Below are 72,089 nucleotides of genomic sequence, written 5' to 3'. Positions count from 1 at the left end.
TAATATTAATTATCAATAATTATAGAACAATAGTTCATCGGTTTATTACCTTAAAAATATTTAATAGTTGTGTTATTGTCTAGCTCAGTGGCGCCACCTGTAGTCTAGGATCTGAGGGAGGGAGTGGGAATCGATAAAGTTCGATGGATGAACCGGGAAAAAAAAAAAAAAAGAAGAGGGAGTCGATGGTCAGGGAGGCTATAAAAGAGGTTTCGGGAAGAAAACGGGCCCTTGGTCTTCTCGTGGAGTTTCGGGTGATAGGATGGAGGTTTTGCATATGGGAGTGATAGTGGAATGGAAGTGTAGTTTATGGCGGGGTGGTTTTGCAGCTTCGACCGGCCGGCGGCGGCGCCTCAGGATCCTCAGCTAAGTGTCGATAATATTTTGTCATAACCACTATTTAGAGGTATCACAGCATATCTATACTTCACCCCATTCTTTATATTAGAATATCTGTCTACTTTGTTCTGGTTTCAAAATTAGAATATTTTTCATAACCTAAAAATCCAATTGTTCCCCATTATTTATTGTTAAGCTTCTTGGCCATTTTGAAATTGAAGGCTGCTACGGTACCTAGGCTTATTAGGAGAGACCCAAGGAAACCACCTTTTACTTCATCAATCAGCCTTAAAGATTCTATCACATAAAACAATCAATTTACAAGTATAAGTACATTCAACTATGAGAAAATTACCCCACTTGTTTCATCAAGCTATGTTTGTTTACCTGGAAGGAATAAACTTAGTTACTTAAGTATATCAATATATTACAGATATTGAATAGTATGTTCTATTGAGATGATGACTAATGACTCAAGTATTTAAGTATGTTACTTTTACTCACAGCATCCTATCTATCTGAAATTGTTTCACCCAGCAATCTTTGCCTACCCAGTAAAGAACAGTAATTAGGAAAATACAGGCCATTAGGTGTACCTATGTTTCATTGTGGTGGATCATAACCTATGTTCCAACATATTTGGTTTACAAACTTACTAGGCCTACACAACAATCTGAATAAGTACCTGAGTATTAATAATGGATGGTTCATCAGATATATAACATAATTATGTGGAATACTATTCAGTGATAAGTACTTGCAATCTAAGTAAATCTATTAGGTAACTTATTAGATCATTCTGAAATTGTTTAAGTTACAAGGAATTCATATTCCTAGGTAGTCTGTACTTATTTACTTATCTCCTGAGATACACAATATAAACATATTTCTACCAAATCCATCTAGTTCTCATGTAAGCAGCATGTACTTATCTATTCAGTCTTGAAACCAGAATGAAGAATATGCTTCAGATTATTCATACTAAACTATGAATCCATTTAGCAAAATTGTATTCTTATTTGAATGAGCATTTCTATTATGTACTTAATTAATTAAAAAATCTTACAGCTAGCTCAATGTACTTTGATTCTCTAAGAGTGGTTATTATAAACATTACTTATTACTTGTATTCTTAATATTTGAAATGATTTTAAACATTTTTCCACCGGGATAAAAATGGGCCGAACCATATTTTCATAAAATACTATGGTTCTACTTGAATAATTATTGTGTGTACTTGTGTGATTCACTAGTTTAATGATTCTCTATGGTTTTATTATGGGTTTAGCTACACTTGGTAAATTTAGGTATTTGAAGTATTGTTTATCATAAAAGAAAAAAACATACTTAACAATTAGGCAGCAACAAAACCAACAAACATTTAAGGGACACCAGTGTTTTATTGTTTGCAAAATAAATCTACTTTCAGAACATTAGTTCAGAACTAAGAAACCAAGATTCTTAATTTATACTTACTTACTAGGTACTTGATACTAGGAACATTATGTAAAATGTGGGTTTGTATAAAATGCATTTCATCTTCAAACCACTTAGATGCTAGCAGTTAGGTTTAGGCTGTGGGAGAGTAGGTTATTGAATTTTAGGGGAAAACAAGCTATCCTTTTGTATCTCATGTGTGGTGAATGTTATTGATGTATGTATGCTTAGTGAATCTAGGCTTCTTACTGATCTACAGTATATGTGATAGGTATGATTGTGGTACTTACTTACCCACCTAAGTATGTAAAGTTTGTTTTATTGGAATTGAATAGGTATTTACTTACTACAATAACTAGTTATGTATCAGACAACAGAATAGAATTCATGTAATTATTCCTTTTATTCAATGGTTACATTGGCCATAACTTGTACCTGACTGACTGTGACTAAGACAATTCTTATATATTCAGCAAGTTAATGATAATTTATAATACTTAAAAACCTGCATTATACCCTTTTATTAATATAAATAAACATTGAATTAGCTTGAAAAAGATGTTAAGAATATTAAACAAAATTAATAAATAATAGGGTCAATGAGTCAGTTGGCGGCCTAGTTGAGCACCAACTTTACTTTTACTAAAGTTATCTACTTGTATGATTAAAATAAAATAAATACCTTCAATTAGGTAATTATACCAGTAGGGTCAATGTGTTGGATGGCGGCCATAGGAGCACTAACACTATTTTAATTTAACTGAAATATTTGGATAAGATAAAATAAATATTTCCAAAGTGAATATTCATGCAATTTTACTTTTGATGGTTAAATGGATATCATTGACTATATATTGTTAACTGTGACCATGACAACTTTTACATATTCAGTGATTAATATTAATTTATTATTCTTATTATTCTACTTTAATTCTGCTAATATAAATAATGATTGATTTGGGTTTGGATAAGATGTTGATAATATTAAACAAAACTTACTGTATTCTATTCTAAATAAAATTTACTGAGTTTTGAATAAGATAGGAAAATATTATCATAGTACATGAGTTACTTACTACTGATAAATAAATTGAAATGATTTCTTATCAGCTTGGGTAAAGGAAAGCAGTTGCTGAATTGGATTCTTCTTACAAACTTACCAATATACTATACACAGGAGGAGATGATGACAGTTAGTTATTAATAAGTAATGTTGAGCTTGACTGTGATGAAGTTAATTAGAGGCAGGGAAACCACCTCGAACAACTTGTAGGTACCATGGTAGATACAAGCCAGCATCGATAAAATATTAATTGTCACATAACTCTGAGATCTACAATATAGAGATACATTTGAGTGATTGCTCTTGACACAAGCTGAAATGGGAGATAATAATTATATTTTAATTATGTCCATTATTGGAAAACATTGTACTGTGACGATATACATGAGTAGACTCAGGAAATATCCGTGTCGAATAAATGTATAAGTAGACTTAGGAAATATCCGTGTCGAAAATACAAGAGTAGGCTCAGGAACTATCCGTGCCGAATTACTATTACACATTATTGATACATAAGTAGACTCAGGAAATATCCGTGTCGAATAAATGTATAAGTAGATTCAGGGAATATCCGTGTCGAAAATACAAGAGTAGGCTCAGGAACTATCCGTGCCGAATAACTATTACATATTATGGATACAGAAGTAGGCTCAGGAACTATCCGTGCCGAATAACTATTACACATTATTAAGTAGACTCAGGAAATATCCGTGTCGAATAAATGCATAAGTAGACTCAGGAAAAATCCGTGTCGAATAAATGCTTAAGTAGGCTCAGGAGATATCCGTGCCGAATTGTGAAGCTGAATAAAATATTATTAACATCATCTGGATCCCAATCAATAGATCCTTTCCTAGGGACTGACTGACAAAAAAAACAGTTTGAATAGAGCCAGTGGGCTAGAGAAGGTAGATGGGTCTGGTGGACGGATCTGGTCGTCCTTCATAGGGTGTGCGAGGCGGGGCGCACCTTCTATTCAAATTAAAAACCCTTTTTTTATAGATAATTTTGTATATATTTAAATTACTTTTGTTTAATTAAATCATGTATGTTTTAAGAAATAACTATTGCTTGAGCTTTATTCTGTTGTCCTAACAAATAGATAAACTAGGGATTATGAACTAGGGTTCTAGGGATTAGTGCTAGGGTAGGGATTCTCTCAACCTCCTAAAAGAACTTGAGTTACTTCGGCAATGTAGAGTCCTAACCGCTAGACTAGACGATCACGTATTGGCCAAACGAATAATGCAAAACACGTATACCGTTACAAAACTTCTCTTCAGTTCCGTTTCAGTTTAGTTAGGGCGAAAAATACGTCTCAAATAGGTAGGTTAGAGTCCGAAGCGTTCACTACAGGGGGGGGGTATATTACAATTGGTGCCGTGACCAGGATAGGGTGATTAGAATTATTAGAAACAGGATCGGGTTATTAGGAACGTTATTTTATTTGTGTTTTGCATTATTCAAAAACTTAAAAGGCTTTTAGCCTACAATTGTTGCCGTGAAACGGAAGGAGATTGAGAGAAAACGTTAATAGAAAAATCATATGTGTAGGCGTACAATAAAATAGGCATTTAGAGAAAAAAAACAAATAAAAAAAAATAATATAATGTGTACACTTAGGTAATACATTTTGTTTGAACCATTTAAAAGGTCAATAACTGGTAACTTTACCCTTTACATCAAATTTAAAAAAAAAAAAAACTTAGCATAATATTTGTATACTTGTATACATTTTGCTTGAAACATTTGAAGTGCCGATATGTGGTACTTTTACCCTACTGTATACAAATTTGTTGCATTCAAACTTAGTGTGCTTAAAATACGTGTAGGTTGCCTACAAATGCATTAGTAACAATCAAATAGGTTATAGGTAGCGTCCTGTCATTATTATTTTGGTAAAGACATGACATTGTGATTTAGAAGCTGCGCACTTTACATGGTTCATTTATACCGATCTTACCATGGTGCACTTGAAACTGGTAGGTTTGGCGCATGGATGTTGCGTCATTTTCTGTAATTATTTCGTTAAATTAATAAAGGAAAAGGGGTACCTATAGTAAAATAAAGTAGGTACCTACTAAGTAAACGAGAATAAACTAGTAAGGTCAAAGACCGTTCGAAGTTAGCGTGGTAGGTAGCTATAACTAACAGATGTTTTGGTGAATGCAAACTTTAGTAAGTACCTAAGTACTTGTTTACCTATTTAATTTTTCTACGACTACGATTGTCTAGGGAATAGATTTTTTGTTATTTATACATACATATACACATATTATAGGTAGATAGTAGACACATTTTAATAAGTGTCAGTTTCACAGCGGCGGATGAGATACCTATATCTACGCATGGCAAATTTATTTTGATTGTGTGCATCCGATTTAGGTTTAATTCCAAGTGTACTGTCTGTCTACTGTTATTTTATACTTCTACTTACCTTTAAATAAAAGGTAAATAAGGATACAACAGGAAGAAGTTAGCTAGCTGTATTTGATGTTCGAACCTGATTACCTGTAGATATCAATGATTAATTGCAGTTCAAGAGTTTTATCACAGGTGGCGCTGGTATACATATTAAAATATTTTGCATTGTATAATTTTCTTACTCATTTATTTAGGTAGTCCGTTATGTGGGTTTAATTAAACCATAAAGGAAGAGTGTTGTTATAGGTTTGGTGTATGTTTATATATTTATACTTTCAACGCTAGAGAAAGGGGTGTAATGAGAATTAGTTATGTATGACAAATAAATTTTGCCAGCATAGAAAAGATAGGATTAGTGTTGGGTCTTATGTCAAGGTGACTTTTACCCACGATAGAAGGGAATTGGTGTCATGAATTTGGTATGGATGTAGGTGAGTTCTAGGTACCTGACGTGTAGGTACCTTACGGACAAAGGAAAGGGCTGTTATAAGTTTAGCGAATATTATTGTTATGAGTTTTGTGGATTTTAGTAATAGTATATTCAGCTTTCGTGGGGTTAACTGAATATGTATATAGTTACCGCATTCGTGTCGACAAAATTAAAGACTGTTTTGTACAGGTTCAATGACCTTCATGTATGTACCTATTTAATTAGACAATGATAGGTAATGTTACGTCTTATTATAATGTCAGTGACAAACAGCTGTCCAGCTCCAGTGATTGTCACTAAGGTGTTTGTCACCGTGGTTAAAAGATTATGTAGTGGGATCAGTTCTGTTGTCGGTGGCTGTTTGCCGATGCCGAAGGCACTGTTCATGTGTTGGGTACAGTGGATATGTCACTCCTTTCGTTGTACCTACTTCAATGGCATGTATGTAGTAGGTATGCGTTTTGCTAATACGCAGGTATAGGTAATTAGGTATATAATTGGAACTAGGAGGGGGAAATCGATACCTAGCATGTGGAGAAAGAGAGGTTATGATATTATGATCTTATGTTTCTACATGTATGTAAATACTTAGCTGGCTACACTACCGAATGTTGTGGTGCATAGTGACCTTGACTACTGTCGAGTTCGATCCTCGGGTTTTTGGTGTTCAATGTGTGTTGTGGTGTTAAATTTATGTGCATGGAGATTGTGGAGGTGGCTCTCTGTTGTTGGGGAATTGGAGGAGGTTCGTGTCCTGCAGTGTATACCTAAATACAGGCTGCGCGTGAGTGCGTGCTAGCTACATATAGTATAGGTACTGGATTGCTAATTGCGTGTAGGTGCGATTGAGTATGGATTGATATTGTGAATAATGTGCACGACATTAGGGATATTATGAGATAGAGGAATGATAAGATTACGGTGTAAATAAAATGAGCTAGTGAAGGAAACTATGTTCGTATTTACATACTTACTTATATCTGATTTTATCAATGTGTTAAATTAGGGTGGCTTGGGTTCATCATCATCATCGGCCGTAACATCATTAGATTAAAAGTTACACACAAATAGGTATTCATAGGGTTACTTCAATGTCGTCATCACATATAGGGGGTGTTTAGGACTGTTCCCAGGAGAGGAAGCTGGAAGGCATAAGATAGTGGGGGTGAGCCTAGTGAATGTATGTTACAGTTCTTTAAAAATAGCTTGATTAGAATGACAGCTGTCAAATCCATACATTTTATTTGTCACTTCTTCGCTTTCAAGGGAAACCCAACTTTATTTAGCAGGCATAAGTCAAAGTCAAAGTCAAATGGTTTCATCATCAGCCAATAATCGTCCACTGCTGGACATAGGCCTCTCCCAAGGAGCGCCACAACACTCGGTCCTCGGCCTTCCTCATCCAACCACTATCCGCCACCCGCCTAGGGTCGTCGGTCCGGCGGGCAGGAGGGCGTCCCACGCTGCGTTTGCCTGTTCGTGGTCTCCACTTGAGAACTCGTCTACCCCAACGGTTATCGGTTCTTCGGCAGATATGACCAGCCCACTGCCACTTCAGCTTGCATATTTTGACAGCTATGTCGGTAATCAAATGGTTTAGTCGACGTAAAATTTTACAATTATTTGTCGATAGTCATCTACCAACCAGGAAGATCTGTCAATCAAACGTGGTATATTTTAAAGGGCTCATGCTATATTTTATAAACTATAATATGTGTATTAGATTATAATGATGTGTTAGATTATGATGGCCAAGATTCATAATCATCGGGCGGTTCAACATAATATTAGGTAAATGTCACAGAATAGGTATCCTTAGGGCTGCTCCGATTTTATAATCATCATCATCATCATCAGTAGGGGGTGTTTACGAATAGGTGACATGAGAGAGTGGGGGTGTCTCTTAAAGTGAGTAAATATGGGCTGCTCCAATTTTATAATCATCATCATCATCATCAGTAGGGTGTGTTTAGGGATATGTGACATAAGAGAGTGGGGGTGTCGCTTAAAGTGAGTAAATATGGACTGCTCCAATTTTATAATAATAATAATAATCATCATCATCATCAGTAGGGTGTGTTTAGGAATAGGTGACATATGAGAGTGGGGGTGTGTCTTAAAATTAGTAAATATGGTTTAAAAATGTAGGAATGTTTATGAATGAGAGTGTAGTGAGGTGATTGAATTGAGTCAATGAATACTATAAAATAGGAAAGACGGTTGTGATGTGAATGTGGGTTAAGTATTGTTCTGTTGTTACACACGTGGGGGTGAGAGTATTCATCTACAAAAATAGATAAGAGCTTAGGTTATTTGACAATTTGAATGCATTTTAAATTTGACTGTCTTGGAGTGAACGAATGTGCTTAACTTACCTAAGTATTTCATCAACATAGAAAAATATTTTAGAGTTGTTTAATTTTGGGGGTGATACACCATTTAAATCATTGGTACTCAACCTTTTTATGTAAGGGCCACAAACACGTTTAAGTCATAGTACGCGGGCCGCAGGTTGAGTATAGCTGATTTAAATTCTCATTGCACTCCTTTAAATAACTAATTGATTTTGTAAAGGATTTTGGGTAAAACTAAAAGTTATGGATTGGAATAGGATTATTGTATTATGATTAGTGATTAGGAGAGTGGATAAATTCTTAAATCAAGGGGGTGTGTTGTGTACTTACACAAGAGGGATAGCAAATAAGTTTCTACTTGGATTTAAGTTTAGGTACAGGATATCTGAAGGTACAGTGATGATGGTCACACCGTGTAACCGTGTCATTTATTCATTGGCCCTGTAAATTTTATACTTTTGGGCGCGCTAATGTCGGTGACTATACTTTGTTATGGTAATGAAATGGAATGTAATTTTGGAGTACTTCTTCCTATACTTAATAACTTTACCGTGATAGATTACATTTTATAATATAGGTATATTTTTTTTGTGTGAAGGTGATAAGTGATGGTTTTTAAATTCATACCTACTGCTGAACAATTCGGATAAACTACTGATAGGCATATAAGACATTTGCCGAGCTTCTATAAGGGGGCTATCAAATGAGTTATCTAGTAGCATTGCTTATTGGATAATGATATCTTTGTCGTTTTTATTGTCTCGACCGACTAAGATTTTCTGCGATGGTCTACAGTGCGGGCTTTCAACGATCTCATATTTGAGAAGGGAATAGTGTGACTTTGGATCTCAACTCAAATATTTTTCATTAATGAGTTATTATTGATTTGCATAAATCACAAAGACATTGAGGAGGAACTAATTTAAATGTCACTCAATGCGCCGATCGTTCTAAGAAAGTACTGAGAGACATATAGAGCGTCTGGTGAGCTTCTATAAGGGGGCTATCAGATGAGTTATTCATTAGGCTAAAAATACAAGCCTCTTGAATAATGATACTTTTGTCGCCTTCGCGGGAGTGCTGGTTTGGTGGGACGATATTAATCTGCAGTGGGGGATTCGAAGTTGTTCCGTGTTCGAGGTAGCGAAGGGCACAATGACTGTTATCTCGAATACTTTGTTTACGCTTACCACTGGTTACAATTTTAGTATGCCGTAATTTATTAATTAATATTTACGTAACTAAGCTATAATTAAGAAGTACTTCCAGAGATGCATTTCTTTTCGTTAAAAGTTTCGTTCAGTTATTTGTTTTTCTTATAAACTTTTATCCTGTTGTCACTATAGCTTACAGGTTTACATAAAGCTAGGTAGGTTTAGTAAATGCTGAAGGTGATAGGACCCAGGGATTCTTGAATTTACCTTACAAAATTCTGTTGATAAAAGTGTTGTGAAGGTGTTGAAGTGGAGTTAATTCAAGTAGAAAAGTAAAACGATTCGGGTAAACCACTGATAGGCACATAGGGCGTTTGGTGAGCTTCTATAAGGGGGCTATCGAATGAGTTGTTCAACAGGACTACTGATAGTGTAAGCCTATTGGATAATGATACCTGTGTCGTAGATGGTGTCTGCTTGACTGGACATTCGGTGAGGATCTACAGTGAGGGCTCTAATCGATCACATATTTGAGAGGGGATATGGGTCTCAACTCAAGTATTTAGTTTAACTTTGTTACTTAGGTTCTTTTCTTAATCGCAAAGACATTGGGAAGAAAACAGTAAGCAATTCACCCAATGCATCGATCGTATGGAGAAATCACTGAGAAACATATAGGGCGTTTGATGAATTCTTATAAGAGAGTTATCAAATGAGTTACCTGATAGGATTGATTATGTGCACGCCTGTCGGGTAATGACACCTTTGTTGTCCTCATTGGGTGCGCTGGCCGAGTGGGTGGCATCTATCTGCAGTAGGGGGCCCCGAACTCGTTGCATATTCGAGATAGCGAAGGGTACAGCGACTGTTACCTCGAATATTCTGTTTTTAATATTACTAAGTAACAATAAAACACTGGTTACAATACTATGAATTAAGTAAATTTAATATGAGAGTATTGGGGTTTATCACCTTCACTAAGATATAGAGTTATCATTGTCTATCAAGTTAAGTAGGTAAATTTTTATCCAATTGCATTTCCTAAAAATTTAGGGGGTGGTTGTAACGAAACTTATTTGTATTGTAAGGTTCTGATATTAGTTTGTTATTTTCATGTACCGTTATTCATGTATAATGTATAAGTCTTAGATAGGTAAATTTTTATCCAATTGCATTTCCTAAAAATTTAGGGGGTGGTTGTAACGGAACATAGTCCGTCCGTAGCAGACTTATACATTATGTATAGATTGGCGAAATTTTTATTATAAGCAAAATAAGACTATACGCTGGTTGGAAAACACAACCATACCGCGATGTAGAAATGCCACACTAGTGCCATCTAATGGGTTAGACTCGATGATGCATTTCCTTATATGGTAATGTTCGGGGGCTGTTGTGTCGTTCGAATCGACAGATACCTAGAATAAGTACAAGTCTTATTGTTGACGCTTAGAGTTTAAAGAGATATCATACTAGATTCGGTTATATTATGTTTCAACCGTTTATACGGCTCTGTTAATTATTGTTTGATTATTGAAATGAATGACGCCATAGTGATAAGTTATTATTATGAGGATCAGATTTGCACAACACTAATTTACGCGACACTTTACGTACTACGCCTCCTTGACGCTCAACTGAATATCTTTTAGTTCTAATTAATTGAATCAGGACTTAAAATTAGTAAATACTAGTTAAATAATAATAATATTAATTATCAATAATTATAGAACAATAGTTCATCGGTTTATTACCTTAAAAATATTTAATAGTTGTGTTATTGTCTAGCTCAGTGGCGCCACCTGTAGTCTAGGATCTGAGGGAGGGAGTGGGAATCGATAAAGTTCGATGGATGAACCGGGAAAAAAAAAAAAAAAGAAGAGGGAGTCGATGGTCAGGGAGGCTATAAAAGAGGTTTCGGGAAGAAAACGGGCCCTTGGTCTTCTCGTGGAGTTTCGGGTGATAGGATGGAGGTTTTGCATATGGGAGTGATAGTGGAATGGAAGTGTAGTTTATGGCGGGGTGGTTTTGCAGCTTCGACCGGCCGGCGGCGGCGCCTCAGGATCCTCAGCTAAGTGTCGATAATATTTTGTCATAACCACTATTTAGAGGTATCACAGCATATCTATACTTCACCCCATTCTTTATATTAGAATATCTGTCTACTTTGTTCTGGTTTCAAAATTAGAATATTTTTCATAACCTAAAAATCCAATTGTTCCCCATTATTTATTGTTAAGCTTCTTGGCCATTTTGAAATTGAAGGCTGCTACGGTACCTAGGCTTATTAGGAGAGACCCAAGGAAACCACCTTTTACTTCATCAATCAGCCTTAAAGATTCTATCACATAAAACAATCAATTTACAAGTATAAGTACATTCAACTATGAGAAAATTACCCCACTTGTTTCATCAAGCTATGTTTGTTTACCTGGAAGGAATAAACTTAGTTACTTAAGTATATCAATATATTACAGATATTGAATAGTATGTTCTATTGAGATGATGACTAATGACTCAAGTATTTAAGTATGTTACTTTTACTCACAGCATCCTATCTATCTGAAATTGTTTCACCCAGCAATCTTTGCCTACCCAGTAAAGAACAGTAATTAGGAAAATACAGGCCATTAGGTGTACCTATGTTTCATTGTGGTGGATCATAACCTATGTTCCAACATATTTGGTTTACAAACTTACTAGGCCTACACAACAATCTGAATAAGTACCTGAGTATTAATAATGGATGGTTCATCAGATATATAACATAATTATGTGGAATACTATTCAGTGATAAGTACTTGCAATCTAAGTAAATCTATTAGGTAACTTATTAGATCATTCTGAAATTGTTTAAGTTACAAGGAATTCATATTCCTAGGTAGTCTGTACTTATTTACTTATCTCCTGAGATACACAATATAAACATATTTCTACCAAATCCATCTAGTTCTCATGTAAGCAGCATGTACTTATCTATTCAGTCTTGAAACCAGAATGAAGAATATGCTTCAGATTATTCATACTAAACTATGAATCCATTTAGCAAAATTGTATTCTTATTTGAATGAGCATTTCTATTATGTACTTAATTAATTAAAAAATCTTACAGCTAGCTCAATGTACTTTGATTCTCTAAGAGTGGTTATTATAAACATTACTTATTACTTGTATTCTTAATATTTGAAATGATTTTAAACATTTTTCCACCGGGATAAAAATGGGCCGAACCATATTTTCATAAAATACTATGGTTCTACTTGAATAATTATTGTGTGTACTTGTGTGATTCACTAGTTTAATGATTCTCTATGGTTTTATTATGGGTTTAGCTACACTTGGTAAATTTAGGTATTTGAAGTATTGTTTATCATAAAAGAAAAAAACATACTTAACAATTAGGCAGCAACAAAACCAACAAACATTTAAGGGACACCAGTGTTTTATTGTTTGCAAAATAAATCTACTTTCAGAACATTAGTTCAGAACTAAGAAACCAAGATTCTTAATTTATACTTACTTACTAGGTACTTGATACTAGGAACATTATGTAAAATGTGGGTTTGTATAAAATGCATTTCATCTTCAAACCACTTAGATGCTAGCAGTTAGGTTTAGGCTGTGGGAGAGTAGGTTATTGAATTTTAGGGGAAAACAAGCTATCCTTTTGTATCTCATGTGTGGTGAATGTTATTGATGTATGTATGCTTAGTGAATCTAGGCTTCTTACTGATCTACAGTATATGTGATAGGTATGATTGTGGTACTTACTTACCCACCTAAGTATGTAAAGTTTGTTTTATTGGAATTGAATAGGTATTTACTTACTACAATAACTAGTTATGTATCAGACAACAGAATAGAATTCATGTAATTATTCCTTTTATTCAATGGTTACATTGGCCATAACTTGTACCTGACTGACTGTGACTAAGACAATTCTTATATATTCAGCAAGTTAATGATAATTTATAATACTTAAAAACCTGCATTATACCCTTTTATTAATATAAATAAACATTGAATTAGCTTGAAAAAGATGTTAAGAATATTAAACAAAATTAATAAATAATAGGGTCAATGAGTCAGTTGGCGGCCTAGTTGAGCACCAACTTTACTTTTACTAAAGTTATCTACTTGTATGATTAAAATAAAATAAATACCTTCAATTAGGTAATTATACCAGTAGGGTCAATGTGTTGGATGGCGGCCATAGGAGCACTAACACTATTTTAATTTAACTGAAATATTTGGATAAGATAAAATAAATATTTCCAAAGTGAATATTCATGCAATTTTACTTTTGATGGTTAAATGGATATCATTGACTATATATTGTTAACTGTGACCATGACAACTTTTACATATTCAGTGATTAATATTAATTTATTATTCTTATTATTCTACTTTAATTCTGCTAATATAAATAATGATTGATTTGGGTTTGGATAAGATGTTGATAATATTAAACAAAACTTACTGTATTCTATTCTAAATAAAATTTACTGAGTTTTGAATAAGATAGGAAAATATTATCATAGTACATGAGTTACTTACTACTGATAAATAAATTGAAATGATTTCTTATCAGCTTGGGTAAAGGAAAGCAGTTGCTGAATTGGATTCTTCTTACAAACTTACCAATATACTATACACAGGAGGAGATGATGACAGTTAGTTATTAATAAGTAATGTTGAGCTTGACTGTGATGAAGTTAATTAGAGGCAGGGAAACCACCTCGAACAACTTGTAGGTACCATGGTAGATACAAGCCAGCATCGATAAAATATTAATTGTCACATAACTCTGAGATCTACAATATAGAGATACATTTGAGTGATTGCTCTTGACACAAGCTGAAATGGGAGATAATAATTATATTTTAATTATGTCCATTATTGGAAAACATTGTACTGTGACGATATACATGAGTAGACTCAGGAAATATCCGTGTCGAATAAATGTATAAGTAGACTTAGGAAATATCCGTGTCGAAAATACAAGAGTAGGCTCAGGAACTATCCGTGCCGAATTACTATTACACATTATTGATACATAAGTAGACTCAGGAAATATCCGTGTCGAATAAATGTATAAGTAGATTCAGGGAATATCCGTGTCGAAAATACAAGAGTAGGCTCAGGAACTATCCGTGCCGAATAACTATTACATATTATGGATACAGAAGTAGGCTCAGGAACTATCCGTGCCGAATAACTATTACACATTATTAAGTAGACTCAGGAAATATCCGTGTCGAATAAATGCATAAGTAGACTCAGGAAAAATCCGTGTCGAATAAATGCTTAAGTAGGCTCAGGAGATATCCGTGCCGAATTGTGAAGCTGAATAAAATATTATTAACATCATCTGGATCCCAATCAATAGATCCTTTCCTAGGGACTGACTGACAAAAAAAACAGTTTGAATAGAGCCAGTGGGCTAGAGAAGGTAGATGGGTCTGGTGGACGGATCTGGTCGTCCTTCATAGGGTGTGCGAGGCGGGGCGCACCTTCTATTCAAATTAAAAACCCTTTTTTTATAGATAATTTTGTATATATTTAAATTACTTTTGTTTAATTAAATCATGTATGTTTTAAGAAATAACTATTGCTTGAGCTTTATTCTGTTGTCCTAACAAATAGATAAACTAGGGATTATGAACTAGGGTTCTAGGGATTAGTGCTAGGGTAGGGATTCTCTCAACCTCCTAAAAGAACTTGAGTTACTTCGGCAATGTAGAGTCCTAACCGCTAGACTAGACGATCACGTATTGGCCAAACGAATAATGCAAAACACGTATACCGTTACAAAACTTCTCTTCAGTTCCGTTTCAGTTTAGTTAGGGCGAAAAATACGTCTCAAATAGGTAGGTTAGAGTCCGAAGCGTTCACTACAGGGGGGGGGTATATTACAACATTAAGGGTAAATCTTGCTACTCCGAAAGACTAAGACTTTAACAATGTCTCGTGTTATTATACTTCATTATACACACAGTCAACAGTTTATGCTTTAAAAATCACCCTGCCAAAATCAAAATTTCCCATCACTAATATAGTCGTAAGCAAAAAAGCGCACGTGTAAAAATAATAATAATTAGCCTACGCGCTACGAGGCTGCGTAGCAAGCGTTCGTAGCAAGCGATGATAGCAAGCGTTCGTAGCAAGCATTTGTAGCGGCTAGCGCGCGCGCACCCCAGCTTAGCCCAACTTTCGCAATATGGCCGTCCTTTATTAAAAACTATTCTCACATTTTTAATTAAAACTTGTTCCCCCACTAAAACTTTATTTAAGCAATAAAGGACGTGCCTCCAGCTATAATCCTCCAAAATTTAAACTCAATAGAAACTAATTCTGATGATGCCAAAAAATAGTCGTGAAATAGTCATAAATAGTCGTGCTTTCCAAAAAAATAGTCGTATCATACTTTCGGAGTTAGAGCTATACTTTATGGAGGATTATAGCTGGAGGTCTCCAGCTATAATCCTCCAGCCTCTGCAGAACAAACGGTAAGGCCTATCGACTTGGTTAAGGTCTCAAAAAATAGTCGTGAAATAGTCGTAATGACATGCCAAATTTCAGAAATAGTCGTCAAAAGATAGCAAAGATATAAAGGTACTTTGCTGCAGCCCTGGTGGAGGATTATAGCTGGAGGTTTTGAAAATATCGAATATCTTTGGAACTACTATGACTATCGGTTTGAATTATGTCTCAAAAAATAGTCGTGAAATAGTCGCTTCTATTTATTATAATTTTAAGCTTGATAAAAGCTGTTAAATAATTATATCAAATTCTTCATACAAATCAAAGTGGACGAGAATGCCAAAGCAAGCCAGTACACAAAAATAATAGCACCGTAGCATTGAAGTACTCATGTCGAATTTATCTATAAATCATTTATTTCGTCATACTTTGCATCAATAGTATCTAAACTAATCTTGGGTATGACATTTTATTGCTTTTGCTCTTAGCCTTTACCTTACTGTGTACAGAGAAAACGTATGCCTATACACGCACACATTTATCTCTGTTATCTTGACAAACGATAGCGATGACGACTACGGCGAAGTAGTACCTAGGTCAGTTATTGTCATCCCTTACTATTCCGTGATCAGACAAATATTGCTATCCTTGTCTCCTTTCTAACCGGCATGCATCGCACGCATAGAACGCGTGAGCGACCGCATAACATCTTGACAAGCTATAGCAAACCGGTATTTATTACGTCCCTTATGTGACCGCCGCCGCGCGCCGCCACCGGTGAAGTTGGGGTTAGTATTTTGCATGTTTTGTTTGATAATTTGTTTACAGTTTAGTGCAAACTATGGTCACGATCGGTGTTATTGTTGGTTGTTAAAATATTGTGAGTGCTCTATACGCAAATGAATATTCAAGATGTTATATTCTAAAAGATATTAGTGGATGCAGATAAGAGTGTTTAGTGAGTGCTATGTTTGAATATTGCAAGTCGTTCAGAAGAGACTGGAGGATTATAGCTGGAGACCTCCAGCTATAATCCTCCATAAAGTATAGCTCTAACTCCGAAAGTATGATACGACTATTTTTTTGGAAAACACGACTATTTATGACTATTTCACGACTATTTTTTGGCATCATCAAAAATAGTTTCTATTGAGTTTCAATTTTGGAGGATTATAGCTCGAGGGACGTAATAAAGGAGGCTGCAATTAGTGCCGCTGTCCCCGTCGGCGATTTCACCTACTTTTCTTCCGCTTTAATGAGTGTTTTTTAATAAAGCCGGGCGGTTCACTTTATTAATTTAGTTTCACTCGAGAGCCGTGTCACAGCGGAGCCGCTACGCAATAAGGATACTTTGCAATTTAGACGCCACAGTTTGTAAATGTTAAGAGCTTCCTTTGTTTAGAACTTGGAAATTGATTTTTAGTACTGAGAAAATTGTCCAGACAAAACAAACCTTTTATAAAACGTCTAGTGCACCATCTTTAGGCGTTAACTTTCCATTAGCCTTTCAGTAAATAGGATTTATTTTTGTAATTAGTCAATACATTTTCTAGTTCTTCCGCTAAAAGCTTCTCTGAATTCATTTTGTTTTTGTCTTACTACTTTAATTAGCTATTTACCTACGGCATAAAACAAAATAAGGTATGGTATTAGAAATGGTAAAAGCTTACTATATGCTTAGTTTAGACCTTAAGGAGTTAAGTACTTATGCAAAAAGGCAAAATATTGCACCAAGATCCTTACAAAGAATCAAATTCTTATACTACGCTCTGTAGCTTCTCCACGGGTAGGCAAGCAAACCCTTCCGCATTTATTCTCTCCGCGATCGCGCCCGCGATCTGAAAGCTTGAATGACCGCCCCTCGCTACCCCTCACCCCCTCGGAGAGTGTTCCGGCCATAATTACATTCTCGTGTCTGACAAATGGAGAATCGGTGTTGATCTGCGTTCGGGAGTCCGGCTGGTTCCCGCCAGTCTTCGTGCAGGGTGTCTGGTGGTCTGACTTGATCAAAACTGAAATCTGGTAATATTTGGCTCAATCTCATAATATACACGAACAATAGAAAAGTTCCAATTGCCATTTCTGTTCCATATGTCGCTGGAGCTTTTTCGTCATCATTTGGACACATCCAATAACCGAAAACAAGAAAGGTGACTTCATCGGGTGTTCATCTTTCTTGCCTTAATTTTCTAGAGTTTTAACTTGTTTTAACCGTACTTACTTTGTATTTACCAAAAAATCGTACCGTTACTCGTTTACCTACCCACCAATTTCATAAATTATAGCTGCATTAATGTATAAATTTAATGGCTGCCAATAATGATAATGGTGAGTTCATGTAGTAGGTATCACATTCACGTGTATGAACTCAAGGTAGGTACCTGTAGGGTGGTAATTGCGCATTGCATATGGCTGAGTGAAAAAAAAAGTCACGACGCGAGCGTACTGGCTGAAAGCGACGCAGATTGGATCAGGGGGCTCACTCTATATGACGAAAAATTAAGTTTCGGAGCTGCTGCGTCGCTCTTACTGTATTAAACGTGCCCATTGCACGACAGTTCTCGTAAGATTGTTTTTCGTCAGTATAGAGTAACCCTCCAGCTCACGGGGGTTGCCATTATCTCCTGCGAGGAATACTCTTCAAACTTGTCCTACATTGACACACTTTTAATAACTTTAGTACATTCATTATGCACTAGTGATGAATGAAAATGTTCCACTTACAAAATTATTTATTTAAATATTTGAATACAATCATTAGTTTTTAGTCGGTAATTTATTCTAATGCACTGTTAAATATACCTACTTACTTCTACATTGTATATTGAAAACAGCGTTATTAAGATAGTAATTTTAAGTTTTACAATAACTTGAAGAGTACACCCGCAGTGCTTTACTGTGTGTGGAGTCAGAGGAGCCGCGATCGCAACAGGTCAGGCGAGCTACGGCCGTGCAATATCGCTAATAGTCGATTGATTACTTTACACACAATAAGTCGTGTGAATTGCATCGTAATTAATAATGGCCGGTTATTTGTTGTGTGTGGGAACTCATAACGTCGACAACGGAGCGTATCTTATTTTATTAATCAAACATAACATAAGTGAGTATAATTCGCGCCTGTTATATCCTGTTGGTTTAATGGCTGTTTGCCGGTCTTCTGGCATTTTGTGCATGTGTTTGTCGACCAGGGTCACGTCGTAAGTCTTAAATAGATGGACCATTTTGAATGCGGTTTTAAGTTTGAGAGGTGACTCTGTCAAGATGGTAAATTATCACATTTTATCAATATAAATACGCAGCCATTAAAAACTCGTAGGTATGCTATCATAAATTCGTTACTTTCATTTATTTCCTTTGTCTAGACATCAATATTTGCTACCATCAAATGTTCAATGAATCAGTGGCAAGTATGAAACCTCCATACCTAACCAACCTGTAAACTTTGTAGGCATAGGTCACTATACCTATCAGTCTCCACTGAACAACCAGCCAATTACCTATCGTTTCCAATAGCTATGCACAATGTACGGAACCCGATACCTACACGAACTAATTGGTGCTCTACATCCACTGTTTTCACATTCGATTCAAGCTTGCCAATCAAACAATGCAAGCTGCCTATAAAGCTATCTTAATGAACGCAATGCCCATACGCGTCGGACCGTCAACAATCAAACTTCGACCCACATCGCGGCATCGGTAACTGGTAACCAAAAGGCTCTGGAGGGTCACTCTATGTGACCAAAACCGAAGTTTCAGAGCGCTGCTGCTCGAGCCACGACTCTATCTCGTTGTATTAAACGCGCCGATTGCGCGACAGCTCTCGTTTTTTAGTTTTTCGTCAGTAATAGAGTAAACCCTGTGATTTTCCGCAGAACTAACGAGCGAGCAAGAATAGTACGGTCAGCATCGCGCCTGATTGTTTCCTCTCCTCCATAGCGACTTGTTTGCGTAATGGCTCGCACGGACTAAAGGAGTCGTTAGTCCGCCGCACATCGGCGGAGCCCGCGAATATTGGCCGAGGATAACAATGTGCGTCTTTATAAGTTTTTAACGAGCTCTCCCGAGATAAATTATGGGCGGTCGGCCGGGCCGGCACTAGCTCTCGTTATCGTGGTAACGGCGCAGCTTAATGTAGCGAAAGCTTTATTGTACCCACTTAGAGCTGCAACTTGTTAGACACTCGTTGTGGTGTCGACAGACGGATGACGCCATTAAAATTGTATGCGCCATTTTCGTATCGGATGGCCATAACGTATAGTTGTGCGGTGGCGGTGCGGCTACTGCGATGGCCGCTGCTGCCCGAGCCACTTACAAGGTACTCTGTGGTATGCGACAAAATATTCTAAACGTTTTGCGGTAAACGATGGGTAGCTTGTAATGGCTGCATTGCATTCCTGTGCAAATGTACGAAGGAATCTATCGTTAATGATTCTCAGGAATAGGGAGATTATTTCAAAAAGATTTGAAAGTATCAGAAACATACTCGGTGCCTGGTATTCTGGAATATACCTACTGCAGGCCCACTTGGGAACGCCAAACTGCGACCACGTCGTGTCGCCTCGTTATAAATAAGCTTCAACCAGAAGAAGGGTTACTCTATACAGACGAAAAACGAACGAACGAGAGCTGTCGCGCAATCGGCACGTTTAATACAACGAGATAGAGTCGTCGCTCACGCAGTAGCCTCCGAAACTTCGTTTTTTCTCATGTAGAGTGACCCTCCCTGATCTGCCCTGGTATGACTGGACTCACCAGAAATAATGTTACGACACCATTCGCCGGCCACCCACCACAATAAGCTCGGTAAACCTTAATTAACACTGAAATCGTGACATAATTAACCCAGTTGGACAAAATGAAAAAGAGGTAAACGTAAACACGCAACGAGTTAATTATGGCCCTTAAAAATATATTATTTAGTTGGCCACAGAATTCGTTAAATTAAATGCATATTTCCAAAGTAACAATCAGTGGCCGTAATACGGAAACCATTATGGTCCTAGGAGTTAATAAGTAATTCAGTAATTGCCTGCCAGGGCCGCATTCAGGGGGCGCCAATTAAACTTTTGTTGCGTATAACAAGCCCCCCAGGTGCCCATTCGGCCGCTTTGTGTTTCAGCTTCAGTCGCTCGCAGCGCCCCCTAGGATAGCGTTTAGGAGGATACAATTAACTATTATTAGATGTACCTATTATAGTCACCTATGCAAGTTATTTGAAATATTTTCAAATTCGGGTATTTTTATTACAAATAAAAACTTGTAAAATGATTGTGGTTTATTTTAATGCAATACGTGTACACCTTCCTCTTTTACTCCATAAGTCTTTCATTCGCCCAAAGGTTGCCTGGAAGAGATCACTTTTAACGATAAGGCCGCCTATTGTGCTTACTCCTTTTTTAGGGTTCCGTAGCCAAAATGGCAAAAACGGAACCCTTATAGTTTCGTCATGTCCGTCTGTCCGTCTGTCCGTCTGTCCGTCTGTCACAGCCGATTTACTCGGAAACTATAAGTACTACAGTGATGAAATTTGATGGGAATATGTGTTGTATGAACCGCTACAAAAATATGACACTAAATAGTAAAAAAAAGAATTGGGGGTGGGGCCCCCCATACATGTAACTGAGGGATGAAATTTTTTTTTTCGATGTACATACCCGTGTGGGGTATCAATGGAAAGGTCTTTTAAAATGATATAAAGTTTTCTAAAAAACATTTTTCTTAAAGTGAACGGTTTTTGAGATATCAGCTCTCAAAGTCGTAAAAAGTATGTCCCCCCCCCTCTATTTTTATAACTACGGGGTATAAAATTCTAAAAAAAATAGAGGTGATGCATGCTAATTAACTCTTTCAACGATTTTTGGTTTGATCAAAGTATCTCTTATAGTTTTTGAGATAGGTTGATTTAACTGTAATTTTGCTGCTACGGAACCCTTTGTGCGCGAGCCCGACTCGCACTTGGCCGGTTTTGTTATTTAGTTATTTAGTTTCAATGAAGTTATATTGTATTGTATTGTATTAATTTTTCATCTTAGACAGTTCTCCAAATGGTAAGGAACATTATAAGTATTTCATACTTAAGTATTTTCATGCACTTTGCATTACAGTATAGATTTTCAGTATTTTATTCATGTAGAGATCACCGTACAACCATAAATTGTACTACAACTAACAACTGTCCAATGTGATCACTGCTGTACTTGTACATTATATTAATATTTATGTACATAGTGGACGAAGGTAATTTCACTTATTCATAACATTGACCAATAAACCACTTTGTTAATAAATTAAGAATAATTCACTTACCATATTAGGTAGGTACTTAGCTTATTTGCATAACTTGTACTCGTACCTTTAATTATTTATAACACCTATCATAATTGTTAGCTAACTTATTTAATTAGAAAATGCTAATTTTCTATGTTTATTTATTATTGATTTACCTACCTGGTTTCATTTAGTATTTGCTGAGTTTAATAGAAATAACTTGGTGATTTAATAGTTTATGTTGGAGTAAAATATCAAAATGCTACAACTTTTAGCAGGCTTTTTAAAAATATACGTACGTACAGGTGTAAAATCACTTCAACTTTTTCACACATTTGTTATTTGAGTTGGAAAAAATACTACTTCTTCATTTCTCTCTGTAGAGTGGAGTCAAGGAAGGGGTATTCTTTCACAAATCTATTAGTTCAAAATATAATTATTGCAGTCAAAACTTTTAAAACTTGCATACTTATTTCATTCCATGCCTCTTCAATCTCCGCTGAAAAGCTTTCCCACAAGTTCTAAGACGCTACAAAAAGCTTGAAATTGAACCTCCCGAACCTCTTATCTTCGGTCCCCGACCCTTATAAAGTGGAGTAAATTATATTCGTTTCTAATAAAGACAGAGCTGTCGACATGCCTTTCCTTTTCACGGAGTGAAGTAACAAATCAATATTTGGGTGTGAGTGCTTTTTCGTGCAATGTGGAGCTTTTATCTGCGAGCGGCCAGAGTCCGAATAGCAACACAAACAGGCAAAGGACACCGACATTCACTTACCGAAACGCGTCTCTGCACTGTCACACGCTGGGCGCAGCGAGGCCACTCCAAGCTATACCAACATTAGATAAGATATTCTTATTTGTACATAAATTACAATAAAAACTATCTAACACATATCATTTTGTACAAATGGCGGTCTTATCGTGTTATATTTTGTATCTCAATGGGTCAAGTTCTAAAGCGGAAAACGACAGTCGGAAAAGTTGCGATTGTGAATCCCATGACTCGGCAACTTTTTGTATAAGAGGATACTAACTTACTGTAATTTTTTTAAATAACTAACTATGAAATAGATGAGGAATAAATGTAATGGGTGTTTTGTTTTCATAATAGGTATGTAAAGTATTTTAGGAAAGTACAGTAGCAAAGGCAAAATCATTACCATCACCGTCCTAAGTTTTTATACACTATATTTTATATTTTATACACGGGAAGACTTACTCCAGGCCAACCAGAATGCTATCAAAGTTGCTTCTTTTTGGTCTGGACAAATATAAAAAATCGCATTTCACTGACACGAAAGAAGAAGAAGAATACACTATTATTGAAGACAATATCTTAAAAGTATTGATGGTGCCTCCGAGTGCCCTCACTGCGCTACCTTCGCCGTCTCTGCAGTGTCATCTCGACAGACACCACTTAAGGCATTGTTTATGCTTGGACCTTTTAACATAATTTACAAAGACGGATATTATAAGAGATTTCGCGCGATTCCTTTTGATGGTGACAAATTTGTTTGCATTGTACTGAGTGATGAATGGAATTCAGAATATTTTCATGGTGTCACAGATAAGATAGATCTGGTTAAGACTAAAGATAAATATAATTATCTCTCATTAGTACTTCTAAAACTCGTTAACGCAAAAATTGTGATCAGTCGCGCGCCACCCATACCTATCTATGCGGCAATTAATTTGAAACAACAGATAGCAATTTGCCAGCACGTATTGATTGTTTTACATAAAGTTAAAATGCTTTTAATTAAGTTCGCCAATAGAGCGGGTAGTGAAGGCTTAACGAGTCCGGACAAACAGGGCGCCACCGCAAGCGTTAATTATTATCTGTGAGGAGTGCGCTTTGTTTAGTTGCCAACTCTAAATTAGTTTTCGAAATGGATCATTCGCGCCCCCCGCCCCCCGCGCCCGCCCCCGCTCGTAATTGGAACGTTCCGAGATGACACCGCTCCCGCCCTGCCCTCTAATCTGTTAACAACAACTTCTAGATCTTTCGAGCTTACCTAGGCGTATGTTTTGACTAACTTTTTAATACTTATTTAAGTATTATAAAACAAAGATGTCTTATCAATGTTAAATTGGCTAGAAAAAAGTATAAAACGAATAATGGCTTTTATTAGCGCACACAAGCAACCAAAAGTCGGAACGTTACCTAAATAATCAAATTAAGCACTCGAAGAAAGCGCTCGGCACGCCACCGCCGGCGACTCGGCGAACCACTCCGCGTCAGCTGACAAACCTTTTAGCGGCATAATCGTGTTTTTACTCGCGTAAAAATATCCACTCGGAATGCTATCGTAAAAGTGCTTTTAGTTGGAAGGGGTTAGTGTTTGCCGAGTGACGGGCGGACGTTCCTCCCGCGGTGCACATTAAGTCGTCAACAATTAAGGCTCATTAAGTTTCATAAGCAGTCCGGCAGGGGGGTAAGGGGGGGGGGGGGCTAAGACGGATAATCTCCAGCTGTCAGCCGCTAATGCGTTTTAGAGTACGTAATTTGAACCGTCGAGATCAGCGGTAATTAACAGCCGCAATTAAGGCTAAGTGATTATTAGTAACGACGGCGCAACCACCTATAGGTAGATAGCTCTTTTTGTACGTAAAACTCGATATCATGTTGAAAGTGTTGCCTTCTCTAAAAGCTTAGAGCTTCGGGGAGGTGCTTAAAGCAAGTGATGATGCGCTTTGAGTTTCGCTGGTCATCTAAGTATTGAAGACGACAGCCATTCATTGTATGGTCAGCAGATGACGATAACTCGTAAAGCTTCTTAAAATAAGTATAAGTATGTAGGTATATTATGTATACTTACCTACCCATCAACTTGGCAGCAGCACCTGAGCGCAATTTCCCTCACAAACAACAACACGCAATACGTAATCCCCAAAGCGTATTCATTTGCGAAGAAACCTGCCTCCGAGACCGCACTGAGTGAAACCAATCTGTCACTTGAATTTGTGTTAAAAGTAAACCCACTTCCTAACCCTGCGACGGCGTAATGTATTCCCACTTCCCACACATAGCTACATAAGTGAAGACGTTTTAAGAAGCAGCGAGGCCGCGCTGCACCCGAGGGGTTAGGGCCTAAAAGCACTATCTCGAGCCAAAGCTTTACAAGTCTTCTCAAATTCAACTTACTTTGCTCTGTTGAGGTGCCCGCGTGGATCTGAGCAGGTGCTTCGGATGGTCTTGATACTTTGGATCGAACCTAATGGTATCACATAATTTTGTATGTACATGTTTTTCTATGCTCTATATATAATAAGCTGTCTTTTACTCCTAGCTCATGACTCTTTAAAATTGTTGTAGGGTTATATTACCAAGTAACAAATACATATAGCTTAAAAAAAACTACACCCATGTTCAATAGATTGTTTACGCTGCCAAATAACTTAGGAACGTGACAAACACTCGTAGCACTCGGTTTAATAGTCAGGTATAAGTAACTTCTTACCTATTTTAATAGGCAAAGTATCAAAACTATTCAGTCCCCAATCAGTAATGTTATGTATGTATAACGAATTCGAGTTAGAGTCGTGCGCGACGCGCGACCCAACTGGAGCCGAGGCAAAGCATCTGCTGAACAGCCAGCGGCGGCCGCGCAGCTCACACCTCGCCCTCCGCCTCCTCACACACACACCACAGATTCCATTATAAATAAATTGAAAAGTTTCCAGTTTAATTCGGTCGCCGAGGCCGCCACTTCGCACTCGCGCCGTGGCGGAAGCGAATCTCGATGTTTTGTAATGGAGCTTTTTAAAATGGAAGTCGAACTTTTGTCAGACACTTTTAGCCGCTCCGGAGATACATTTAAGCTTTTTAACTTTTCCACTCTCGTAATGTATCCGACTCCTTCCTGTAGTAGTGGAGGTGCCATATGAGTATTATTCTATTTGAGTGCGAGTTTTTTTTCTCGTTTGTGTGACTCGCCGCGTCCCAGTCACTCGCGATAATCCTGCCAAAGAGCTTCCTCTCTATCCCGTTTCTGTCGTTTATTTTTTCGTGTTCGGCTGCAGTGTAAACATTTTGCCTACGATCCATTAAGTAAATGCACTCAGGCCACTCGGCACTGCATTAATATTGCATTTCTAACTCCCCCCTCTGCCCAAAGCCGCCCCTGTTCCGACCCCTCTTAAATGGACATGGCTTCGGCAGGTTTTGAGAAACGCAGCACTAATGGTCTATGCATTTGCGTGTTCCGATGTTTGATAGCCATGACTGAGCACTTGCTGCTTCCATCCGACTGTACATAGGAGCTACATACGTTCTGGATGTTTTGAGACATGGTGATGTGTCCATAAAAAGGATGATTGGCCTGTTGATACGAACAGGTACATTACATACATTTATGTACATACAAAGATATTCTAACCATCTATGTAACTACTTCAAAGAATAAAGGTAACTTTATTCTTAGTTAACTTTTCTTAAATTACTTCTAACTACCAATCTTACATAGGTAGGTAGGTATACTTGGCAGTTCTTGTAAGAGCCATGATACTTATCTATCACTGGCAATCTTACATATATGTACTTAGGTACTTGGCAGTTCTTCTAAGAGCCTTGATACTTATCTATCACTGACCGAATTTAACATTTGAGTCATGCCTCTATCATTGCGACGCCCACCATCCTTCATTGCCATCCATCACCGGATCTCGGTCCGACAGATCCAGAACATCAACAATAGACACGGTAGACCATAACAATAGACCCGGTAGAGAGGCAACGTTGAGCGCGCTAAGCCTTACAGCGCTGTCACTTAGCATTTTTCCTTTCATTACACGAATCTCTCAAAATCAATAAGTGTTTGTAGCTAATGTAAGCGCTTAACGAGGCCTGAACGGTCGTCGGGAGCGGATCGACAAATGGAGTGCTTATGCATAATGTATCCGCTCCTGAGTGTTGTTTTGAGGAGCTCTGAATCCGTTATTTTCGTCACTTCGCCAGGTGCCACGGGGTCACTCTCTGACGAACGAACGTATGAGTATTGTCACAAGTCAACAAGATGGAGTCGTGGTTAGCGCTGCAGTATTGTTTTTTCGAAGCTTCGCAGCGCAACGTTAACCAAAACTATATATCGTCTAGCGTGCCGATTGCGTGACAATTCTTATTCGTTCGTTCGTCTACTTGGAGAGTGACCCCCCAGGACCTTCGTATCATGAAACATTTATCGGTATATATCAATCGTGTAAGCCGTACGTAGCAGCACTTTAACGCAAACGATGCAAATCCTAAAGAAATAGAAGGGGATTAAAGTTGAATGGACGAAAAGATTCTGTTTTTCCAACATCCATTCATGAAGATTCTGGTCGAGAAAGCTTTTATCGTAGAATACGAGTATAAGGTGAATAAACACACAAGAGAATACAAGTAGATCTATGCTCTATATTCGGATAACATTTATTTTGAACAACTCTCTTATCACTGAACATGTTACATACCATTATTGAACAACTTTCTCATCACTAAACATGTTAGGTACTTTCACATACATAGTATTAAATTACAATTTCCATTAACGTTTTGATCTAAACATGTAAGTACCTACACGTACAGCATAACATGAGAATCATTCCTACTTTACTTACATAAGTTACTTAAATAATTATTGTAATTCATGCGGTCAATCTGTTCGAGACTTACATGCCCCACACAACCCGCCAAACGTATAACACCCACATATTTGGTCTGAAGTATAAAAATGTGCATCTATTGCTGTCTTGTCTGGCGTCAAAAGCACTGTCAACAAGAATGGCCAGCTCAGCTCAGTGGTTCAGGGGGTCACTCTATATGACGAAAAACTAAGTTTCAGTGAGCTGCTGCGCGAGCCACGACTCTATATCGTTGTATTAAATGTGCCGATTGCACGACAGGTCTCGGTCGTTCGTTTTTCGTCAGTATAGAGTAACCCTTCAGCTCTCAAGAGAACTACGTCGGTAAGCGTAAAGTAGAAATATCTTTCTCATAAGAAAATGTCACAACGTATCTAAATAAGAGCGCACATTTAGACTTTAATGGAATCACTTTCAGATTTGGTCCGCCGCCAGGATTTCACAAAATTCTTTCAGTGGGTTCCACCGCTGGAGGGTTACTCTATACTGACGAAACACGAACTAACAAGTGATAGATTCGTGGCTGGAGTAGCTGCGCTTCGAAACTTCGTTTTTCGTTATTTAGAGAGACCCTGAACCCTGAAGCCAATTATCTATGCGCTTAGGTACTTACAGAATACATATATTATGTAAGTAAAATCAACTCATCAGTAAAACACCATCATCCAATCATTAATTTAGAAAACTCTCAGCAGAATGACGAAAATGCATAGAAACCACCGAGTAAATCCATGCTAGTCAATTTTAAACACTTCTCTTTCGTCTTGCAGGTAGGGTTGAATGAGCTTCCACTTTAACATAGGCCATCAACCGATTCCTCGATAGTACATAGTTGACGTTAACGTACAGTCTGGAGCAAAGACATCTGACCCCTCTCAGGTAGCATTGTCACTGTATGAGGGGTCAGGTTTCTTCCCCTTAGGCTATTTATGGGTAATCATTCAGTTGGATAGGTTGGTTTACTTTTCGAGTTCCATGCATGATTCTTATAGATAGGTAGGTGTATACACAGGTGAAGTTAGTTGAGTCACCACAAAAATAAAGGACTGGCTGGAAGAAATTGCTATGTTTTTTTGTATGCAATAAAGTGTCAATAAATAAATCAAAATAAGAAGTTGTTATTGTATAGGTAGGTAGGTTTAATAACTGGATTTGCAGGTACCTAATCGGACACGTGAATCAGTTCACGTCGAACATAATATCCATTTATTAACTATGGAAATTTGACAGTGATTGATTAAATTGTAGATTTTATGGTGTACTTAATATAACTACCTATATACAATACATTGAGACCTATAGTCATAAGTAGGTACTATTTAACACAAATTAAATGAACGATTACGTAGTAATAATATTAGTTCAATGACTAATAACTGTCATATAAATCGGCAGATCAAAGGCACTGTCCTTATTTCCTCTCAAAGCTCTAGTCCCAAGAAATTATGATGGTGATTCCTACACCGCGTTACTTAACTTTATTAAATGATAACAGAAGATAACCGGCACCTCAGAATTAATTAATCCACTCGGAGATTGCATCTCGACGCCACGAAAAGTCCGCCGCCCTCCCCGCGCCAACTACAGACCGGCGCAGCCGGCGTGGCAGGAAACGGAAACTTTCTAAACAAAACCAGAGGGCCTAGCACGGGGTGCAAGACGCGCACGACAAGACGTGACAAGTTTTCTGTTGCACTCGCTCTCGAAGCCGCGCGATGTGAGTGGGCGCTACGAAATTCTTTGTCACGTCTTGGCGTGCGCCCCGTGCTAGGTCTTCTGGTTTTTTCCCGACCCTCTCGGCCTTCAGTATAGGAATTTAGGTCTTATCCCCGCTGTGAAAGGATTAGCTATACAGGATTAACTACTGACTCCCTCTCCCTACTGACGCCGAACCTAATACATAAAATATTATAAGCTTATAACTTTTGATATCCCAAATTTCCGTAATACTTACACAATCAGTACATTAACAGATGTGGATAGGCCAGCAGGCCATTAGGTATCTACTAATTTAAGTAGGTACCTCTTCGACTTGACTGTCTTAAGAGTAGAGTATAGCACTTGCTCGTCCATACAAAAAGAGAAAACGTTTTACTACCCCTAAATATTATCCAATCTCCATGATTTTTTAATATGTTATTGACACAAGGAATTACTAGGTTTATAGGTTTTCCTTTTTTCAAAATTTTCTATAGATTCAAACTTATAGGCACCTCAAATGAAGTTTTTTTTGTGATTGCGACTTTGTTGAATTAAGCCGTTTGTGGATCAATAACAACATATTTTTTTAAAAAAAACCGGCCAAGTGCGAGTCGGGCTCGCGCACAAAGGGTTCCGTAGCAGCAAAATTACAGTTAAATCAACCTATCTCAAAAACTATAAGAGATACTTTGATCAAACCAAAAATCGTTGAAAGAGTTAATTAGCATGCATCACCTCTATTTTTTTTAGAATTTTATACCCCGTAGTTATAAAAATAGAGGGGGGGGGACATACTTTTTACGACTTTGAGAGCTGATATCTCAAAAACCGTTCACTTTAAGAAAAATGTTTTTTAGAAAACTTTATATCATTTTAAGAGACCTTTCCATTGATACCCCACACGGGTATGTACATCGAAAAAAAAAATTTCATCCCTCAGTTACATGTATGGGGGGCCCCACCCCCAATTCTTTTTTTTACTATTTAGTGTCATATTTTTGTAGCGGTTCATACAACACATATTCCCATCAAATTTCATCACTGTAGTACTTATAGTTTCCGAGTAAATCGGCTGTGACAGACGGACAGACGGACAGACGGACATGACGAAACTATAAGGGTTCCGTTTTTGCCATTTTGGCTACGGAACCCTAAAAAAGCGAAACCTATAAACCTAGAATATATTAAGCTGAAGCGATTGACACTAAAATCAAAGAGATTGGTTGATATTTAGTTAGTGTAAAACGTTTTCTCCCAAAACCAGAATTTCATCAAGAAAAGTACCTATTGTCAGTCCCGAGCTGCAGTGCTCTCTATCGCACGATTGAGGGTCGGGGGGGGGAAGCAAAGCACACGTACGATAGGGATGTCCATAGTGAAGTCGATAGTAGAGATGGGATCCCGCCTGCGTTATCGATATCTATAGATATACTGGATGTCCCATGTTAAATTGCACATCCGAATCATAGTGACACAACTCGTCATTCTAAACATCTTTTGTTTTAAGACTTTTGATTGTTTGCGAATTTTATTTTTGCTAATTCATATAAACTTTGTTGGCTATGAGATTTTTTACTATAGACATAGACAGTAGATTTTTTTTCACGAATTTACAAAAGTCGTAAAACAAAAGTTGTTTAGAATAACAAATTAAGTCACTATAATTTGGATGTGCACTTTAATTTGGGACACCCTGTATATAAAAAGATGTGAATAGGAAAAGTTTAAAGTACTGGTAGGTTTTCAAGCAAAAAAATTACTAGTGACTATATTATATTTAATCCTCACTCAACATGGATTAGGTTACTTAGGAAATTTTATTTACTTACATCTAAACTAACATATGTAGTTACTTAAATAAAAATATAATACTTACTTACTTACTATAAATTGACTTGAGGCCACAAAAGGGAATAATAAAATGTATTCTATGATATAATTACTTAGGTAAGTATACTAAGACATCATCAGCCAATAATCATCCACTGCTGGACATAGGCCTCTCCCAAGGAGCGCCACAACACTCGGTCCTCGGCCTTCCTCATCCAACCACTACCCGCCACCCGCCTAAGGTCGTCAGTCCAGCGGGCAGGAGGGCGTCCCACGCTGCGTTTGCCTGTTCGTGGTCTCCACTCGAGAACTCGTCTACCCCAACGGTTATCGGTTCTTCGGCAGATATGACCAGCCCACTGCCACTTCAGCTTGCATATTTTGACAGCTATGTCGGTAACCTTAGTCATCACTGGCAGGACGCACTGGTTGAAGACTTTTGTCTTCAGGCTCTGAGGAATGGCCGAGGAGAATATGTGACGAAGTTTCCCGAATGCAGCCCAACCCAGTTGGATGCGCCTTGCAGCCTCCTTGTCAAAGTTGCTTCTACCTAGCCAACGAATAGTCTGCCCGGTAGACATATTCTTGCACAACTTCGATTGTTGCCTCACCAACGGTGACCGGCTCCAGTTTGATGTGAGCATGTACATGACTTTCGTCTTGTCCAAGTTCATACCGAGGCCTACACGTCGGGAAGCAGCATTTAGGCCACTTAGCATCCAGCTGAGTTCCTGCAGAGATTCTGCCATAATAAATATGCCATGTCCTTTCCAGTCCAACGTCTTAAAGACATCTTCCAATGCATTGGTGAACAGTTTCGGTGATATCACATCCCCCTGTCTCACTCCACGTTGCAGTTGGATAGGTCTTGTCTTGTGGTCCTGTACTTGGACAGTCATAGTAGCGGCATTGTACAGACATCTCAACACCTCGATATAGCGCCAATCGATTTGGCATCTCTGCAAGGATTCCAAATCTGCCCAGGTCTCGATGGAGTCGAAGGCTATTTCATAGTCCACAAAGGCTAGACACAGAGGCTGATTATAATCTTCGGTCTTCTGTATAATCTGCCTTACTGTGTGGATGTGGTCTATTGTACTAAAGCCTTTTCGAAACCCAGCCTGCTCTGGGGGCTGAAACTCGTCTAACTTTTGGGCAAGACGGCTCCTGATAACCCTTGAGAACAGCTTGTATACATGGCTTAAAAGCGAGATCGGTCTATAGTTCTTCAGAAGGGTTTTTTCACCCTTCTTAAAGAACAATACCACGACGCTCTCAGACCATGCCTCCGGTGTAATGCCATTGTGAAGAACCGAATTGAAGAGCCTCTGGAGCTGTTCGAGGATTGCAATACCTCCAGCTTTCAGAAGCTCTGTAGTAATTCCGTCTTCACCCGGAGCCTTGTTGTTTTTAAGCTGCTCAAGGGCTATCCTAATCTCGCCTATGTCGACGTCAGGGATGTCGTCAGTATAGTGGCGTATTAGTGGCGCTCTGGAATCGGTGAGCTGAGCCACAGAATTCTGCGCGTGTGAAGCATAAAGTTGTCCGTAAAAACCTTCGATTTCGGCAAGAACCTTCGGCTTAGAGGCAACGATATTACCATCTGCAGACCTCAACTTCGTCAAGTGGCCTCTCCCAAGTTGCTGAACGAAGACTTTTGACCCCCGATTTTGCTCAATTGCTGCTTCTATGGCGCGTGTGTTGGAGCGACGGAGATCTCTTCGAATCAGCTTCTTTATACGCTTGTTGAGTACCCGTAGTTCTGACGAAGTGTCACCTGCCGACGGAAATTCGCGTCTCTGCCTCATAAGCTCGAGTGTCTCGCTTGAAAGTTTAGACTCCTTGCTTTTGCTTCTCATGCTAAAAGAAATAAATACTAAGACAACTCAACATCTATAAACAGCCCCGAAACTTTGTTAGTAGGTACTTATAAACTTATATTTTTACAAAACTATCATAATGTTTTTTAGATTCACTGCATATATAGATCTAAATAACCTTACATACAAAATGATAGTCCAAGTACCGGCAAAAGGTCTATTTTCCAATCATCAAAAATCCATTTTATGTACTTACCTACTAACTCGTTACTAGGTTGGTAATTACCTACATAATAAAATACTTACTCACATGAAATTATCACTAATTACTTATACTTCTTTCTATTTATCTTCAATAATTTCAAGTTTCGCTCACAAGGTCACAAGTCACAACTCACAATACTCACAATCACAACACAGAAATAATAATATGAAGGTAAGACGAAGACACTCCGTGTTTGGTCGCAATTTCTCGCCAATCGGCGCGGCGGCGGTGGCGGCGCGGCATCGGCAGCGTCCATCGATGTGTGCGTGACGCTACTTGCATGTGTGTGTGCGGTGCCCGGCGCGGGCGAGTGCACGAGCGACAGCAATACTTTTCCTAAATACCTATTTCGCTAGGATCGCGAAGCTATACTCTCCTCTTAAGCGAGCATCACGTAGTCTTTGGTCTAAGCATTCCGTAACCCAGGTTCAAATTTACTTTTACCGCTATCTTCACGTCGGTCTCTATCGAATCGCTGCGTTACGGATATGAGCTTTCGGAAAACTTGTTGGTAGTTTAAGAATATTTTGTTATTTAGGTATTTATTTAATTACAAAAGTTTACAATATGTTTTTCGCTTAACCTAGTGATTCTGAAACTTGTTACAGTTTCTACGACCACTAGTTAAAATCCTAATACTTACCAATATTTTTTTTCGAATTGGGGTTATTTGTGTGTACTTGTTTCATTGCTCGCGAGTGTATTATAGCGGCCCATTTCCCGGATAATGTCACTTGGTCCGCCTGTACTCTCTGCGAGCGGGGGTCGATCCGTTTCCAGCCACTTAAAAACTTCACGCGGCGCGCTCTAGCTTCCGTTTTAATTACAAAATTAATTCAAAATGTAATTAAACTTAACAATAAGGCTGCAAACAATTGAAGTTATTTATGTTAGTTTATGCTTTATTGCGAAGCGCTTGGCAATGGGATAACCTACAGTAAACAACGTAACGGCGATTGTATTGAGGATGCATTTGTTTTATAATCTTTTATAAATTTGATTGTGTAGGTAGTTAGGTACCTACATAGTATTATTACTGTTAGTACAATAATTATAGTAGCCGCTGCACCGATAGTTATAGTTACCTATAGGTAAATTTGCACCTACCTACCTACCTATACCATAGTATATGCATAGTGTGGGAGTACATAATTAAAAGGGACGTAGATTTCTCAACTTAGTACAGCCCATGGTATAATAATAATAGCGTTAATTGTTTTAATGTACGGTGGCCTGCACCTAAAAGTATACAGGCGGAGTTTTTAAAATAGCGATCTCAAGCTCACATGCTGCTCAAGCACATCCAATCCACATAAACACCACTGCTACACACATCGCACACAACACGTCTCCAGATTTATAACAGATGTAACTGGTCCCTTCATCATCAGGGATCGCATTCATTAAAAACTCCGCCTGTATACTTTTAGGCACAGGCCACCGTACAATCATTATTCTGAAACTAATCTCAATATTAACTAATCTGATTTTCTCACAGATTACAATTCAAGTATATTGTTGTCAATGTCACTGTCACTTTTCGCGCGCCTTTTTGACAACGTCAAATTGAACGAATTAATTTCCGGCAAGGCAACGGCATTGCATTGTTGTTTGTTGCGCGTTATTACGAATTTCATGGTTATAAATTAAAAAATAATCTTATCTTTAGATAAAAATATACTAAATAAAATAACTTTGAACTTGACCATCGCAATAATTTGTATGTTATCTACGAAACCGCTTGGGAAACTTGCTTTCCAGCGGCAAGTATGAATACCAGGAAGAAGGCTATCAAAACAGTTTACAAGGAGGATGATGATAGCGATGCTGATGCTGGGCTGGACTTCAGCGACTCCGGGTCAGAGGCGGAGATCAGCGAGCCCCCCTCCAGCGATGAGGCGGACATACCCTCCGACGCACACTCATCTGCCGACGAGTTCGCCACCACTAACAATAAACCAGCGAAAGCGCCGCAGAAAAAGCACAGAACAGAAGTTAGCAAAGCGCGAAGTGTACCGGCTGTCAGGAAAACCAAGTTTGCGAAGTCTTTCATCAGTAAAATCAGGCCCAACACAGCCAGCAGCGATGAAGATGAAGGGGATAATAATAAACAAACATTTTCAGTCAAAAACTTGACTGAGGAAGATAAACTTTTGCCATCTATTTTGAAGTTGTCTGACAGTGGTAAGCTATTTGTCTACCTGTATAGCAAGTGCTTCTTTTAAAACTCTTGGGGTTTCTGAATACTGAAACTATTGCACAATAATTTAGTTCTTATCTCTGTAAACATGTGTCTAAAAAAACATGCCTTTGATTTCTAATCTCTAAAGTCTGTGTTGTGGTTTATGATTCATCATTCATTTTTCATCTTCTTCCAAAAGTGAAAAACAGAGATAATATAAAAAAAATACTCATATTCTTCTTATTTCCAGAAAGCAGTGATGATGACTCTCCAAAGGCGTCCACATCCATCAACAACACAGCATCCTCCAGCTACCTCAGCCAGAACTATGAGTCCGATAGTGATAAAGAGCAAGTTGAGTACCAGGATGTAAGTATTAATTCCTCTTTCATTGAATAGGACATGATTGTTTATTTTTATCCATAGACTCATACACTTAAGTACTTACCACTTGACCGATTTTAAAAACATATTTCACCAATATGCATTTTTATTTCTTATCACTATCTTAATACTGTTTTAACATGCTCTAATAAGCCACTTTATTTCCCAGTATTCCCACTATCCCAGACAGCAATAAACCAAATATGTAATCTTATTATATTTTTATGTTGTTACATCTATGCATAATAATTTTACCAACAATACATTCTTTTCCTTTGCAGGTCTGGGCCAAGAATCTCAAAGAAAGTGAAGAAGTGGCAAAAAAAGCATTCATGGAGCTTGCTCAGCGAGAATCAGAAATGCAAGTCACTAAGGACAGTGTGGAGAAGTATCTGAAGGCCAAAGATGTGAGCATGGAGGTTGAATGTGATGTCAAAGACCTACTTGCTCAGGGGGAGGAGGCAGCACCAGCCACTAAGAAAAATAAAATTAAGAAGAAGAAAGCTGATAGTGATTCAGAAATGGAAGATTGGGAAGAGGTGAATGGTGAGTACTGATTGCAAATTTAAGGCCCAGGCAGCATTTACAGATTTTAATGGCTCTGGCATTGTAGTTGTAGAAAATTATTTTAATGGAAATTCCAATGTGATGAAACCAATAGAACCAATATAAAATTTTATGTGGTAGATTGCTACATCTAATAAGGCTACCTTTTGTACGTTTTATTTCTAAGTATTACTTTTGACAAAATTTATTACTTACACATTGATAGTCTTCCTCCGGTGACTGCCTTACCCTATCTTATTACTGCATATTAAGCAGCCCAGGCACAAGGTGCATAAAAGCTTTATGAAATATACACTTACCATAAAATGTTAAAGTACCTTGTACAAAATGTATGTAATAGGCTAATAGGTCACCCATTTTAAGTTATAGACCTGAAAACTTTGGATTCAGACTTGTAGTGTATATCTTCATAAATAATAAAAAAAAGATCACCTTGTTAAATTACTTTCCTGTACAACTGTTTCAGAGGCTAAAGCCATACCTCAACAAGGCATCCAACTCATTGTAAACTTCCCTGATGGATGCAGTCGGAAGTCAAAGAAACTTGATGTGGAGATGATGATGAAGAGGAAAATCAATAGAGTAAAGAAAGAAAACCAAGTTCACATGCATAAGGTCCATGTCTTATGCTGGCTCGGCCATGGCAACTATGTTAGTAGAGTTTTAAATGACCAGGATATCCTGTCGGCCGTCCTCACCCTACTTCCATCAGAAGGCTGCTACCCTGGTCCTCGAATAGACATGAAGTATGTAGAACAAATCACGACATGGTACAAAAACAAATTAACATTGAAACAAGACAAACATGAAGATAAGTACAGACCAAAAGCGCCGCCTCTCAAAGAAATGCTCTTAGCTCACGTTAAAAACAAGACTGTGACTGCTAAGAAGTATCTGGTGTTTATATTTGTTAGTTTGCTCAGAGCACTAGGCTTGCAATGTCGCGTTATGTTCAACTTTGTCACTCTCCCTCTAAAACCGCCTGAGTCAGAGCTATGCTCTCTAGCAACAAAGCCCAAAGATAAAGCAGATACCACTACTAAAGACAAAAAGACACCAGTTAAAAAGGAGAAAACTACAAAATCAACAAAAAGCAAAAAAGCTATACCACAAGTTGATGGAAATTATGATCTTAGTGATAGTGATTTTGATTCTATTGATGATGAATATGAGAATATAATGCAGATAGATGGAAATGATGATACTAAAGTAATTAGAACAAGGAGTGGACGATCAGAAAAATCAAAAATGGATACAGCAAAAGAGAATGAAGATGTATCACCTCCAAAAAGGTCTAAACTGGACCCAGCCACTGAAATTGATAAACTAAAAGTACCTGTTAAAAGAAATAGATCTGAGAAGCCTGCATCTGGTAAGGTACCAGCAAATTCTATTAAAAAGGATGTGAAACTCAGTGAATCTATTAAATTGGAAACCAATAAAACAACTGCAAACAAAAAACCTAGCCCACAAAAAACAGTAAATGCGAAAAAAGATGTAAAAGCCAATGAAACTAATAAATTGGAAATCAAAAATACAACTGAAAACAATAAACCTAGCCCACGGAAAACTCGAAGCAAAGCTCAACCTAACCACTCCAAAAGCACAGCAAAACCACTGCCAAAAAAGCCTGAGATAAAAATCACGAACGAAAACAAAGAAGAGGTTTGCAGTGAATACTTTGAGTCCACAACAGCTAAACCAATAAAAAAGCTTAGTTTATCACGAAACAGATCACAGACATCTACACCGCAAGAGACTAAAGACACGGATAAACTAAAAGTTGATACCACAAAAGCTAAATCTAGGACTAAAAGCGCGCCTGGGACTGCAGTTGAAAAGAGTAAATATTTCAGCTCTCCTGACAGTAAGAAGCCAAGTAGAGAGATGAGCAAAAAGGAGAAAGTTCTAGAAGATGCTCAAAGAGTCAGTCATAGGGACCTGCAGAGGAAAGGAAAGCCTGTAGGTGATGTCAAAGGTGACCTGATAGATATAATCAAGAGTAGAGTTCAAGAGGCGAAAGTGGATGCAAAGAAAGGAATCGTTAAAGGTAAACAAATAATTAATTAAATTAATAAATGCTTCACGATTTGATGCTCTTTTATCAATCTTCCGAAAATCGGTTTAAAATCATTTTTCTTAGTGGGCTGTTTTCATCCATGATTATGTACTAACCATCTGTTGCTCAGGAAATACATAATTTATGTCTATGTATAACCAAACCACTGCGCAATGAAACCTCAATATCTTATATCTCATATTTACTTATTTCCCCTCACAACATTCCAGGCAAAGTGAAAAAAGAATCTGAAGGTGAAGACAGTGACTATCTCCCAGAAGAGGCACCCAAACGTCGCAACTCAGACAGTGATGGCGACTTCAAACCTTGCAAGATCAGCCCAAGGCCCGCTGTCAAAAAGAAAATAGACAGAAGAGTGTTGTCTTCTGAGGAACCAGAGCAGAAGAACAAGATAGATGTGTGGTGCGAGGTGTTCGTTGAAGAACTGGAGCAGTGGGTGCCTGTCGATGTTGTGAGAGCTAAAGTTCATTGTGCCGAGGAGTTGTATGTAAGTTATTTATTTAGATTAAATGTTTTTGTTTTGCACTCTTTTGTTTAGTTACGAGCATAGATATTGTTTTTTTTTCTGTGAATTTAATCTGCGTTCGGTTCCTTAACCATAAGCAGGTTTGATGGATGTATCAGGCGTTTAGAGTTACTTGTCCAGTGACAAGTACTCTTCAATCAGCAGGAAGCAAAGGTTTCGTCCAGCTCCAGTATTGCATGACATTTAAGCCGACGTTTGTGGCTGTGTAGAAGGAGATCTTGTGCCAAGGGATTGGGAATTGATACTCGTATTGTCGTAGAGAGCATTATATATTGTAGTATAAAATGGGCATAAATAATATAGGTACATTAGTGTAGCTAATACAGTATGCACATTTTTTTTTGTTTTTCTGACTTTCTGATATTATTGCTTACGAATATTCAGAAACGTAACTTTTCAACAGTCCCACTTCTCATCTCGCTCATGTAAAGATGTATACGCTGTATATTGCACCCAATTATGTTACTCTTTGTTTTGAATTTTACTTACTGTTTCCTGTACCTACATATTTTTGTTATTTCTTTATCTTTATTCCAGAAAGCCGCCACCCACCCTGCCGCCTACATCGTCGGTTGGGATAACAACAACTACCTAAAAGACCTGACCCGTCGCTACGTACCTCACTTCAACACGGTGACTCTCAAGCAGAGGGTCAGCCAAGACTGGTGGGGCGAGGCCACTCGACCGTGGAAGGGACCTAAGAGTGCTCGGGACAGGAATGAAGATTCGCAATTGGATAGGATGCAGTTGGAAGCGCCGTTGCCTAAGACGGTTTCTGAGTGAGTTGCTTTTTGGTCGCAAAATTAATGTGCTGTCTTTATAGAAGCTTCGAACGATGACTATGTTAGATAGCTATAAATTGAATGTGTAAATAAGCCTGCAAAGCCACCATTCTAATGACCTCTTTATTTTTTCGATCAGTTGAGGTTTTCATCTTCAATAATAGGGTTCTATTATAACATCCGTTTCAGTATTTTTTACCTACACTCTGTGACCGAAAGTCTTACAAGGATTTCCCATAGAAACAAAGCCTACAAAACCCACTCTAACCACTCCATTCTCCAACCCCCCAGATACAAAAACCACCCGCTCTACGCCTTAAAGCGCCATCTACTCAAATTCGAAGCTATTTACCCACCCGACGCGGCGACATTAGGCTTCGTGAGAGGAGAGCCGGTGTATGCACGGGACTGTGTGTTCGTCTGTCGCTCCAGAGACACCTGGCTGAAAGAGGCCAAGGTGGTGAGGCCGAAGGAACAGCCGTACAAGATTGTGAAGGCCCGCCCTAAGTGGGATAAGGTGAGTTATGAGTAACAATTATATATTTTTTTACCATGCAAATATACAGATTAGCAGATAGTACACTCAACTGTTGAAGTTCTATAATCAATTTATTATAGTTACATAGTTACAACAGATATACATATGTGGTTAGCTGGCTGTAATAACACATAGACTACTTTTTATCCCGGTAATCCCACGGGTAAACCTTTTAATACCAAGAGAAAAGCTAGTACGAAATAAGTAGCGCTTACTACAGGTTTTTACAAATCCTATGTAGGGCACCACTGATCAAATTTATCAAATGATGTACTCGTACTTACTCTTGTCTTCAAGGCGACGACTCGCGACTGCAAACCCGAAGGGGTAATCAGAGGTAACTCAGAAGCGATCCGCCCGCTTTTCTCAGTACTTTTTTTCTTCCGTAAACCTACCTATATAAATAACATGACCTTTCCCCCTTCCAGCTGTCAAACCGCATGATAAGCGACATCCCGCTAGAAGTGTTCGGTCCGTGGCAGGTGTCGGACTACGAGCCTCCCACGGCCGTTGGCGGCGTGGTGCCGCGCAACGCTTATGGAAACGTGGAATTGTTCAAGCTGTGTATGCTGCCGAAGGGAACCGCTCATGTGAGATGTGAGTAGTGTATATTTATATCCCAGGAAGAAAAGAGTGCCGTAGCGCAGTCTGCAGAGCGCTCTAATCTACAGATGGTTCTGTAAGTTGTATTGTAAGTCGAAAGCAGATGACTAGGGTTTATTTATTTTATTTATTCTTCATTGCACAATATACAAAAGTAATTATGTACAATTAGGTGGACTTAATGCTAAAAGCATTTTCTACCAGTCAACCTACAGGAGGTACAGGGAGTAAATTGTATGGGAGTGCAAAAAAAAGAACTTAGTTAAGACAATTTCACCGAAGAAAACTAAAGGGTTCCTTCTGATCAATGTTTTTCTTTTCTATAGTAACGTTATTGGTTACGTTACGTAGTATTTTAGTATCGGAGGATTTTAGACACCAACTGTGCTACTATAAAAAATAAACCTTGTTTAACGGGTGTTTAAATCAAAATATGACCCATTTATATGGCGTTTTATGGACAGCGTTTAGCATGTGTCTAAGTATTAAGACACCAAGGGTATAAGCACAATAGTATCCCAGCCATTTCACCGCATGATAAGCGACATCCCGCTAGAAGTGTTCGGTCCGTGGCAGGTGACGGACTACGAGCCTCCCACGGCGGTAGGCGGCGTGGTGCCGCGCAACGCTTATGGAAACGTGGAATTGTTCAAGCTGTGTATGCTGCCGAAAGGGACGGCTCATGTGCGATGTAAGTGCTGTATACAGGGTGTTCTAAAGTGGTATAGATAGGCGAAAGCAGGTAATTTAGAGGGTCATACAAACTCAAATTCCTGAATAATTGTTCCATAGTATCACCCCATGTGTCACCATATTTCGGCTTACTATACCCTTTTTGCAATACACGCTGTATATCTAGTCTAGAGTTGTAGAAACCAGGAAGCAGCGTTATGCTTCTCCATAGTAACTTTATTGGTTACCTAATTACGGTGGCAGAAGTGGCGAACGTTAGTGGAGACCCTCTGCACCTCTGGGGTGCCATAGGACTGCAACAACAATTACGGTACGTGGCTTTTTAGTATAAGTAGAAAGGGTTTTAGATACAAACCCATTTATAAGGCGATTGACGCTCAACTGGCAGCGTTTAGCATCTGTCTAAGTATTAGGACACCAAGGACATAAACACAATAGTATCCCAGCTCTCTCACCGCATGATAAGCGACATCCCCCTAGAAGTGTTCGGTCCGTGGCAGGTGACGGACTACGAGCCTCCCACGGCGGCAGGCGGCGTGGTGCCGCGCAACGCTTATGGAAACGTGGAATTGTTCAAATTGTGCATGCTGCCGAAGGGAACCGCACATGTGCGATGTGAGTAGTGTCTTATATTATACATCTAAGTAATAAAAGAATCATACAGCGCCGTAGCGGAATCTGCAGATGGCTCTAATGTACAGATGGTAAGTCGTATAGTATGCTGAGAGCGGATGACGCAGGGCTTATTATGAGCAGATTTTACTTCGTCATAGTAACTTTATTGGTAACGTTACGTGGCTTTTTAGTATAAGTAGGAATGAGTTCAGACACCAATCAAAATTTGACACAGTTAGGCCTGGGTCTCCTATTTACGCCACAGGTCGCTTCCGGCGTCAAGCCGTAGGCCGCGTCACGATGCTCACTATAGAAATGTACTGATGCGGTCTCCCTCACACGCCGACGTTGGCGCGTAGACGTATGAGCATCGTGACGCGGCCTACGGCGTGACGCTGGATGCGACTTACGGCGCGTAATAGGAGACCCGGGCCTTATAAGGCGTTTGACAGCGTTTAGCGTCTGTCTAAGGGCCACTTGCAGAAACATATTAAATCTAGATTTAGTGTCAAATCTCGATTTGAGAAACGTCTGTCCATATAAAATTTAACACTAAATCTAGATTTAATATGTTTCTGCAAGTGGCCCTAAGTATTAATACACCAAGGGCATAAGCCCTAAAGTATCCAAGCCATCTCACCGCATGCTAAGCGACATCCCCCTAGAAGTGTTCGGTCCGTGGCAGGTGTCGGACTACGAGCCTCCCACGGCGGCAGGCGGCGTGGTGCCGCGCAACGCTTATGGAAACGTGGAATTGTTCAAGCTTTGTATGCTGCCGAAGGGAACCGCACATGTGAGATGTGAGTGCTGTAGCTTTTCCCACAAGGTCTCTTTTTCCTGTTAGTGATTCCGGGAAAAAACTTGGCTATGTAGAGAGCAGATCTACATGCTATCATAAAATTTGATCCGGCCGATTTCGCTCGAAAATCCGTCCATCCATCGCTATTTACTAACTTTCACGTTTATTAGAATAGAGATCGTCGTGATGAAACCTGCGGCTCCTGTCTGCGAAATTTTTTTTTTTTTTTTTTAAATCTTTATTTATTTAATTGGGACTTTGTTCAACAAAAGAACATGTCAGTCCCATCATGCCTTAAACTAATACAGTCACAACAGTTTTAAGTTAAATCTAATCTAGTTAACTTACATCTCTTGCTTTAATACTATGTTTTATAAAGTTGTATACATATTTAGCCGAGTCTGACCATGGTTCGGCCAGAATACTACAAAATAAACCTATGTTATAGTTATTATCACTAATCCCTAACTTATGTAACAAGGCGCGACGCGCGCGCTCGTTCCGGGCGCACTCCGCCAGCAGGTGCTGCAGGTCCTCGCGCGCGGCGCACGCGCTGCAGTTGGGAGAAGGAACTTTTTTCATAAGGTAGCCGAATGCATTTAGTGGAATGTGCCCGGAACGAGCCCGATGAGCTATTATAATGTCAGATCTACTCAGTTTAGAATCACAGAACCAAGGCAAACGAGGAGGGTGTGACTGAATTATTTTGTACCATATTCCCTTTTCTTTCGACAACTGATTGAAATATTCTTTAAAAAGGCTATAACACTTGTTTTTATACCTAAATACACTTTCGGAATAATGTGGTAAGATGTATAGTTCCGTACCTTCTGTACTAGCGAGCTTAGCTAACCTGTCCGCCTCCTCGTTCCCCCTGAGTCCAATGTGAGATGGGATCCACTGTAAAGCCAGCTGTTTCCCATCGCTGCTTAATGTGTGTAGCAGGCGCAGTACCTCATAGGCTATCGAAACACCTCCGTGTCCGGAGACGCATCGAGCCAGATGTTGCAGTGCGCTCTTGCTGTCTGTGAACACCACTACTTTGGCATTTAGTACATTTTGTTCAACATATAAAAGTGCCTCTAATATAGCTGTTAATTCACTGGTCATTATCGACAAATTATTATTTAATTTTAGCATACGATTTTGGCCACCTTGAGGGTCATAAAAGGCCGCTCCCATGCTACTATTGTTCTTTGAGCCGTCTGTGTATAGCTTATACCACTGATTAAATTTAATATTAATGTCCCTCAAGGTAATATTTTTGAGGTCGTGTATTTCATAGGATCCTTTTTTCTTACGTATGGAATCTAAACTACAAAATATAATATCCTCGACTTTAATATTAGACATCCAAGTATTCAACGAAAACATTTTCAGAGGGTTTGCTGAATGTAAATGTTCTTCTTTTATATCATTAACTAATTTAGGTAATAACGGGTGTTTTTTATTCTGCCAATAACGACCCTGGAGATATACACATAGTTCCGAAAGTTGATTCATAACTGAGTTATTGGCCCAAGATTTTGCTTTTAAGACATATTTGTACCCTAGATATCTACGTCGTATTTCTAAAGGTGCTATACACAGTTCGCTTTCCATAACATGTATTGGGGACGACCTTATAAAACCTCCTATAATTCGCATAGCTTGGTTCTGGATCTTATCTAATCTGTAAACATTAGTCTTAGCACTGTTATCAAATAAAAATGTCTGTCTGCGAAATAGAGCCTGTTTACGAAGTTTCAACAAACATAGCTATGGCTATGAATGGCAGCTCTACGAATGTCCTTGTAAAATAAATTAATAAAAACATTCAGTTATTAGATATATGCACTCATGTTGTACCTAGTAAAAAAAACATAATCAATGTGGTTTTGAACTGTAAATTCATACAATAAAATTCATAGAAACTTATATTTATATGTATGTTTTGATTACAAAACTACATATAGCTGAAACACATAAACGTGCCACCACAAAGACATCTTAAAATATAAGTTTCGCAACCGCAAAACATTTTAACATTTAGCCACTCCATTTTCCCGTCACAACAAACCGTAATTTGTAATTCGTCTTTCACTAAAGTGGTTTTACTGTTAAAATAACATCTTATGATTATTCAAAACTTGGCAAACATCGGGCAAGGGGGCTTGTAACATAATAATATATAATGTCGAGTCATTAATAATGAGATACTTACATCTGTTAGTATATTACATTGTGAATTTGGCAACATAATTTTGTCAATAGTGGAAAGCTAGACTCAAGCTCAACTCAGCATAGATAAAAATCTGAATTCAAATGGAATGACGTATACTTACTTAAAATCTTAAAATTGTTAATCGGTAGGATGGTAGTAGAACCGCCTGTTATATTGCAACAAACACAGCACCACATAACTAAAAAGGTTCTAATTTCTAAAATAAACACAAAAAGTCTGTCTTCTCACTAAAAGATCTTCCTCCCACGTAACCTATAGGCTGAAATACTCACCTATCTCCTTCATTATTTCCAGTGCCGGGGCTAAACAAGGTGGCTAAGAAGCTGAACATAGACTGCGCGCCCGCCATGACAGGCTTCGACTACAATGGCGGCTACTCGCATCCGGTGTACGACGGATATGTCGTATGCAAGGAGTTCGAAGAGATTATCACGGAGGCCTGGCTTATGGTAATTAACTTTTAACCTGTCACATCCCGAGAAATTTGCAATAATTAAATATCTATTGTGTCTGGTTTACTAATGGGTCACTGGAACGTGAGTGGTTAATTATTTTGTTGTTTTATTTTTGAATTTAGATTATTTTGAATCTTGAAGAACATTGGTCTAGTATAACGTCCGTAAATAAAGAAACACTATGAAAATTGCAGCACACATTGATACAATTATGCTGTCTCACTCCGATCGTAGTTCTGTAATCTTTTGTCAATCAATATTCCGTCCTACTCCCACTTATGTACCGACCGCAACGAACTCATATAATTCGTTTCGTTAACCGGCCGCCATTTTTATGTGGTTTCTTTATTAACGTGTCAATCCTGCAGCATACCTTTTTTAGAACCGACGAACGTTTTAATATTCTATCTATCACTGCCATAAGTAGGTACCTATGTACTTGTCCTTGTGTTATTCGTAACGCTCATAATTTATGAGTCACAAATTAACTTTTTAATATTTCATTTCCAGGATCAAGAAGACCAAGAAAGGAGGGAAAATGAGAAAATGGAGGCGCGAGTTTATGGCAACTGGAAGAAACTCATCAAAGGTCTCCTGATTCGTGAACGCTTGAAGCACAAGTATGGGTTCGAAGAACCTAGTACCTCCACTGAGGTAAAGAAGAAAGCGAAAGGCCCTAAGTTGGTCGTGAAGAAGAGAAATTGATTGTATGTACCTGCAAACCTTTGGAATTATATAAGCAATAGACTGGCTGTATGGTTTAAGTACACGTCATGGTTTTTCTGTGGTTTAGATCCCAATGCAACAATGATATAGTATACAAAACTCGATGCCCCGCTGCCAAGTATTTTTTTTTGGTATGCACCATAAAAGGCATCATGTTAAACGGATGCTGTGCAATAGAACACTAAAAGTGGTTTACTCTTAAATTACAGTCAATGTAGCATTTCATTCAAAAGTATCGATAGATCTTTCAACAACATTTTGTTTTTTGTAACGCTGTACCTAGCTCATCATATTTTTGTAAGTACATATACAGGGTTATTGGTAAGTAGACCGGATCCTTTCAGGAGGTGATAGAGGAAGGCATTTCCAGTCGATTGAACCCAATAATGCATTATCCTAAACTTAACCATTTTTGAGATATTTAATATTTAAGGTTTTTTTAAATTTTTGCCAAAATTTTATGCTTAAAACCGAATATAAAAAAAATTAGCCACATTTCAATAATTTTTTTGGTTGTTTTGCATAAGTAACACCTTAATAAACTAATTAAAATAATCAAATGTGCACTATTCGACTTAAATTAGACATAATACCTCAAAATAGTTAAATATTTTGAAAAAATACTCATAACGCAAAATCAAATAAATTAAATTAAAAAAGATTTTCATATGACATTTTTTTGTGCACTTCAGCTTAAAAACATGGTCAACTAATAAGCTTTCAAACAAGATAGGTAATTAAATACCAAATCGATTAAGGTATCACCAAGATATGGCCAAAATAACCAGCACAGACGGGCAAAATTCAACAGGAAAACTAACAAAATTAGCCCAATTTAAAGGTAAGAAGTGTGATTGTTTTCAGTCCTGTTAACTTTAGTATGGAAATCCCTGCTCAGTTTTCTCCGCTTTCTCTGGTTGTTTTGGCCATATCTTGGTGATACCTTAATCGATTTGGTATTCAATCATCTTGTTTGAAAGCTTATTAGTTGACCATGTTTTTAAGCTGAAGTGCACAAAAAAATGTCATATGAAAATCTTTTTTAATTTAATTTATTTGTTTTTGCGTTTTGAATATTTTTTCAAAAATTTTAACTATTTTAATTTTAATTTAATTTTCTTTATTTGGAAACAAACAGCTTTATAATATTTCACTTATAAACTAACATTAAGTTTATACACAAGCCAATAAAGTTTCACAAAGAATTTAAACATTAAAACAAAACATCACTAACTTATAGTAGGTACATTTAACAACATGATTTTACTTATAATCTAAAATTACATATAGTAAGTTCACCTTTGCAAATTTTATACGTAATCAGTTTTTAAGGTAGGTACTCATTATTTTTTTCTTATAACACAATGGTTTTTCATGAAATAGATCAGCTTGCTTATGCAACTTATTATAATTCTCGCAAGCTCGTATAACAAAGCGATTCTTTGTATAATTTCTACTACAGTTCTGTATCACAAAAGCCTTTTGATGACGGGAATTGTATTTACAATATAAATATATTCTACTAAGTAGGTATGGACTATCGACGTAGTGGTTGATAATCTTGTAAAGAAACATCTGGTCTCTCATTTCACGACGGTTTTCGAGTGATAGAAAGCAACTAGTGTCAAAAAATTTAAATTTATATTTAAATCGTTTTATGAATTTATTTTGAATTCTTTCTATGTTGTATATATGATTTAGGTATTGAGGGTTCCATACCGTAGACGCGTATTCAAGAACGGATCTTACAAATGAGTTAAAAAGCAAAATAAGAGTGTTCGGTTGTTTAAAGTCTTTACTTTGTCGGAAAATAAAACCAAGCATCTTATATGCCTTTGCTGTTATTATGTCAAAGTGTTTACGGAACGACAATTCGCTGTCGAGATGAACGCCTAGGTCTCTCACTTCGGTTACCCTTCTTAAACTTTTATGATTAAAATTGTAATCGTATAAAATATGGTTTTTTTTCCTAGTAAAAGATATAACGCAGCACTTATCGATATTGAGAATTTTGAGGTATTATGTCTAATTTAAGTCGAATAATGCACATTTGATTATTTTAATTAGTTTATTAAGGTGTTACTTATGCAAAACAACCAAAAAAAATATTGAAATGTGGCTAGTTTTTTTTATTTTCGGTTTTAAGCATAAAATTTTGGCAAAAAATTTAAAAAACCTTAAATATTAAATATTTCAAAAATGGTTAAGATTAGGATAATGCATTATTGGGTTCAATCGACTGGAAATGCTTTCCTCTATCACCTCCTGAAAGGATCCGGTCTACTTACCAATAACCCTGTATACCTATTAAGTACCTTTACTTTGTAAGAATTCTGAAGTTAAAATATTACAATTAATGGTGTTGTTGCAATATGAGATCTACATCACACAACAGCTTAGTTTTATAAGGTGTATAGTTATAACTACCTATAAGGATAGTTTTAGTTTTCTGCATGTTTTTGTTGGCAATGTTAAATATAAGTTTCTGTGATAAAATTATTGATTTGAGCCATTATGTACCTCCGATTTTTATACCCAATGCCCAGTATTTTTGAAATTATGTCTTGCTTTTCTGTTTTATTATTAATAAATATTAATTTGAGAAAATGAACTTTCATTTTACTATGAAATATTCCAAATTAAACCTAAGGAAGTGGGGTAATAAAAGAAAAATATTGAATGGTTTTTATATTTATTAAGAAAATGTATTCTTAACATTTGATCTCAATTAAATGAAATAACGCAATAAGCTATCATAAATCTTTACATTTTAAAATCCATGTTTACTGTGCATGTTATTTATAAAGCAAAAGCTTAAAAGCGAGTTAGAGTGGTTTATTATAAATAATATTAAAAGTTATATAGCTTAGCTTATTGCTTTCCGATAAATACTAATAAATGATGTATAAAATTATAAACAAAAAGCTTTTACGTATAAAAATATGTATAGGTAGACTTCAGATCTGTAGGTAAGATCTGGTCGGTCGAAATGATTGCATAATATTGCAATCTTGTCCGTTTTTACAGGATAGTTATCTATGATTGCATCTTTTACGTTACATTACGTAAAAGACACCTATCACAATGCCATTTTCATCTCTTACTTGGTGTATTTTTTTTTTGCATTTTCAATTTATTTTACATTTACCCATAATCTTACAAGCCTACGTAAAGTCTATAATTATTAAAACTATATTAAGATATTTTATGACGAATTTATAAACTAAGGGCCCATACACATTCTTCACAATTTGTACATTTTATGAAAGGAATGTAACCTTTAATTTATATCTTCATATAAAATATTTGCATCTTATTAGCACTTACAGCTATCATTTACCTATTTGGCTTAACGCGTTAGGGGCCACAAGAGGGTAATCTTGTGTGCTCCTAAGTGTTAAGAAGTCTCATGATCAGCATCAACCAATATTAAAACCAGTTTAATAAATGGTAAGAGGACTGAGGGGTAGCAGAATTTCTTCAGATTATATTCCTTTCATGTTCAGGCTACCGTTATTGCTATAATTTGATATGATTCTATAAAGTCCCGCTTCATAGATTATGCCATTGTTAGGGTGCCTGCGCCCATTCCGAATCCTACACCCTTGGGTCCGTAGTTTCTGCCGTAGCAACCACGGCAGTAGATTTCTCCGTTGGGTCCATCGTTCAAGTTGGTGGAATCCTGTAAGAAGTTCAGGATTAAGTAATAGTCAGAATATTAGACTTCCTAGGTAATAATATTATGCCCTACATAGAATAGAAAGTTAAAAGAGGGTTAGAAGGCTGAATACTCCACAGCCTTTGCGCGTATAGAAAAAGACACGTCATTTTTTATTTGACAGATGTCATGTCAGGTCAGTGACAGTTCTGCGGTATGTTGCAAATGAGGCGTTTGTTAAAAAAAAAAAAAAGTTCCTTTTTGGAGAAATAGATGGCGTTGTCTGGGGTTGTACCAACTTTCAAACCCTCAGAACACACTCAGATCACAATATGTTATTCTGTGAGGCTAACGAAATGTGAAAGTGACGTAGGTAGGTAGAATTGTAGTATTATTTTCTCTATGATGTCGATGTCACTGTTGCTTCAGCGTTCAGTGCGATTGTGCGTACAGCCGTTCTTTTCAAGTTTTCTCAGTTTCCTTGTGTTTCTCCTGTATTAATTGAGTTGTAGTTGAGCTATCTGCTCCTCCTCCCTTGATACTGTAGAGTTAGTGCACTTGAGATAGTGACTCTTTTGCGATAGTGACTCTTGTGAGATAGTGACTCTTGTGATAGTGACTGCTATACTGTAAGGGCGCCTTCAAATTAGTCGCTAAGTGTCGCGCGACTGCAGCGCTGCTGCAGCGCTGCAGCCGCGCTGCTGTCAAAATCCATATAAATTTTGTAATTTTAAAGATGCGCGACTGCAGCGCCGCAGCAGCGCTGCAGTCGCGCGTTAATAATTTATATGGAATTTAGACAGCAGCGCGGCTGCAGCGCTGCAGCAGCGCTGCAGTCGCGCGACACTTAGCGACTAATTTGAAGGCGCCCTTACAGTATAGCAGTCACTATCACAAGAGTCACTATCTCACAAGAGTCACTATCGCAAAAGAGTCACTATCTCAAGTGCACTAACTCTACAGTATCAAGGGAGGAGGAGCAGATAGCTCAACTACAACTCAATTAATACAGGAGAAACACAAGGAAACTGAGAAAACTTGAAAAGAACGGCTGTACGCACAATCGCACTGAACGCTGAAGCAACAGTGACATCGACATCATAGACATCAGCGCTGCAGTCGCGCGACACTTAGCGACTAATTTGAAGGCGCCCTAATAATGCCTAAGGACTATGGATCATGGTCCCTTGCCAATCTGAAGATAGAGTTACGAAAACGGAATGCCAAACTAACTGGACGGAAAGCCGGTGGTAGCTAGCCTATTCACAGAATACTTAGCACTATCCCAAGCCACATGCAGTCTGAGCCTCGGAAGGATGGCTCGCGCTACCACCCGACATTTAATCACAACTAGTGAGTTCTTATTCTGAGTTTAGTACTCTTTGCTCTCTATGTAATTTTTGACAGTTGGTACACTGCGTTTTCACGCCATCTATCGGCTTAACCAAAAGCTCAACTGACAGCTGTCAAGGAAAACGGCTCATTGTAAACAAAGGTTATTTTTAGCTAATAATTGAATAAATACCGGCTTAACCATGGTTTCTAGTAAAATTATCGCATTAATAATTGCGCTGGTGACTGTGGTGAGTGTAAAAAGTGAATTTTCCACCGAGGACTGTGCATCTTTAGGTTTTATCAAGGCCAACCTACTGTGCTCGTCGTGCGACCAGTTAAAAGACTTTACGTTAGACGATCTGATCTCCCACTGCAAGGAATGTTGCCACCACGACGAGTCAGACCCTAAGGAGAAGAAGTACGCGAGAGCAGTGCTGGAAGTGTGCACTTGTAAGTTCCCTGCATACCCTCAGATCCAGGCATTCGTGACGGGTGACAAGCCCGGAAAGTTCCCGAACTTGCAGATCAAGTACGTCCGTGGCCTAGACCCTATCATCAAGTTGTTCGACAAGGATGGCATAGTCAAGGACACAGTGGCCATAGAGAAGTGGAACACGGACTCCGTGGAAGAGTTCCTGAACACACATCTTGTGAAGGAGCAGGACGATGACCGTCACTATTTGAAGACTAACCAGATTTAAGCTTTAATTTTGTAATAAATTAATTTTGTCAGGTATGTTTGCGTTTTTTCTTACTAACATAAGGTTCTATAAATTGGTCAGTTCATGTGATTGCTTGATTGGAATGCTAAATAATTTAAACTGAAATATACTGGATTAACATGCTTCATTACTGGATAGGAAGTATGTAAGCCAGCCAAAATAGAACCACATATTATGTTTCTTCATAAAAAATGGGAAGATAGCCATTTACCTACTATTGATTTAAATATATTTTACCAAATTAAATTGTAACCCTTAAACATTTATGTACATACAACTAAATAGGTAGATAAATAACTTACAAGAGATCTATGGCAGTCCGCACATGAGAAGCACCTCTTGTGCCATGTGCCATTCTTGGAGTTCATCTGTTCTGCGGCGTAGACTGGGTAACCGCAACGGGGACATCCCTGACCCTTGGCCGCCTTGGCTCCGGTGAATGGCATCTGTTCCATACTGCATAGTGGAGAAGACAATTAGTTAGAGAATTCTGTTTTGTAATGAGTTTATTTTGTTGCTCAACACTGGGCAAAGGACTGCTCATTTAATTGTGCTTTACTTGTGAGTGGTGGGTTTGTTTTGTGACTTTGTTAAAGTGTGATTTCTTGTCTTTGAAGTTGTATTAACCTAAAGTTATCATGAGTATTTGTTATCCTTTTATAAAGCATTGGGTATATATTTAGAATTGCTCATAGTGTGTATTAAGATCAGCCACTTACTAAGTAACCCTGGGTTCAGACTCGCACGACACGAGAGTAGGGGTGTGGCCGTAGCCGAAGCCCTTGGGCCCGAAGAGCTTGGCGTAGCACGCGCGGCAGTGGATCTCCTTGTCGGGCCCGTCGCACGCCAGCATGGAGTCCAGCGGCCGGTGGCACTCCGCGCAGTTGAAGCAGATCTTGTGCCACATCTGACAAACAAAGATTTATACCATTAGTTCTAATGAGCACAATACTAGATTTTACCGAGAGATAAGACTCGCGTTAAAAAGTTTTCTTGTGTAAATTCTAGAATAAAAAATATGTGTAGTCCAGGGTATCAGCTTACTACATGCCAAATTTCATTAAAATTCGTATGTAAATATAGCCGTTTGCCCGTGAAATCGAAACAAACATGAATCCTCACAAACTTTCACGTTTATTTAAGTAGGATTTTCGTCAGTTAGCGTCAATCATGAATAGTAGTTTTTACAATTAAAAGTTCTTACCGTTCCCTTAGCCAGTTGCTGTTCAGCCGCGAAGACCATGCCTCCGCAGCGGGGGCAGCCCTGGCCCTTCGGAGCCGGGATCGACGTGGTGTCAGGGTTGTAGGAAGGCTTGGAGTTTGCAATTTGCTCGTCACTGCCAAATAACAATAGAAAGATTAATCGGATGGATACTTATGCTATAGTAACCAATTCAGAAATGGCTAGCTCGCTTTCATACTCACGTCAAGCCATCGGTCTGAAGGAAGCCGGATCCGCACGCGAATCCGTAACCGTGGGGACCCCACTTCTTGCCGTAGCAAGTCTTGCAGTAGACCTCATCGTTGGGTCCGTCGCAAGCGATGATAGAGTCGAGCGTCTTGGTGCAGTCGCGGCACTTGAAGCACTTGCGGTGCCACTCGCGCCCCTTGGCCAGCACCTGCTCGGCCGCGAACACCAGCCCCCCGCAGCGCGGGCACCCCTTGCCGGGGGGCGCCTGGATCGACGAGCAGTCGATCAACGCGGTCTTAGGAGCCTGCTCGCTGTACCCCAAACAAAAATCTTGATAGTTATACGAACTCTTTCAAACACACAAACAAACACACGTTTAATGAATGCGATGCATCATTGACCAGATTGGAGCTTTATAGCGGTCGTGAAAAGATCAATGGTGTAAACATATCGGCGGCAGACTCTGTTTCTAGACATTATGAAAGTTCCAAACTCGCGCGTCTATCCGATTACAAATTTAGTTGGTTCGAGCGCGCGTTCTATTTGCGTTTTGGAACTCTGCCATCTCTAGTTTGTATTATAAGCTGTTTTTATGAAAGTGACTATGGGATGGAAATAACCGAAACCTGTTTGTAACCTGAGAGGATTAGGTACGTAACAGCTATAAACTTATCTGTAAGTGCGTGAGGTGGGTGTTACTATGATGGTTACGGTGACACAGAGGGTGGGTGACACTACACACTATTTGCTAAAGCAATCTATAAGCAAATATTTGGTTAGGGTTGATTAGTATCGGAGGACTGAAGTCCTATAGACTTTGTCACTGGGACAGACAGACATACACGCTATTTATATACCTCTGCCACTCTTGGTCCTTTATATCACACATAAGGCCCAGGGTAGACATACCCCCATGTCCAACACCTCTAGGGCCAAATCTCTGTGCGTAGCATCCTACAGCGAAAGCAAAGAAGCATTATTGTAATTGTGAAATCTGAAGAGCACACAACATGTAAAGAATCGGTAATTCAATCCACACACAAGTTCAACACACATGTGCTCTCTTCAGACCCCCAGAAGTCTTGAATTAGTTCTCACCCGTTGGCGTAACAGTCACTTTGCAATACACCGGCACCTTTCCCGTAACCATAGCCCTTAGGACCAAACTTCTTGCCATAACATACTAAAGAAAGAAAAGACACAATTTAATGACGAGACTCAACATGCGTCCATAACTAACTAAACAAATAAAAACACATTAGACAATGTTTACGTGAGGAAGTGGATCTTTTGAAGACTGAGAAAGTTATGAGTGGTGTGTTCAAAGAATGTTGAAGTATTAACTGAATGTTACAGTGTAATGGGAAGTGGTGTTCAGGAGAAGAGACGAACCTTTGCAGTAGATGTCTTCATCCGAGCCCTCGCAGCAGTTGGTAGAGTCGAGGCCCTTCGCGCACTGACCGCACTTGAAGCACTCCTTGTGCCAGGCCTGCACATACAGTGAACATGAGGGGCATGCGGTGTCGGGACCACTCGTTACCACACGGGATGAGGTTAGCACGCCAAGCAGGGACAGTTACAACAGGGGCACGGATCTAGATACCTCGACAGTAAACGTCTCCGTCCGGTCCATCACAATGCATCATGGAATCTAGAGTCCGGTTGCAATTTAAGCATTTGAAGCATCGCCTGTGATAGGGCTATAACAATTGTAAAGCAATAATGTGGTTAATGCTCTTTAGAATCAGAATTCTAAGGATCTTCACGAGTTATAGATTCTTGATCGATAGCTGGTAAAGCATGTGATTCTTGAATGGGTTGGACAATAAGTGTGATGGTTACCTTGCCACGGGCCAGCATCTGCTCAGCGGCGTAGACGAAGCCGCCGCACCTCGGGCAGCCCTTGCCGGGCGGCGCCTTGGCAATGACGCGCGGCTCCATGCACGCGCCGTTGGTGCGAGCTCCCTCCACCCTGCACACAGAACACACGTCACTCACGGCCCCATGTTCAAGAACACGAGCAATGGCTATCTGAAGAGAGGTTAAAAGGCTTCCGGCCACCGGAGCACTCCGGCCCGTCCTAGACTAAGGCCACACGGAACGCGAAGCAACAGTCGGCGCACCTCCGCCGTAATGGGAGAAGGTAAGGGCTCCCGCCGCCGCTCCCGGCCCCTTCACACGGACAACGATATAACATACAGAGGGCGCTTTCCTTATCCCATCACATACTTGCTACGGTTAGTGCTAAGTCGGAAGCGTTAGTCGGTGTTAGGAACGATCAGTAGCTAAGAAAGTTATGAGACAGAAGGTAATTTTAACTTGGCGCAAGCCTCTTGGTGCGATTTGGAGCAAGCCGTGCTTAGGCTTATACAATGGTTTCTCACCGTTGCTCCTGTGTGCCGAGCGGTTCGTCCGCGGCACGGGGGGGTACGGGGGGGGGAGGGGAGGGCGGTCGGGCCGCGCGGTCTGACGCCTGCGCAGGCGGCGGCGCGACCGCCCCGTCATCTCAACAACTAATCTCGAGTGGTAGTCGACTCTTTTATTGATTTTTTGTATAAATTGTAATATATGTAAATACGAGACCGATAAACAATATAAATTAAGCGATAAGTAGCGAATATAAATTAACCCTAACTAAAGTAATTTAAAGTACAGTTGTCGTGCGTTCGCGGGGCGTCCTGGCGGCGGCGGCGCGGCGGCGGCGGCGGCTGCGGCGCTCAATTCCTGTTGCGACATAAACGGAGACTGGTCATGCATGTGTCAGGCGCAATGTACAGGCTAGCGCGCTGTCTACAGTGTATAGTATGAGTTTATGTACACGCGGTTAATGTTGTTACATACGGGCCCGTGGGCCTCAGATAAGGAAAGTCCCTCAGTGGCGCGGCGGCGGGAGTGAGAGAGTCGGGTAGAGAGGTACTTACGCGTCCTTCAGGTGGTCCCCGGTGTCCATGGACAGGCAGCCGGCGCCCCCGCCGAAGCCGTAGCCCTTAGGCCCGAACTTGCGCGCGTGGCACATCTTGCAGAACAGCTCGCCCTCGTGCTCCGTGCAGTTGGTGGAGTCCAGCAGCTTGGAGCACAGACCTGGCGAGGGGAGGGCGTCAGTACTGTCATCCTATTGTCATAGCATTATTCGCCTATATAGGGATTGGATACTTTTGGACAGGCGAGCCCTACTAGGCGAACGCTGCACGCTGGAGTTATTGAAAAATTTTCATTGATTGGAGGCTTCTAGTAACAGGTTTCTAGAATTTTCAAGTTTCACCCTATGATTACGGTAAAAACAGGAATTTCATGGTCATGTCCCACAAATAAAAATTAATTAAAAATTACAGTATGATGCATTTATGTGCCTAACTACCAACAATGTGATTTACACAGGTGCACTCATTTAATAATTTAACAATTATTTTTGTATCGTCTACTTTATGATGCAATATATTTATTTCTCATAATGAACCATATCATTGGGGGAGGCCTATTTTCAGCAGTGGACGTCCTATGGCTGAGATGATGATGATGAATGAACCATAAGTAATATTGACAAGATTTAACTTTACTTACAACTTTAAGAGATTAAGGTGTCGGGGTCAAAGTCCAAGGTCTTTCAGGACACAATGGGAAACTTAGCTTATCTTCAGATTTAAAAAGTTAACAGGTTCTTACCGCACTTGAAGCACATTTTGTGCCACTTGAGTCCTCCGGCCACGCGCTCCTCAGCCGCGTACACGGACTTGCCGCACTTCGGGCATTTCGGGTTGTCTGCTGGCTTGAAAGGCATTGTGCTTCGCTTAACTTATCCTGCAACAAACACACTCGGGTCAGCCTCGCCGCTAACTGCCCCGCCTCGCGCGCCGCCGCGCCGACACATAAATCCCTGTCACCCCGAGTTTGAGCAATAGCCCGGCCTGAATTTGGCACAACTCAAATTGAGGACAAAACAGACTCACGGCCCTTATATTTATAGAGACAACAAAACATACACTTCCAATTTAACCGGCCAAAAAGCACCGAAAAAACTGCAGCGGCGAAATTTAAATCAATTCCACAATCTGATCACAGAATGATTATCAACAACAGATCCACGGCGTCTCAACTCATGGACGGTTGCGTTCTAGTTTAGAGTATCGCTGGCCGAAATCCAAGTCGCCTGCACAACGTCAACTGCAGTCAAACTAACACTTTTCAGCTCAAGAATCGGGGCTCCAGGGCGGGCGGGCGGTGCAGCGGCGCGTAAGGAATGCGAGGGCGGCGCGCGCGCCTAATTTGGACGTTTCAGGTAAAGTTACTGGAGGAGATGCGAGAAGCGGGCGCACTCGAGACGGCACTATATCACTGTCACTTTCACCAACACACCTGTTCGTCGAGTCGCTACGGAGTCGATCTCGCGGACAGTGTCAGGTACCAACACTGCGGCGCGCGGAGGTCGAATGATGAGGCAGGGCGGCGCACACTCTAGTCTATATCACCGTTGCACACGGCCCCAGGGCCTGCGGGGGGCGGCGGGGCGGGAGGGGGAGCACTCCTACGTCCCCACACCCTCACCACCCTCCATTTCTTATCTTCATGTCGTACAACCTTCATGCTTCAGTGGTGGTCAGGTGTTTCCTCTGAAAATTTTAGGGATGCAAATGTTAATAATATATTGGATGTACCTAACTATGTAGGTCATTTACCTACTAGGAACTGTAGTTTCAGGGAATTAATAATATATTGGATGTAACTATGTAGGGCATTTACCTACTAGGAACTGTAGTTTCAGGGAATTTGTAGGCCTTGTTTTTTGTATAAGCACCTATACTTAGGCGGATTACTATCCGCCTCAGCTGATGTAGTAAGTAGGTAGATAAATAACTCGATGAAGCGTCAAAAGCCGATAAAGAATAATCCAATTAAATAACACATTAGCTTTTAATAAAAGAAACTTAGTTACTTATAAAACATCAGGTAAATTTCAAGATTATCTTCTACACTAGCCACTTTAATAGTCATTACTTCTCGCTAATCATTATTGTTAATCATGTCTTCTGGATTCACTACAACGAAATATATTTATTTCATTATTAAGTCCTGTTTTTTAATAGAAGTTCGAATTTCAAGAACGGTATTTTCACGTCTAGGTCAAAAGGTCACATTTTTGACTATTTCAAAATTAAATCTTACTTTTGCTTTTTTTTTTCCACCTCTTCAGAAGTGTGACAAATGACAACATACCTACTACACTCCCGGGCAATGAAAAAGTTCCACTCACAAAACGCCGACACCAAACGACCTTTTTTAAAAGATTTAATTTAAAATTGGAACAAAATATTTCCGTTTTAGTTAGTAATATCTCGATGATCTGTTAAATGTACTTCATTGTTGCAGAAGTAGTCATAAAGCTAGCCTTTTCCTTTTTTGAAGTAATTTTGTGCTTTTCTCATTGGAACCTTTTCATTGTCCGTGAGTGTATTTGCCATCAGTTTTATTTGATTGTAATCGCTCTAAAGTAGGATAGGCATTTATTACCTACCTAAATGGAACATTTTCATTGCTCGCGTGTGTATAAATTAGCTTTTCATAGACTGTTGGTCACGTACTATGGTGAGTTGAGTCATAGAACAATCAACAACAAACACGTAGTTACTCGGGTGGTCTGAGCTAGTATAAAAGGTCAGGTCAAGTATGTAATTGTACCTACCGATAAAATGATTATCCACGAATTGCCAATAGTCTATTAGCTTACTTTACGTCTCACTTTTGTTACGACTTTTTCTCTATCTCTACACATAGGTACGCCGGCAATGACTTGAGATATAATCACATGGCTCAACTCACCATAGTACGTGACCAACAGTCTATGAAAAGCTAATTTATACACACGCGAGCAATGAAAATGTTCCATTTAGGTAGGTAATAAATGCCTATCCTACTTTAGAGCGATTACAATCAAATAAAACTGATGGCAAATACACTCACGGACAATGAAAAGGTTCCAATGAGAAAAGCACAAAATTACTTCAAAAAAGGAAAAGGCTAGCTTTATGACTACTTCTGCAACAATGAAGTACATTTAACAGATCATCGAGATATTACTAACTAAAACGGAAATATTTTGTTCCAATTTTAAATTAAATCTTTTAAAAAAGGTCGTTTGGTGTCGGCGTTTTGTGAGTGGAACTTTTTCATTGCCCGGGAGTGTAGTAGGTATGTTGTCATTTGTCACACTTCTGAAGAGGTGGAAAAAAAAAGCAAAAGTAAGATTTAATTTTGAAATAGTCAAAAATGTGACCTTTTGACCTAGACGTGAAAATACCGTTCTTGAAATTCGAACTTCTATTAAAAAACAGGACTTAATAATGAAATAAATATATTTCGTTGTAGTGAATCCAGAAGACATGATTAACAATAATGATTAGCGAGAAGTAATGACTATTAAAGTGGCTAGTGTAGAAGATAATCTTGAAATTTACCTGATGTTTTATAAGTAACTAAGTTTCTTTTATTAAAAGCTAATGTGTTATTTAATTGGATTATTCTTTATCGGCTTTTGACGCTTCATCGAGTTATTTATCTACAAAATGATTATCCACGAATTGCCAATAGTCTATTAGCTTACTTTACGTCTCACTTTTGTTACGACTTTTTCTCTATCTCTACACATAGGTACGCCGGCAATGACTTGAGATATAATCACATGGCTCAACGCACAATCGATCAAGTGACTTTCTCGGAACACAATCAGGCAGATACACAAGTCAAACTTATACATCCTCATTCATTTTCTTTGCAGGAAGGATTCTGCCTGCCTTCTCTCAATCTTTTTTATGGCCACTACTGGCTTCGTCATTTTTCATTACCTTTTTTTGCCATGGGCTAATCGTCCATAAGGCCGTTGAAAATATTTCAAAACTATTTCAGTCTCAGAGTCATTACATTGACAATTATGATTCACTCACCCAAAAGTAATTATTATTTTGGTCCACCGAAACAACTACTCTAGTGAATCACATCTTGGCTTCGACTTCATGTGTCCATAAACACGTTGTCAATGACATCTGTTTTGCTATGCATTTTTACAAGGGTACATAATGTATATAGGTATACCTTATTTACCGTAGAATATTGGAGAAACTAATACAGTTCGGTTAAACCTACATAACATAACATATAAGGCGTGTAAGCCACTGGGTACTGAGTTTTCGGTTTCAGTCTCCTTCAGCAGCTTATGCTATGATATGCTCCTGGCATATCATAGCATAACATTTCTCAGCACATCAGCTACATGTAGGTATATCTATGTGAAGTGGCCTAACATTCAGCATGGTGATCAATGTCCTTAGCTGCTATCGGAGCGGCCCTTAATTTTAATCCGAGAGGCTATCAGACAATTTATCAGCTTCCCTTTTAGGCAACCTACGTAGCTTTAGTTGCGGGTTACGTAGGTTACTAAGCATATTATTTAGGCCACTATGGAGCGTTATTCAATGCTCTGTTTTCCCCGAGCAAACCAAACCCAATACCAGCCTACAGCTACCTAAGGCTGATCTCGTCTACCTTATCGGTTCATCATCATCATCATCAGCCTATAGCAGTCCACTGCCGGACTCTTCCAAAGCACGCCACTGGATGCGATCTATCACACCTCAACGGTTTTCGTAACATATTGCAAATGTCTTTCTTAAACGATTTCTTTTCCCGATCAGCGTTAATTACAATCCGCTACACAAATCATTCGTTTAATCTTCAACGGACCATTACTCTCTGAGAATAAATACAAAATATTCTTTATTATTTGCTCACAATTAGTCCAGCAAGCATGGGTGGTTGGCTGCCAACTCTCGGTACACACCTGCCCATCTATTAATATTTACTCCAAAATAACTACGCTGAATTGGGCGAGAAAATGCACGGGCCTGACACAAAGATCTCTCTGTACTCTGTAGCATAGAAACTTGCCAGTTTTGCCACAGATTGTAATATGGCATATTTGTATACCTAACCACCTAACCTGCTAAAGTTATCAAGGTACTTATGTACTGTAATAGTAGAAAATTCCTGAAATCCACTGTAGGCCTGATTTTATTATCTCTTCTTTACATTCTCTTTCAGAAGGTAAAATATTCCTGTACTCAGCTATTTCCATAGCGCACCAAGAAGGTTTTACAGCTTTAATTAGTTAGGTGCCATCAACTGTACCATATTTTAATGGTAAGTATCGAATGTTTCATGTTCGCATTGGGAAAAAAATATAACTTTTATAGCTTTTATAGATGTTCATATTTTATTCTCAGTTTAAACAACTTACCTATAGTTAAGTGCCGGATGTGTCGTGCTTCAGACAAGGTATCCCACCGGAAGTAGAGTGTTCCTAATACCGTTGTGGGGATGTCGCCAGGCCCATCCGCTGCTTCCGCCCTGAAAACTTTAAAACAACAATTTTAAGAAAAAAAAACATGGTTCTAACCAATTTCAATGGCGGCTAAGTAGCTCAATACTTACTTAACTACATTGGAAAGCAAAAGTTAAAGGTGACTACAGTAAAACTATAAAGTCATGAAAACCAAGAGTATTTTTACCATTTTCAGATATTTAGTTACAAGTAAAAATAAAAGGATTGATAACGTCATAAGTAGACTAATAAATAACATCGGCTCAAACTATTTGTTAGAATTTATTTCCGTTTTCATGATTTCATAGTTGGCCTGTATACTTAGATTTTGTTTCCATATCGTAAAAACAACAACCACTTCCTATCAATACATTGCTAAATTCTAAAAAAACTAAACCACTTCCTAAATGTTCGATTCTATTTACGCAGGGAAGTAGATAGTGCCTTTGAAATAAATACCTATGTTGAATGATTAGATATATCGACACAGTATTTTTTATTGTAGAGCCATGCAATGGTATAAGTACAAATCAAACTTCATTGATATCAGCGACTTACGTTCGAATAAAGTATGGGGATATCCGGCTTCATAATATTGTAAGGTTAAAGACGTATGTAGTCGATTGGTCTGCCAAATGCTACATTCTATAGTAAGTATGTATACCTACTACCTACGTATATTTAAAATCAAAGCAAAGTGCATCTAATTATAAATTATAGCGTCGTGCATTATTCAACACATCTGTTTTGAGATCATTCCAAATTAGGATGTTGCATCGGTCGTAGATGTCAAATGTTAAATTTAGCTTTGCAACGTCTTTGCTACGACACCGCCTCTCATCCAGATAAGTAGGTACGTACGCATCTACCTAATATAGGGTATAGTAAGCTGAACTACCCTGCAGCTCATAATGAACAACTTTTTAACCCCCAACGGAAAAAGGGGGATGTTCAAGTTTAGTTAAAGTCAAATGGTTTTATTCATCGTAACTATAAATATAAAATTTTCTGATGAACGTTAATTTTTACAAACTACTCTCCGTTCGGATAAGGGGTTCTTTCTGTATTCGGAGAAGAACTGAGGCAAAAAACTTCTGAGCCATCTTATCTTTCCAAAAAAAGACTTTATTACGTTTCTGCTGTGCATCTGACTGAACCGATTTTAGACTTTTTTGTTTGTTTTTAGGGTTATTATATGTAATGTTACCCCGAGTGTTCTTAGCCATGTTTTATGGAAATCGGTTCAGCCGTACAAAAATAATATTACTACTATAAATGTAGAATGTCGGGGATTATTAACATTGGTTAAGTTATTTATGTTAGGTATGTACCTACCTACCTATAGGTATAAGTGGTCAGCAAATAAAGTGGTATTGAACTGCCTATGTTGGTTTGTTTTGATTATGTATTAAATGCGAGACTTGTGCGAAGAAAACAATCCCTTATAAGGTTCCGTAATGGTCAAGGTTGTGTCACAAGACCATCTGGCGCAGTACACACAATCAGGTCATGACCATAACCTAACCAATATGGTTGGGCTGTAGGTGCAGTACCGACCTAACTTACCTACATAACTAAGTATAAGTACAATATTATAATGGTGTAAGAAAGTATTTTTGTTGTAAACACCTACTCGAAGAAATAAATTTGTTCTTAAATAGTTTGATATTTTTATACGAAATAAACTCGAGTAGGATCCGCCAGCAAGCTAGCATGGGACGCCCTTCAGTTTGCTGGATCGATCGATGTCCGCAGAAAGAAATAACAAGTAGACATGACCTATACCTACTCCTTACTCTTTATATTCAAAGATAAACTCAGGTACTTAGTCGAGGTACCGGCACATAAAATTCACGAATAAATTTCAGTGCTGTAAATCCACGCAAGTATCCTGAAAGCATCGCTATTTCTGAACAGCTTTATCACGAGTGACATTAATTTTATGCCTTCTTGAAGTCAACTCCGAAAAGTGTATAATGAGGCGGCGGCGTTGGCAACTCTTCAAACTTGCCAATATCTTTGTTGATCAATTCCTTTATGTGACTGAAGTACGCTGATTGACATCCACATGCCACCATGTTGTGCCGTCGGGAACACTCTAATACCCTGGTTACACCTACGGCGATGGCGAGACAGTATCGTCGGCAATCCTCGGCCACAGAATGGCTAGTAATTGAACGACTCTCGGTAGGTAGAGGATACTCTAGGTGTAATCAAGGTATTAGGAAAGGTGGTACTTTGGTAGGTCATGCGATAAGCATCGAAAGTCCTCCTAAACAGACCACTCGGCCGTTATAATTGAACATCTTGGCAAGACGAAGCGCAAGCTTCTTACAACATCGGAAATTATGACAGCTTCAAAATAAATACATTGATAAATTCACTTGAGGACGTTCAGTGAGCTTGCCGGGATTACACTGTCATACCGGCCTTACGACCGCTCTGGGGTTGCTCTGTAAATCTGCAGCGCTAACCACGACTCTATCTCGTTATCTAGATGTATTAAGCGTGCCGATTGCGTGAAAATTCTCGTGCGTTCGTTCGCCAATTTAGAGAGTGACCCCCCTGATTCATTTCTGTAAGATTTATATTCCGACTGATCGAAACATGCGTTGAACTTACGCAACAGGTGATGAACATGAGCATGTTTTGAAGAATGTGGGTTCCGTATTAAATAACAGCTATTCAGGTGTTTATGGCTGAGTTTTCAGGTGTAGTGGATCTCTGTGCGTGGGCTGTGGCTAAAATATCGCGGCTGGCGGTTAGTCAGAGTGAGTATTACTCATAGGCAAGAGTGGCCAGCGCCCACTCGCCGGCGAAATCAAAGTTTTCATACCTACCACACAATTTTAGAAAGAGGATAGGACTTGCTCTTGTAGTCTTGGCCTACCAAGAATCGAACAAATAACTTTTTCTTTCTACCTAGTGCTCTATATATATTAGTAGCTGTCTTTCTATTGCTATCTTTAAGATTTGTATCTTTATTTATAGTTCAGGTTCTTCACCTAAACCATAATCCACCTACCTTTGTTATAAACTGAGCCACATAAAAGTAGGTACTTACCTACTTTATTAAGGAAACAAAAGGCAGATTACCATGGAACGATTGTTAAAAGTAGAACTTGGCAGAAACAATCCCGGTCAACAAACTAAATGAAAATAATACGCACTGAAATACAATTGTATAGTGAAAACAAACGAAAATAGCTGGTTCAATTAAAAATAAAATAGGTACATTTGAAGTGCGAATTAAAGTCGCGATTACACGTTTTGTCTTCCCGACAGGCTGAAAATAAAACAAATGCTCTCGGCTGAGTATTGCAGAATATTCACTTATTTTAATCCGTCCGGTGAGATTGAGGATGTTAATCTTCTTTACGACTTGAAGTCATACATATTTTTAAATTCGCTTGTATTAACTAACAAATTCGTACCTACAGGTAACTAAGAACCAAAGTTTTATATATGGTATATTTCGTTCTAACGTGTTTATTTGTTAGTTGGAAAGGTCATACATACATACCCCTTACTAGCATATTAGATACACACATGACACACAGTTAACAAAAGTTGTTATAAGAACACCCATTTCCCGCCTTCAATAAAAAAAGCTTCGGAAAATTTAGTCTGCCTTTCGGAAATATCTGGCCAGCATCCGAAGCTATTGTCCGCATATTTTCTGGAGAAAGAAGTCTACAAATAGAATGGGCATGTCTCTTTCTAAACACATGGCGGCGATAAAATCAGTTTTACGATGATAATCGTGTGGAGACATCTCACGGAGTGGACTTAACCGGACTGAAATAGACGTTTCGTAACTGGGCGCTGCTGGAATATCGGTTTTAACTGCTTCCTGCAACATATCGGCAGTGTAGGTATTCTTTGAAAGGAAGTTTTCCTTATAATCTGCACAGGCTCCCTATAGCGAACTTGTTTTGACAACGATTTTCGGATTCAAATTGTATTTGATACTAATGACTTCGTAAATGTTAGTTCGTTTTGACTTCATGATAGGGCTTCAGGGTTCACATAAAAGTTACGACATGAGTGCACTAAACTCACGGTCCTAACATATCAGCGTGCTTTTAACCTGATTTATGAAACTTATATCTGGAAAGACCCAGAACACCTCGGCAGATTTCATAACGGCTGCACCGTAACATAACACAATTTAGCGAATTCCTGCACCACATGTTTCTGAACAAAACCGACAACGTATTTAGATTGTATTTCCTGCACTGACCGCTCAAAATGTGTAATTATGACACTCTTATTGAACAAAGAATAGGGATGAATGTCCCTTGCGTGTTTGTGGGTTTATCTGGATTTCTGGATCCAGCTATTTTGGGTGGTGTTTCCGAGGCGGGTTGGAGTTTGGTTGCCTTCTTGGAATATCAGGCTGGAGATGGGGAAGTCATGGTGAGGTGATTATTGACAAATACATCCTATTGAGCACCGGATTTTTTAAACACAATAAAAAACAGAAAATTATTGTATTTTTACATATTATAACCCACATCTCTAGAAGCCATACGCATGTTATGATTTACTTCTCATTACTTCATGGTAAATAAACTTCGGGGCTCCTTATAAAATGGTCCAAAGACTCAGAAGGCGTATCCTACAAATTTTTGCCGAGCTTTCCTTTCTCACTTTCCTTCACACACACTTTCCTACTTATCGGCATAATTGAACGTCGTCGTTCGGCCTACTCTAGGTAGATTTCTAAAATTTTCTTGCCGGGAAAATCACGCTGGATACTTTATAGTCCAGGCAACCTCGAAGCCCTTATAATAGACCCAGACCAAGGTAAATAACCCAAGGTCCACCTCACCACACTTGCCATATCATAATTCATTCAATATTAAACCTACGGATATAATAATTTAGCACTTAGCTGGATGCCTATTAGTTATGATGAGTTGCTAACGTACATACGGTCTGTTTATTGCCCTCAAGTTCACCATCATGGAAACTTCTATAGCCTACGGCGAGCCAGTTCGATGACATATCACTGAACAAATTTTCAGTAAATTTTCAGCAATTCTCTTTCCTATTTCTCGGAAATACAGTTGAGTATTCTATGAGAACGTGCTAGGGATAATTCGGTAAAGGTGTAAGGTATGACGCAATGCGTGCTTCGGGATAGCAGCGGCGTGCGTCACCCGCCAAAACCGACATTTCGCTATTTGACGGTTTTTGCCTTGTTTTTGCTTATCTTGTTGCAAAAACAAAATGGTCTAGGTAGGTGCCAATATCGAATCAATATTGATCTAAGTATGTGTGAGGAAAGGCTATGAAAAGTATCTTTAACTATAATCAATCAGCATAGCAGTGTTGGAAAAGTGGTATAGTAACCCAAAGGAGGTGACATTGGGGGTCATTCTGAAAAACGTTTGTTCTACAGGTTTTGAAAATTGGGAAAAATTTTGGGTTAGACTAAAGTTGCGAGGCCTATGTAGATTAAGGACTGATAAATTATCAGATGGTTGATATGGTGATAAATAATACTTATGTGTTAAATTAATCGGTCGTTAACTTTGAACTTTGAATACCTATTTCTGAAACTAGAGTTTGCGATTGGTTCCTAGGGCTGTGAAAATGATTGGCTGAAATAAGATACAAGACCACGTACACATTAATATGTAGGTATGACTACATGACTAGATGGAGCAAGTATGAACATTTTATAAATTAGATACTTAATCGTTTCCATAATTAATTAGGTAGCTTATATAAATTGATTCCTCGCCGACCTATAACGGATGATTTATGTAAAATATGTAGAGATACTTATTATGATTGAAAGAGCTTTATAGATAAGTGAAGAGAGATAAGCAGAATCCAAAAAGATTAAGATGTCTCGTACAGGTTAGTAGAACATAAAATAAATTATACTCTATCATTATCATAACTATAGGTAGGTAGGTATAGGTTAAAATTATTTCCATATACTTTGAATGGAAGTAGAGCTAGTTGGAGACAGATGAGTAACATAGCCATTTTAATCACGGAATACCTACTCACGTCAAAAATATTTATAGAGTTCATCTGAAAAAAGTTTTGAATATTGGCACCAAAAAATTTTAAAAATAAATAATATTTAACTCACCGAAAGGGTCATGTAACTCCATCTCTCGGCTGTTCGGCAAAACTGTAGGTGCAACACCATCTAGTGACTTCATGGAGAACTAAAATAGATGTATGCGCCATCTGGCTGTCGTTAGCGCCAGTCCGTTACAACGGAAGGCTGCGATCGTACTGCTTCAGACAGCCTTTGCTCTTCGTTATTCTATAAATAACAGCCTCTGTAAATCGAGAAGGCCTGCGCAAAATTATTTTTAATCTTGGCAAACGCTCAGACTACTAAACTTGTTCATGCAGTAAAAATAGTGACCTCTTTTTCGGAAATGTAGTCCTAAGTTTGTACAACAGAGGGCAGTCAATGCAGTTTCAAACGACTGCATCGCCAGCACCATCTATTTTTGGAGTGGTCATAAATATTATTGTTTTAGTTCCGAAAGAAACCGTTGTTGAAGAATGTAGAGTCATTAGGCAGAATATTGGAGGAACATCTCTACATTTTTGCGTTCAGTCGAGACTGTACGAGTAATATCGTTATTTGCAGTTTGCTTTCTCAATTAAAGACAATTTAGTATGCCTATCTCATATGTGCATCATGTACTTACATGCAGGGTACCTATTGTACAGGTACAGTGGTTTTTCGTAGCTTGCAGATCAGTAGGTATACCTAACGAATGTAGCTAACGAACATGTTATTGTGCGACTTATCGCTTCGTTTGTAGTAATGAGTACGCGATACACCTCCAGAAGACCTAGCACGGGGCCCAAGACGCGATCAGGATGTAACAAAAGATTCCCGGAGCACTCGCTCTCGAGGCCACGCGATGTGAGTGAGCCTGACTCAACACTTTTGTCACGTCTTGACGTGCGCGTCTTGCACCCCGTGCTAGGCCAGCAGAATATGTTTGTGAGACTTGGCAAGGCGTGGGACGAGATTCGTCCCGCTAGACCGAAGGTATGGATGAGAAAACCTGGGGATTGAGTTATTGCTGCTCCTGTTGGCTGATGAAAGTCCTCTAATAAAAGTTAATAACTTTAGCTTGCCAAATTTTCCTGAATGGGGATGACTCTACCTTGCGGACGTAACCCTAATGATACGCAAATTTCAGGTGGCTCTCACACTGCATGTTGCGTGAATAATTGTTGAAAATCTCCCTTTGTGTAGAAAACATGCACAGTTCAATCCAAAGTACATAAAACGCATCTACATGCGTTCATGACAATTCACGCGAGATGCAGCGTGATGCAGGCAGTGTGAGAACTGCGTAACCTTTATCATCATCATCAGCCTTTGCTGGATAATAATATATGCGTTGTTGTTCGCTCCAGCACTTACGGTCAATACCACCGGACCGGGATGCGTATTGCAGCTCTTGTGGAAGGCTTATCGAGGTTGCTTCTTCCTAGAGAAGCCTAGTCAAATATGAAGTTGGCCCCATACTTTCTTTCACAATAATGAGTTTCAGATATTATCGAAATTTCTATACATAATATTTAAATTAATAAGCACCTCCCTAAGGATAAGATTTATTTTCTTTGCGTAACTATAATCTACTATATTTCATTGATATTCTCTATGGGGGTGTAAGTACCTGCACCTGGCTCTCTCTAATGTAACCTTTGTGCATATCCCCAAGGTCTGAACTGCCGTCCTAAGCTTAGACCATTTAACACCACACTTGTCCACAGCGGGTTGGTGGGCTCGCATCTAGATGTGCTGGAGATCTAGATGTGTATATTTTCTCACGATGTTTTCCTTCACCGTAAGAGCGATGGTATTACATTGTACATAAATCTAAAGCTAAATCTAAAGAATTCATTGGTACCTACATGTCAAAGTCGTGGATCGAACCTCAAGCGCGAGAAGCGGACGCATACTCGACTAAGCTCCTAGAATTAATCTAAGTACTACTTCATAGTTCTTGTGTAATGCTAATGTATTTAGCCTAGTGTGGAGACCACTGTAATTGGTGTTGTAATCTCTTTTTATTAAATAAATTCTGATTCTGATTCTGATTCTGTTATTAACGTAGTTTTTTAAGTGCTATAAAAATATGTTTTTACAGGCACTCCACATAGTATACTTTCAAACAAAAAAGTACGAGTCGCTGACTATGACTGCAGGCTGCAGAGTCAATGATGTCTATTCTGAATGCAATTCTGAATCAAACTATAAATATTGCTAGCAAAAAAGGAGATTTACGAGAACATTCATAGAGTCGAATTTTAAACAAAGAATTTAAGATTTTGACAGCTCGATTCGACATCAATGTAAAATTAAAATTTAATTGATTGTCAGAAGATAGCGGTGACCACGTTTTTAAAGACAAAAGGCGTGTGCTCATTAAACTAAATAACGATGGCAATATATAGAGGTGAGGACTGAGGTGATAGAAGATATTATGATAATTTCCGGCAATTGTCAGAAGATAGCGGTGACCACGCTTTTATAGACAAAAAGCGTGTGCTCATTAAACTAAATAACCGGCTGCTTACTTTGAAGATATCATCGGGTAATGACAGTTTTTTTTAGTTTCAGGAAATAATTTTGAAATTTTTCAGTATGGTAAATAGTTTGATAAAAGTACATAAGTGCGTATAAAATTCATCAGTAGGAGAAATTCAAAACAATAGAGAAATATCATAATTTTAATACAAAAATAATAAGTGTAAATAAATAATAAAACTTAACCTAAACACTTAGACACAAATCTAAATTTTCCTGGCGCTGGCACACGTCTTCAACCAATGCGTGACACATTCCGACCAGATCTCACTAACCGAGCGTCCGTTCAAAAATATCTTAAGATTAATATCACTTGGTGCGTATTCACTTTCCGAGCAGGATCTTGCGTCCGGCGCCCATGTTCTGGCCGGCCTGGGTGGCTCCCTTGTTGGATCCAGCCTGGAGGCCGATGACGGTCTGGCCGGCAGCCAGGACCTCGTCAGAGAACTCCCTCTTGTTCTCCTCAGAAGGCTTGGGTCCCAGGTAGGGGCCCTGCCATTCGGGGTGCCTGTAGGTCTGGAGAAAGAAATGGGGTTAATTATGCATATAGTAATTAGGAAGGTATGTAGAGTGACGAGGGAGGATATAGTTGCTCTACAACTTTACTCAATGTAAATCTTAAAAAGTTTTTTTTTCCAAAGTTTAGAGACCAATGCTAAAGTCACTATAGAGGACTTGAAGTGACCTTGGGTTCGCAAGTACGGCGGAAGGTCGTGAGTCTACGTGTTGGCTTGCAGCCAACTCCCACCTGGGAAGGCAAACACTCGCACGCACGGCTTCACCGATACAGGATCTATTCCTGAACTGTTTGTAAACTTTCCGGACGAGGTGTTGCCATGTTTATTCTATCATAAACCGCAAGCCGGCTGCTTGCAAATTACGCAGAAAGCTTTATAGTCACGCAACATTGTGACTGTAACCGATTTTGTAACTCCTCGCGTGGTTATTTTATGCATCGTAATTCTGTACACAGTATAGATGCAAGTTATTGCGTTATTGCGACATCTTAAATATTTTATAACTTGTTCCTTGAGATTCTTGGATGAGTTCCGAGGAGGTGAAGGTCGTCCTTGCCCAATAAAAACTAAACATGCCCTTGTCTATGGCATGTCACCTTCCCTCAGAATAATGACCTAAGTCACCTCCATGTATCGTTCATCGCAAAAAGGTTTTATGTCTCGAATGAACATCCGAATTCAACCTCTTTGCTCAGCGACGCATGAAGGTTGACTTTCTCCACCAGAGGAAGAATAGGTCGGTTGATGAAGATATTGTCTATGGTTCTCGTAAGTTCTTACCTCCCTGCCGAGGGCGAAGAGCGTGCTGACGACCTGGGCGATATCCTTCTTCTCCCACAGGTCGACTGTCTGGAACACGTCGATGTCGGCCACTCCGTACGCCTTCATCGCTGCTTGGAAGCTAGTGGAAGACAAAGGTTGTCAGACTATTTGTGGAAATAAAATATAAACAGAGTTTAATTTGTCCCTGGTGTACGCTGGGGTTATCGACGTGATTCATTGTATGAGTTTATATACGACGTTAAAGATGCCGTGCAAGCCCGTTTGGTAGATTAGGAGAGCTAAAAAGTTATCTTTAGAGGTATAAATGCCTAGTCAGGTCAATTTATAAAGAA

The 72,089-nt window shown here is 38.8% G+C and overlaps 4 protein-coding genes across 9 annotated transcripts in view; 2 read left to right on the top strand and 2 right to left on the bottom strand.

Annotated features, from left to right (window-relative positions):
- Positions 1–34,805: 34,805 nt before the first annotated feature.
- LOC105385243 (DNA repair protein complementing XP-C cells homolog) lies at positions 34,806–46,674 on the top strand. Of its 2 annotated transcripts, XM_048625204.1 has the most exons (11): positions 34,806–35,382; positions 35,631–35,749; positions 36,046–36,310; positions 36,798–38,381; positions 38,621–38,898; positions 39,475–39,716; positions 40,011–40,236; positions 40,686–40,854; positions 45,486–45,640; positions 46,157–46,315; positions 46,356–46,674. In XM_048625204.1, exons 1-11 carry the CDS (start codon positions 34,968–34,970, stop codon positions 46,383–46,385), a joined length of 3,642 nt encoding a protein of 1,213 aa, XP_048481161.1. In that variant the 5' UTR covers positions 34,806–34,967; the 3' UTR covers positions 46,386–46,674. The 2 variants fall into 2 exon arrangements, with proteins under 2 accessions (XP_048481161.1, XP_048481160.1); XM_048625203.1 differs by having other exon boundaries at positions 46,157–46,357.
- A 2,373-nt stretch (positions 46,675–49,047) lies between these two features.
- Positions 49,048–58,008, bottom strand: LOC105385242 (muscle LIM protein 1). Of its 5 annotated transcripts, XM_038111781.2 has the most exons (12): positions 57,852–58,008; positions 57,162–57,296; positions 56,420–56,579; positions 55,341–55,470; positions 54,891–54,987; positions 54,597–54,681; positions 54,356–54,424; positions 53,513–53,809; positions 53,292–53,424; positions 52,807–52,994; positions 52,390–52,543; positions 49,048–50,054 (listed from the first exon to the last, which is right to left on the bottom strand). In XM_038111781.2, the coding sequence occupies exons 2-12, from the start codon at positions 57,274–57,276 to the stop codon at positions 49,932–49,934; spliced, it is 1,551 nt and encodes a 516-aa protein (XP_037967709.1). In that variant the 5' UTR covers positions 57,277–57,296; positions 57,852–58,008; the 3' UTR covers positions 49,048–49,931. The 5 variants fall into 5 exon arrangements, with proteins under 5 accessions (XP_037967709.1, XP_037967706.1, XP_011553893.1 ...); XM_038111778.2 differs by lacking the exons at positions 54,597–54,681; positions 54,891–54,987 and adding an exon at positions 55,102–55,198 and having other exon boundaries at positions 54,356–54,452; XM_011555591.3 differs by lacking the exon at positions 54,356–54,424.
- On the top strand, positions 50,113–52,101 carry LOC105385241 (selenoprotein F). The gene is made up of 2 exons (XM_011555590.3): positions 50,113–50,255; positions 51,513–52,101. Exon 2 carries the CDS (start codon positions 51,566–51,568, stop codon positions 52,064–52,066), a length of 501 nt encoding a protein of 166 aa, XP_011553892.2. The 5' UTR covers positions 50,113–50,255; positions 51,513–51,565; the 3' UTR covers positions 52,067–52,101.
- A 12,577-nt stretch (positions 58,009–70,585) lies between the features above and the next one.
- Positions 70,586–72,089, bottom strand: part of LOC105385240 (muscle-specific protein 20) — a 2,483-nt gene continuing 979 nt past the window's right edge. The window contains exons 3-4 of the mRNA XM_011555588.3: positions 71,755–71,875; positions 70,586–70,972 (exon numbers count right to left, since the gene is read on the bottom strand). Of these exons, the coding sequence (XP_011553890.1) occupies positions 70,781–70,972; positions 71,755–71,875 (313 nt within the window). The 3' untranslated portion in view covers positions 70,586–70,780. The remainder of the gene's footprint in view (positions 70,973–71,754; positions 71,876–72,089) is intronic.

This window comes from Plutella xylostella, chromosome 13, assembly GCF_932276165.1.
Source record: "Plutella xylostella chromosome 13, ilPluXylo3.1, whole genome shotgun sequence".
NCBI lineage: Eukaryota > Metazoa > Arthropoda > Insecta > Lepidoptera > Plutellidae > Plutella > Plutella xylostella.
The sequence above is the reverse complement of the archived record's forward strand: the minus strand, read 5'-3'. Positions and strand labels throughout refer to the sequence as shown.

What these genes read in the sequence shown, in the direction of transcription:
- LOC105385243 (XM_048625203.1), top strand. Translation starts at nt 34,968, where the DNA reads ATGAATACCAGGAAGAAGGCTATCAAAACAGTTTACAAGGAGGATGAT. An exon ending in TTGCCTAAGACGGTTTCTGA is followed by an intron (nt 39,717 to 40,010) that starts GTGAGTTGCTTT and finishes CCAACCCCCCAG; the next exon opens with ATACAAAAACCACCCGCTCT. An exon ending in CCCGCCCTAAGTGGGATAAG is followed by an intron (nt 40,237 to 40,685) that starts GTGAGTTATGAG and finishes TCCCCCTTCCAG; the next exon opens with CTGTCAAACCGCATGATAAG.
- LOC105385241 (XM_011555590.3), top strand. Translation starts at nt 51,566, where the DNA reads ATGGTTTCTAGTAAAATTATCGCATTAATAATTGCGCTGGTGACTGTG.
- LOC105385242 (XM_038111781.2), bottom strand. Translation starts at nt 57,276, where the DNA reads ATGCCTTTCAAGCCAGCAGACAACCCGAAATGCCCGAAGTGCGGCAAG. An exon ending in TGAAGACATCTACTGCAAAG is followed by an intron (nt 54,682 to 54,890) that starts GTTCGTCTCTTC and finishes TTCTTTCTTTAG; the next exon opens with TATGTTATGGCAAGAAGTTT. An exon ending in CTTCAGACCGATGGCTTGAC is followed by an intron (nt 53,425 to 53,512) that starts GTGAGTATGAAA and finishes GTTATTTGGCAG; the next exon opens with TGACGAGCAAATTGCAAACT.